This window comes from Trematomus bernacchii, unplaced genomic scaffold (assembly GCF_902827165.1).
Source record: "Trematomus bernacchii unplaced genomic scaffold, fTreBer1.1, whole genome shotgun sequence".
In the NCBI taxonomy this organism is placed as follows: Eukaryota; Metazoa; Chordata; class Actinopteri; order Perciformes; family Nototheniidae; genus Trematomus; species Trematomus bernacchii.
This window is the reverse complement of record NW_022987710.1, coordinates 3,393,054-3,465,142: the sequence shown is the minus strand read 5'-3', so window position 1 is coordinate 3,465,142 and position 72,089 is coordinate 3,393,054. Positions and strand designations below refer to the sequence as shown.

Genomic DNA, 72,089 nt, shown 5'->3' with positions numbered 1-72,089 from the left:
GTGGGGCTATTGGACTGACTGGCAATTCAGGAGCACTTAGACGCTGGATGGTAGCAGGGCCAGACATTTCCAGGATCACTACAGAGTTTGAGCAACAGCATAGTGCTAGTGACACTGGGCACCGTCATCACGACCAGCAACCTGGCGTACAAGCAGCATTTCTGAAGGAAGTTAAAGCACTTGTGACAGTGCTGGAAGAGATGGGAAATCCATTCCTAGAACACAGCCAAGATTTACTAGTCATTGACACAAGGGACATCATGGACATCAAAGTGGCTGAAACTGTGAGAAGGATCGAGACCCTTGGTGAGGAGCAGTACACCACGTTTGTGAAAGAGAGGCTAGAACAGTGTACAACACCTGTCACACAAACACTTCCAAAGAACAAGTTGCCACTGTTCAGTAGGCCACCGGTCAAGATGAAGTCGAAACAAAAGGCACTGGGATTGGGGTTAAAGCAGATCTACTTCGCTGCCTAGAATCAGATCTGCTTGAAAACAGTAGTGTACCTATGGCTGATGCAACAATTTTCGATGGTGCACCTGTGGTTCAAATGTTAAATCCTGTAACATCAAGAACATTTCAAGAGTATGGAGATAGAGTGTTTGCACCATACATCTCTGCTCAACTTGAGAAAAGCAGCCGCATTGACCTTGTCTGGGATGTATACCTACCTGCCAGCCTGAAAGCCTCAACCAGACAAAAGAGGGGAAAGGGCATCAGGAAAAGGGTGGCTCCTTCTACTGTGATGCCAAAGAACTGGAAGGACTTTCTTCGATGCGATGAGAACAAAACCAACTTGTTTGCTTTCCTGTCTCGCAGAGTTGTTCATCTTCCTCTCGCAGAGGGCAAGGAACTGTATGCAACAGATGGAAGTGGAGTCCTCTGCTCTCCTGCTGAGTCTTACTTAGCCTGCCTTGCCCCGTGTTCTCAAGAGGAGGCCGACACTCGCCTACTTCTGCATGTGGCAGATGCTGTGCAAAAGGGGTGTAAGAAGGTGACCATACGTACAGTTGATACCGATGTGGTGGTACTGGCTGTTCATTCAGCAAAATAGCTCCTGATGAGCTGTGGGTTACCTTTGGTGTTGGATCAAGCTTTCACTACATAGCTGTTCATGAAATTGTTGCCACAATGAATCCAACAAAGTGTCTGACTCTCCCAGTCCTTCACGCTTTCACCGGGTGTGACACCGTCTCTGCCTTCGCTGGCAGAGGGAAGAAGACTGCCTGGGAAACGTGGAAGTCTTTCCCAGAGGTGACTGGTGCTTTCAATTAACTCCTATGCATGCCAAGTGAGGTCAGTGAAGGATCAATGTTACTGCTGGAGCGATTTGTGGTGCTGATGTACGACCGAACCAGTGAGAGCATGGAGGTGAATGATGCCAGGAAACAGCTCTTCACACAGAAGTCTAGATCTCTAGAGAACATTCCTCCAACCCAGGCAGCACTGAAGCAGCACATCAAGCGCACTTGCTACCAGGCCAACTGTTGGAACCAGGCATTGGTCCTGGATCCAAAGATGCCAGAGCCGTCTGACTGGGGCTGGACAGAGGAAACAACTGGGTGGCAGCCACTTTAGACCACTCTACCTGAAGCATCAAAATCGTGCCATGAATTGATCCACTGTCGCTGCCAGAAAGGGTGCACTGGACGATGCAAGTGTGCCAAAGCTGCACTGAAGTGCACTGCACTATGTTTCTGTTCTGGAGACTGTTAGATTTAGATCTGTATTATTATCATCATTAAAATAGACTAGCACCATGGGTCTATGATTTTGTATTATTATCCCTATAGTTTCAAAATTGAAGCACATTTCACTATATTGCATAGGTCGAATCCAAAAGTTTTTAATGTAACTTGATCTAAATTAATTGTCTTTAATTCTGGCGATCTCAAAAGTATCATCAGATGAATGGGCATCCCCAATTTAGGTGGAAATGACACATTAAATGACACATTATTTTCCACATCGTTTGGTTCCAACATTTAAAAAAACGTGGACATTAAACACATCTTGGATTTGACTGTTACTTTGATGTCATGTATCTAGCTGATGATAAGTTGATATCACACACACACACACACACACACACACACACACACACACACGATAAATAATTTGCAATTAGGCATGGTATTAAATCCAACTTATTGTGAATTTATTTAACATTTTTAAGGAACCTCCGGTGGCTGCAGAATCACCCTCCGATGGCACCAGCAGTGAAACCTTGACCAGCACCCCTGAGGAGCCCTTCCTCTTTGATGCTAAGTCAAGGCCCCGCACTCCCCTGGCAGAATCCACCATCTGTGGAACAGAGTCCACACCGGCACCGCTCGGAGAGGGGCCAAGCACACTCAGTCACTTAAGCACTCCAAGGCCTCCTCGGGTGAAGCGCAGCAGGAAGATGCTGGATGAGTCCGCCAGTGAGGCGTCAGAAACATTGATGCACACGATTGGCAGGACCCTGGAAGATTTAACTTCCACGGGTGAACATAATGACGACATTGCGGCCCATTCAAAAGTCTTTGAACACAGACTGCGGGAGTTGCCACGTAATGTGCTGCCACACTTCCTGCATGAGGTGGAAAATAGCTTATTTAAGTATTTAATGGACAAGACCCTGGAAAATGAAACCTCTTACAGACAGTTCACTAATTTGTGATTCGAAGATGTGGCTAATTTTTGTTTACAGACAGTTTACTGATTTGTAAAGATGTGGCAAAAACTATTTTTATTGTATTACATACTATTTTTATCGTATTGTATTTTTGTCGATTGTTTACATTGTACAGTTATTTTGATAATAAACCACTTTTTACCGATATTGCAAAATACAAAACTTTATTTCGTACCTTCATACTACAGCCATTAGATAACACAACATTAGAATGAGGATAAAATTATCTATACTACAATAAAAGTCAGAAGATACAGATGTACATGATGATACATCATTTGCCTGTCAGTGTTATGATGTTGTATATTAATATAATCTTTGATTATAATTACTGATGCATGGAATGTCGTAGCAGCAGTACTTTTAGGTTGCCAGCCACAATGCTTAAATAGTTTATTTCTGCTTCAGAGAGCTGAAGTGGAGGAGCTGATTTAAATAACATTATATACTGCTGGGTAGCTTGCTAAATTCACCATGGGATCAGGGCCGTATCCACCATTGAGGACAGCGAGGTCCGGACCTCTGTAATTTTTTACAGTCATGTATTTAATGTTATCTTTTTTTGTTGTTGATTTTAGGGCTTGCCACGCCAGATCTGTGGAAATGACTGTGGGATTTGTATGCTTATGGTAGGGTAGCAGTTGGTACGTTTGCAGGCTTCTGTAAACATTGTAAATATAATGCTTTGTTTTTCATCTTCTCTGTTCCAGTATACTCTGTCCATTGTTACAAGCGCCGGGTTTGAATTCCAGGAGGTTAGTTTATGATTTTTTTTTACCAAAGAAGTAAATGCCTACTTAAAGTGTTGCTTATGTTGCATCATACTGTTCATCTTGAAGAAAAATGATTTATTATGGACATTGTGAATCAAAAATTGGCTTTGTCACTTTCACATTTCATTCAGATGGACATGCCTTTGATTCGGAAGTGGTGGTGTCTTCTTCTCATGGAGCGTTTTGAAATACAAGGGTATGAAAGCCCTTAACAATATGTGTGTTTTAATTTCAGTAACACTTTATTTTGAGGGTCACTTGTAGATTATCTACAATCTCTCAACAAACTCAGTAGCAATTCAGGAAGGCTTACCAAATTTCCAGGTGCTTTCAATGCGACCAGCTTTATAAGGACGTTGGCACAGGCTACCGGGGAAGTGGACGGCGAGGAATGTTGCAGGGTTTTTACTCCGAAGAGGGCTTCCCGGGGTACTGCAGCTGGAGCTGTTTTCTGAGGGAACAGCAGACCCCGCCTGACCCAAGTGAAGAATCCTCAGTGTGGAAATTGTGCCCAATAAATAAAATTTGATTCTGCACTGAAATGCCTCTCGGTCAAACTGCATGTTTATCTTTGGCAGCCAGGTGCATAAACACACTAACAGTTGTTTTTGAGTTAATCAAGCACCTCTTCAAAGACACATTTGATTTGATTTATTTCGAACGTGTAATACAATAAAAAAGAAAATTATAATAATGAAATGAAACAAGATAATTATGATACTGTAGCAGTATCAAATTGATAAACTAAATATTATTGACTTACAAATGATATATAAACAAATGATCTACCTAATTACACATCCGAAAAGGCGTGGGAAGGAGTTTACACGTATTTAATCCCACCCCTTCTCCCAAAAACTAAATTAACATTTTTGTTTTCTTTTAACAAAATATACATCTAAATGTATTTCTACGTACAATATACATTTACAATTATAAATAGATGATATCATTCTTATTACAATATATATATTTACGTTGTATGTCAAATTTGATAAGACAAATATAAAAGACTATTAATTTAATTTAATTTCAAACCTTTATTTATGCAGGTGAATCCCATTGAGATCATTGATCTCTTTTTCAAGGGTGACCTGCTGCAAGTAGGTTCCATATGAATACATAACAGAAAAACAAAAAGGATATCATACAGCATATTTACAGCGACTACAGTTTACATAGCTACTATCTTTTTACATCTGACATACAAAATACATTTGTTATTAAAAAGCAAAAACATATTAACAACAAATTGTTGTTAATAATAATAATTTAATTTCTGTAAGAAAAACATATTTTCATGCATTTTTAGATCGTTAATAACAATTCGCTAGGTGGCGATGTTGCAAAACAACTAGGGTCCTAGGAGTGAGGTCCCAGGAGTGGGGTCCTGGGACTGCAGTCTCCGACGCTGCAGCTTCATACTATTGGTGTGTGTTGCTGCATGTAGCATCTGCGTGTGTGTAAACTGCCCCGCCCCCTCGCAAGCAGGCGGGGGAGAGAGGTCTCTCGTCTGGATTGGAAAGATCGAAAATACTAAAAATAATCATTGACGCATTTTGCAGTCTTTTTGCATATTAGAAACGGAGTTGGCGACACTAAAACTGCAATGTAATGTTTGTGTAGCAATAATACATATGACATATTTTTTACATGTCTCCAGTAGGCCTACCGATAAAAAGACCGATAACGTCGGAGCTTAACGGTACCACGGTCTTTAATAATTCAGCCCCGGTGCCCGTTTAATACCGGGGCTCGGTACCCATCCCTAGTGGGCACACACTGAGAGTGTTTTCATATTCAGCAAATGTGTACACGCTAAACTGCAGACCTCAAGAAGAAATAAGACTTTCATTCACTCACGGCAAAACTTACTTTACTTACTAATTTACTCACGGTAAAAAAATGCACTCCCTATTCCATTGTCATGAAGGTGGAATCTAACTATATCCAGAATACGTTTTATTGGATCCAGGCTAGAAACATGTTTATTTCTATGTCTATGGGAATTGCTCCTTTTTGCATCCATCTCCTGTCGGCCACTAGTTGAGCTGCAGTTTGTGGCACTTCCTTCTGGGCTTCCTGGCTCTGCCCCAGAGTTTTCCGCTTGTCAGGAACGTCAAAATCGCTATGACGCGCTGATTGGCTGTGGGTGGGCCAGATGTACGCTATACGTTAGTCAGTGGACGTCCGACAACATGCACACTAACCCCTAGATTCCACCGGGTCCGTCTGCGCCGCGTTGCGGTTTTGGTCCGGCCTCCTCCGGCGTCATACCCTACCAGGCGCGTTTCAGAAGCGGAGCGTCTTGCCTGCCGGCTCGCAGTTTTTGTTGATTTGGGCATATTTCCTGGACAGGCTACTTTCAGGGTTCCTGCAGGTTTCGCCAACTCAAATTTAAGACTTTTTAAGACCTTTTTAAGACCACTTCGAATAGAATTTAAGACCTATTTCAATTGCTATGAAAGAAGAAATACGTCCCATAATTACTTACAAATCAAATGTATTCATGTTCAACATAAGAACAATGACTGAACATAACAGCATAACAGTACAGAACTGTGTTAGCCAAAAAGTGTGTATGTGTCTCTGTGTGTGCTTGTGTGTGTGTTAGGGCTGTGCAATTAATCGTATTTTAATCGCAATTACGATTTTGGCCTGCCACAATTACAAAAACAACATAATCGAAAAAAACTATTATTTAGCTTTGTTAGGTGGTGACAGTGCACTACGACATATTTGATCTAATTAATTTTAGTCTAATTTATTTTTATTTATCATATTTATATATGTTTAGTAGCTTGTGGAAGTGCGCTCCAAAATATTTGTTGATCTTGTTTATTGGTATTTATTATTTTGATATTATTTATTTAAATATATCATTTATTTAATTAATTTTTGTATTGGTTTTTCAGTTGAATTATGCGTTCAGGGTAATCAACAGTTAAAAAGATACTGTTCAAATTATTATTTGTTTTAAAGTTCAATAAATGGATGTTTTCAAAGTCAATGAATAATCGTATTTATTAATCGTGATATCAATTATTGACCAAAATAATCGTGATTATGATTTTTGCCATAATCGAGCAGCCCGTGTGTGTGTGTGTGTGTGTGTGTGTGTGTGTGTGTGTGTGTGTGTGTGTGTGTGTGTGTGTGTGTGTGTGTGTGTGTGTGTGTGTGAGAGAGAGAGTGAGTAACAAGAGCTATATTCAGAGCTCTGCTGCCTTGGCTACAATCTTTCATCGTTGCTGTTGTATGATTGGTGTTTAACTACGGTATTTAGCGTATACACTACAGCACCTCCGCTTTTAGGGTTGACGTAGACCCAAACGTCGCCCGGAGGTCCAACGGTGTTGTTGCGGGAGCTGCTGCACTAGCTAACGCTGCACTAGCTAACGCTACATTAGCCAAACAAACGCTAATTTCTTTTGCAAAGGGTGCAGCAGGCTTCAAACACGTTCCCCTCCACTGGTTTCAACCAAGCACTAAATTCGATGTTTTCCAACCAAATACGGTTGAACTTACACTTCCCCATATTTATTTGTAAGTAGATTCGAAGAGACATGAGTTTCTGACTGCCGCTAGCTGAAGCTTGGTTGCTAGGTTACTAGCTGGGTGTTCTCCGTTAAGGGGCCGGGGGAAACAAAGTTAGTGATTACTGGTTCCATGTTGATTTATTTCAATACAAATTGTTGGGGGGAACTGAAAGGCTATTACCGTTACTTTGCAGCCCGGACATTTCCCCCAAAACACATTTTAGACGCGATCGCAACACAGAAGTACCTTTCAAATCCCATCATTTTTAAGACCTTCTAAACCATATTTAAGACCTTTCTTATTTTTTTGGTCATATTTAAGACCTTTTTAAGGCCTTAAATTCAGATGATCAAATTTAAGACTTTTTAAGACCCCGCGGGAACCCTGTACTTTGTACAGACAAAGTTAATAATAACTGTAATATTCCAGTTATAAACGACATGAATCAAAGATGTGTTGCTGTATTTTAGTGGTAAAAAAATGCATTCATCATCATAATTATTCTATATATATAATTTACACAGTGCCTGTAAACCGGAGGAGAACGCTGGCATTTCTCCTCCTACTTGAAAGACTACGGAGGGATAGGGTCTGCAAAATTAGTTTGTGTGTGTGTATATATAGCTCTGAACGTTCCACTTCCTGCCTGCCCGACCTTATGTTACGGCTGCGCCGCGACAAAAATAGGATTCGATCCTAATTTTAGAGGAGCCCTGCGCCGAGCCGCTTCTGAGCCGTAACGCGCTGCGTGTGGTGGAATAGCACCCATTGACTAGAGTGGCCGCGATTGCCGCGATCGCCGTGAGCACCGCGGCGCAGCCGTAACGCGCCGCAGACGGACCCGGTGGAATCTAGGGGTAACTTATATTGCAGCTATAGGCTATACTTTGGTTTAAATTGCAGGAATAAACTAGCTAGGGAGCTAAAGTTAATTACATTCATCCAATGTCAGAAGGATTACCTTTTAACAAACGTTGTAATGCTTTTCTTTAATTTCAATTTGAGTAAAACATTGAAGATATAACATTGTATTGTTTTCTTTTTACACTGACTCAGATATAATGAAAAGACTACGCCAGTCGAAGCTCAGCTTTGGTAAGGAAGAGACAGGACAGGCAGAGAGAAAGAGAGAGAGAGAAAGTGATGGAAGTCAGGGAGGAACTGCAGGTACAGTCACACAAAAGAATGTAGGCTTAATAACCCCATCTATCTATCTATCTATCTATCTATTTATCTATAACAATAGTCTTCATTTACAATATAGACAATAGGCATACTTTTAAAACAACATACATCTATTGCAGTTATGATGTCATAATAACATACAATTGTATAAAACACAATTTGCTTACATCTTTGTTCTCTTTTGAGAATCAAACAAAACAGATTTAAATTAAAAAAAATAATGCAAACAAACAAGTGAAATGAACTAAATTGCTGAATTGCTTTGAATTCACTGGCAGGAGCGACAAGTGAGAAGGAGCAAAAAGTTAACAACGAGGGAGAGATTGAACAAAGAGAAAGAGTAGAGGACAGAGAGAGTAATGAACAGGAAGAAGACAGAGAGACTAAAGAAGATGGAAGAGAGGCTGCAGGTTATGGAAAGGAGAGAGACATGAAAAATGAATGTTGACAATGTTTTGGGATCATTTTAGTCTCTTCTGCATGTCCAGGGGCCTCATTTATAAAGGGATATACGCTCAAAAAATGGCGTACGCCAGTTTCTACGCAATGTTTGCGATTTATAAAATACTAACTTGACGGGAAAATGTGCTGTCCTCCACGCAAACTCTAACCCATGCGTACGCACTAAGCACACAAACGGGAGAGACGAGAAACTGCGACACCGTTGGCAGAAGGAAGAATGGAGAGAAATATGTGGAAATAATACCATAAATAAAATGTTACCTCTCATTTATCAAATATGAAGAATTCATTTTCAAACATTGATTAAAGCCAATCTTAAAATGATTAAACAAACGCCTGTTTGAGACTCCTCAGTGCACACAAAAACATAACTTGGAGAAATAAATAAATACGGATATGTTATTTAAAACCACCTCGAATATGTTGTGTTAATGTTATGAAATGTTTTCTCATAAATGATGCGGTAAGCAGGAGGACAGAATTACGTCTAAACTGACGCCGTTTTGCATTTCTATAGGTTGTAGATACGAGCATGGTTTTATATACTATCACGTTTAATCGTGTTTTATGCCGTTTGCCAAGACTTGATAAGTCGCTCGTAAAACACAGGAGGTATGGAAACTAAGAACACCATATGTGGTAAATTGTACAGCTAATATAACACAACACATTAGTTGTATTTCCTTTAACTGGTGGATTATGGATATATAGTTGCTGATCGACAGCTGGAACACAAACCACCAAATACAACAAAAATAATTCAGATCCAGTCGTCATGACTCCACTCCGGAGGGATTCCCAGATCATTTCTTACAGTTTCTCATCAAGGGGGTGTCTCCTGTCCCCGGTAAAAACACACTGCCTGAGGAAGATTATGTGTATTTTTTTTGTCATTAACTTTTTTCGGACCACTTATTTATTTATTTTGGTGACGATCCAACCTCCATGCTGCTACTCTGGTTCAAACTGCATCCACCAAACAATATGATTTATCTCGACCTCCCCACAATAACCTAAATCTGACACGGTGTGAGATGTCTTTTTTAGCTGTTCTATCGTCATTTCCTGCGATCTTCTTCATGCAGTCAGTCAAAATGAATGAATGAATGGGCGTTTCTTTGACTATTTATAGGCAAATATGGGCGTTACGAGTCGATTGTGATTTATAAAGGAAAACAGGCGTAGGAAGTGCGTACGCACTTCCCTCGCCGGTACGCAATGTTTTGTGAATCGGAAAATGGCGGAAAATGTATGTACCTATTTTTGTGCTTTATACTACGTAAGGTTCAAGGTTCTTTATTGTCAAACTAACATAGCTACAGAGTAATTATGTAGTTGAAAATCTTATGTCACAGGCTTCTCCAACAATGCAACATAATAACATAATAACAATAAGAGCAAGAGCAATACAAAAAGAAAAATAGTTATAAAATAAAGTGATGATGTGGAATAGTGCAGTACGAGTCTATATACAAGTTATTGGAATGATATATATATATATATTAGGTATTAGATACATATTACTGAGTAGCAGATGAATGTTTTGAAGTTGTTTCAACAGTTCAATTTTTTAACAGTCTCACTGCCCGCGGGAAGAAACTGTCTCCGAATCTTCTTGTCCTTGCCAGGATGCTGCGGTAACGTCTGCCAGACGGCAACAGAAAGAACAGTTTGTGGCTGAGGTGATGGGGGTCTTTGATAATCCGTAGTGATTTCTTCCTGAGCCGCTGGGAGTAAAGGTCCTCCATGGATGGCAGCGCCGTCCTGGTGATGTGCTGTGCAGTTTTCACCACCCTCTGTAAAGCCTTACGATCGAGGTCGGTGCAGCTGCCGTACCAGGCCGTCATGCTGCCAGTCAGGATACTCTCTATCGTGCACCTGTAAGCAACCTTCCTACGTCAATCCTACGCAAGGCGTTATAAATGAGGCCCCAGATCATTAATAGTAACAATCAACTGATTCTTATGTATTACATTTTCAAAAATAATTGATGCTGCAGCCCACTGACATGGTTTGAAATCAATATATTATCCAATTTGTGACCCCCCACAGGACTTAAAAAGCACCTAACTAGATCATGAAAATCCCCCAAATCTCGGGGGGGTATACCCCCGAATAAAATATGTCTTTATTATATTTAGAATTGTTCTCAATCTTCAAAGTTATTAAAGTTATCAAATAAATGTAGCGCAGTATAATGTACACTATTTGCCTGAATGGGAGTGGAGCAGTACAGTACTTAAGTAAATGTACTTTGTTACTGTCTACCGCTGTTCATTGTTCAAGATTGAAATTAAATAAATAAATACATTTGCAAGACGGTTTCTGCGCCTTTATTCACATGTAGCCTTTCATACGTGATGGTTTCTTCCTTTCTCGAACTGTTGTGGAGCAGAAGTATAAAGTTGCCGGATTAGTCTCAAGTACCTCAAGATTGTCCTTAAGTACAGTGCCTAAGTAAATGAGCTACTGTTTACCACTGTTCATTTACCTATTGTGAGCATCACATGGAAATGTACATTTTGCAAGAAGTGGCCATTATTCAGATGGGTGTTTCTGTCTGCCCCTCTATTCTTTCTCCCATTATCCTCCACAATCTGCCTAGAAGTATTTTAATGTTGTAGCTGTTCAAGATGGTCATTTTAAAATGTGTTAAAAATATACTGTTAGTAGTTAAACCAATAATAATGCTGCAACTGACAGTTATGTAGGCACTTTTTTTTCTTTTTCTTAACGCCTCCGAGCCTGCGACAGCCTGTAATTAAAGATGAGTTGCTCTACAGCTAGCTTGCGGTTCGGATAGGGCTTCATGTGGTACTCCTTCAGGGGAAATTTCTCATCTGCCACAATGGAGTAACAAACCGCCTGGTGAGAAGCAGGAAGTGGTGCAGGTGCAGGGATGTTGGATGTCCTATTCTCCAGGGCATCCTGCAGTGAGCATCCACCAAACACACCACCATCTGAAATCCTCCCATTACAACCTACATTATCACATCACTCCGGTTCTGAGATCATTACACTGGCTTCCAGTCTGCCAAAGAATTGATTTTAAAATACTACTGCTAGTTTTTAAATCACTAAATGGTTTAGGACCGAGGTATATAGACGACCTACTCCATCACTATGAAGCATCCAGGAGTCTCAGGTCTTCTGGGTCGGGTCTGCTCTCTGTTCTGAGAATAACCACTAAACATGGAAAAGCAGCTTTTAGTTATTATGCCCCAACAATTTGGAACAAACTGCCTAAATCGTGCACGTCCACCGAAACACTTCCTATTTTTAATCCCGACTAAAAACGCACCTATTTGCCGCTGCTTTTAATTGAGCTGCCCATACTCACACTACAGTATGCCTTTTAGTCATGTATTCTGTACCTGCTGTGTTTATTTATTTATTTTATTTCATTATCTTTGCTTTTTATGCCTGTTTTTAAATGCCTTTTTAACAATGTATTTATGCTGTATTTGTTCTTAAATGTATTTTGCTTTTAATGTGTAAAGCACTTTGAATCGCCACGTGCTGAAAAGTGCTATATAAATAAAATTGCCTTGCCTTGCCTTGCCTTGAACCCGGTATCACGGCAAGACGTGAACATGTGACGATCTACCATGCTGGGAGACGTGAATATGTCACGGTTTCGTCCCTTCAAACGTGACAGTTACACGGTATTGTTAACATGGCCCAACCAGTGGAGAAATACCCGGAAGTGGCAAGCAAATGGTCTACCGCGCCTATTGGTCGGTTTTTATTGTCAAAATTAGATGTTTTTCATTTATTTTTTAATCGTCACACTCGATTTCGCCGATTTTCTTGTTGCCCTAGCTGGTCGACACCTCTTTTAGCAGAAACAAAGGCTACATTAATGTATTAAATCTATGTTAATCCATGTGTGTGGATCAGGGGCGTCGCCTGGACCTGAAAACATTCGGGGCTTAGCCCACAGTGGCGGCGGCCGCGGCGCTACAGTGGAATTTTTTACTGCAACACTCCCCACACGCACACCCGCGACTGTTACAATGAAGGCTCGATAATCAGCTCACCGCATATAGGCAGGGGTAAAGTGCTATTTTTTTTAGTGGGGGGCGGACCTCACCTCCTCTAGGGGGGTCCGGGGGGAGCATCCCAACATTATATACCTTTTTTTCTTTTTCTTTTGTGACACAACTACCTACCACTAACGCTTCACAACCACTGACGCCAGTCTTCCCAATAACAAACTTCCCCAGATCCTGCCTACCACAAACTTACCTAACTATCTTCTGGAGCGTGCCGGTCGCTACAGTGGAATTTTCTACTGCAACAATCCCCACGCAAATACACAGTACACCCGCGACTGTTACAATGAAGGCTTGATAATCAGCTCACGGCATATAGGTGTAAGCAGGGGTAAAGTGCTATTTTTATAGGTGGGGAGTGGACCTAACATAGGAGGGTCCGGGGGCATGCTCCCCCGGGAAGATTTGTTTTTAAATATTGAGCAACAATCTGGTGCACTGAGAGCAAAATTAAGAGATCTATGGATACCTCTCTCAACACCCATATGAAACAGAACTGGAAGTAGATTTTCTTTTTCTATTTTACAAATCACTCCCCTTTTAAACTCTATTCTTGTTTTACTGCCATATAGTATTTCATAACTGTTTTTCCTTTATTCTCTTTTTTTTTTTATAACTATAATGATCATATGAAGCTGTGCCGCGGAAATAATCTTTTGAATAATTTGTGACCAAACCGTTTGAGACCCACTGAGATAACTTAGACTAAAGTTAACTATCTAAACACTCAGAGAGTCCTTTAGCTCACCTGAGTCTCTCAGTCTGAGAGGAGAGGACTCTCCTCCAGCTTGTTGTGGAACAAACAGCTCCTTATGTCCGTTAGCGCAGCTAGCTAACCAGATGCTAACAACACGGTCCCTGCTGTTCTTATTATACATCCATGGCTGGCACCGGTCCCTCTCTCTCCCTCTCTCCCTCTCTCCCTCTCTCTCCCTCTCTCACACTAATGCGCTATTGCCACACACACACAGGGTGTTTCTCAATTGCGAGTAAAGCTGCTTCAGAGCCACTATTTCAAGCATACTACGTCATCGAGTGCCGCCGAAGTACTGTTCCAATCTCCAGCATACTTGGAAATCTACAGAGCCCGGCGTACTCCGTTTGGAGAAATATCGATGCTGCACATGAGTAGACTCCGTGGTCTTAAAATCCCCACAATGCTTTGCGCACGGACCAATTTCCCCAAATCTGTGGCGGAAGATGTAAGGCGGGGCCTCTCATATGACGCACACCTGCACACTTGCTAGTGTGTTCCACTCTTCGTTTTCCGAATGCCAGGAAGTATTCTTGACTCGCTTCTGAAGCAAGATGCTCGGCAGACATGTGCTACCAAGCAAGCGTACTCGCGATTGAGAAACACCCACAGAGCCGAGCTTGAATGACACAAGCACACGTTTATTTCCATGCAACTCTCTGATTGGTCTGGTGTCATGCCTCTGTTGCATTCACTGAACACGGGAAATTACAGTCCTGCCGTCCTCTCTTGTGTCATGATGAGGTTCACGTAAAGCACGGTTAATGTATTAGATTATTGGAGGGAGAATTGTCCGGGGCTACAGAAAAAACATTCGGGGCTAAAGCCCCGAATGCCCAGGCCAGGCGACACCACTGGTGTGGATCATAGACTGGTGTGGATGTGGAATTAACGGACGTGACGTTGTGCGATGCCTGGCAACGCAATTTACAAATTCTTCAACTACAACCCTAATTATATTTAAAAACATTTTAGAAGGCCTCACGAAATACTTTAATGTAAATTAAAACGTAAATGTGAAGGGATGTGTGTAATGTGGTGATTGACATCATTCACCCACGGATCTATGGGTTGGGGGTATTGTTCCGCATGGATATTTTAGTTAACCGGACTTACTGTTGATGTGAAATCCGAAAAATTAATTTAAAAATAAAATAATACTTTATTCCGAGTTTGCTTGCTTTTCTCTTTGGAGGTCATCACATAACGGCATTGTAATACACGGTTCGGCTGCATTAAATATTACATATCTGCCGTAGTTCTGTATTTATAGAGCCCTGATGAGAAGACTTCTGGACAAACAGGAAGCACTGCCGCCAAAACTGAAAACGTGACGTGGATCATAAATATATCAGCAATTAAACAACATCTCACATTTCTTTTCACACAATACGTCTCCTTGCAGTATCAATACTAATTCGGCTGACTTTTATATTTTATCCAATTGGTAGATAGGTTATATTTACACCATAACGGTGCACAGCTGATATAAAAGGACTTGTCGTTTTTAAAGATATTACTGATTTTCTTTGAATATAAGAATGTAAATACTGAGTTGAGAGAATAGTCAGGGGATTTGAGTGATGGGAGACACATCTATGGATTCAGAATTTCAATAGCTTACTGTTAAATGACGGATATACCTTTCTGTCTGTGATGTTTTACAAATCAGATATTAGAAGTAAAACATGTGAAATAATATAGCAATATCCTGTACAATTATGTGAAAGCATGAATAAAACTACACATCTTCAGATGTTATACATACACAAGTGTCCTACACTAATAATACAAAGTTATTATGGCTGTGTGTACCTTGTGTGCACCGCCTAGTGGTTAAAGCACGTTATTGAATTAGTTGTGTATATGATATGTCAATGAACCTTAGAAAATCTTGAAATCTTGAAAGGGATATGCAAAATAGCCATTATATACAGTCTTTAATAAACTATTAGTAGAGAATAACGAGTAATCAATATACTTTATAGGGATCTGCAGATAAATGTTTAGTCTTCTCAAGCAGCAACTATCAAATATCTCTCCTGATTGTTGGCACTTGACGATCACCTTTCCCTGAATTTTACTCAGGTGTAACTAAAGCCTGATTTAAGGGTTGTTTATATTTCACATCATTAATCAGAATCTGCAAAGTAACTAAAATAAATGTAGTGGAGTAAAAATACCAGGTTAACCTCTGAATTGTAGTGGAGTAGAATTGCTGTTTTGTTTAGTAATGGATATTGAATATGGAATAAAGGTTTTGACAAGACCTGGTGTAACAATAATCAAAAAGGACATTAAAAGAGCTCCAGATGTCAATGATCTAAACAAAACAGCACACCTGAAATGTATATTTAAACACTTTATTAAGGGCAGTGAATTAGTTTTTTCTGTATGTTTTTCAAATCAGTGTTATACAGTAGGCCTAAGTGTCATAGACAGTGTTACATTGCTATTATTATCCTTAAAATATATATAAAACAAAACCACTTATGATCTTTTTTTTGGGTGGTTTACTAATGACAGTTAATTCTGTTTCTGCTATTGATGGTTTCATTTTTGTGAAAAATAATAAAATAATAAAATTCAATAACGTGCTTTAACCACTAGATGTGCCTTTCTATCAGCTGTGCACCGTTATGGTGTAAATACAGCCTATCTACCAATTGGATCAAATATAAAAGTCAGCCGAATTAGTATTGATACTGCAAGGAGACGTATTGTGTGAAAAGAAATGTAAGATGTTGTTTAATTGCTGATATATTTATGATCCACGTCACGTTTTCAGTTTTGGCAGCAGTGCTTCCTGTTTGTCCAGAAGTCTTCTCATCAGGGCTCTATAAATACAGAACTACGGCAGATATGTAATATGTAATGCAGCCGAACCGTGTATTACAATGCCGTTATGTGATGACCTCCAAAGAGAAAAGCAAGCAAACTCGGAATAAAGTATTATTATTATTTTTTTTTTAAATTCGGATTTCACATCAACAGTAAGTCCGGTTAACCTGTTAAGCCCGAGAGACCCCGGTACCGGGGCACTGCCGCAACATCTTGCAGGAAACAGTGTCTGAGGGCATGTTCATTTAATAAAACTATGAATGTTTTATATCCATGTAACGGGAAGAAACTCATCTAACTGATCATTTTTATATTTTTTTCAAAAGAAAACCCACAATGCTAACACTGAGCCTCTGAATTAGCAACGAGCGAAAAATGCTAACACCTTACTGCACCGAAAATCACTCACAAAACCTTATTATTTATCTTTTCACCACATCCAACACATCGTTTCACATCGTGAGGTGACACAGAATTGATTGACACCGACATTACCACTGAATTATACGTATTTGCGACGTTATAAGCAAAAACGGACATCAAAACAGGTGACGCTAGGTAGCTAAAAATGCTAACATTTTTACCTTGGCTCTGTAGTCTCTCCAAAGTGGTCTTCAATAGCATTAAAACGATAAAAACGCTGCTGAAGTTAATCCGTAGGTTAATCTAATCTGTCTGTGTCCCTTTCAAATGATTTCTGATAATCCATAAGCATTAAAACTGCTTTTCCGTTTCCAGATGTCAAAGCTAGAGATAGGTTCACTCTGATGGAAAATTACATGCGCGAAGCCCCCACCTTTTCTCTTCACAACGTGTGTGTGTGGGGGACTCCCCCTTCGATTCTATTGGCTCTAACGGTCAGAAAGAGGTGTCAACCATCAAAATCGAGCAAGGGGGGCCAGAGATATGGAAAATCCACCCAAATGACCCCAGAAGTGGTTTATTTTTGCTAAATCTCTCTAAAAAGGTCAAATGTCACTTGTTTTGCATCAATCTTGATACAGGGTACTTATTATATGTTGTACTTTGGATTCCTAAAGCTTTTAGTCTACTAACCCATCATCCAAGGGTGGTTTTCACTATAAGTAAAAAAGAATTTTTGGACGGACACTATAATTTACAGTTTTTTACTATGTAAAATCAGAATTTTCTTTAAAATAAAAAACATCTATATTGATTATGACTTTTCTACATCCAACTCACAGGTTTATGATTACTTTGAGAAAAAAGATTATTAATTTAACCCTTTTAGAAGGGAAGATATGGTCATTTGTTCTGGGAATGTCATTTTCGAGCCTGAGACCTGAAAAACAGGCTCGGGGCTTAACAGGTTAAAACTTCTGAGTTCAACCATATTCATTGATTTTGGATTTCTTCTAGTGTGTCTGGGGGGTAATACTGGAAACTCAACCAAGCAATCAATGCATCTTTAACAAATGGTGAGATTTCTACTAATATTTCTTTGAATAACCATCACAGTGGTGAGATTTTAATTGGAAAAAGGGAAACAGTTTACAGTCAAAATATAAATGCCCGAAAATAAGTTCTGACTTGTTCTCCAAAGGCTATTATGATACATCTTATTAATCCAAGATGCTTTTAAGGATGAATTCATTGCTGACAATTTTTTTAAGTTTAGTCCACCATTTTCAAGTGTATTATATATGTATTGCCTTTTTATCTTGTCAGGCTTATTATTCCAGATGAACTTAAACATTCGTTGTTCAAAGCTTTTTAAAAAGGACGCCTCTGGGGAGGGAAGTGAAATTAAGAGATAAACAAACTGTGGAATCACAAGAGCATTAAGTAATGTAATCTTTCCCTGTTATGAGAGAGCTTTCCCTTTCCAAGGTTGTATTATTTTCTCAGTTTTCTGCATTTTTCGCTCAAAATTGACCTTAACTAGATCTTTTTGATTTTCTGGAATATGAATTCTCAGATCATCTACTGAACCATTACACCATTTGACTGGAGCTGAGCATTGTAGCTTGATATCTGTGCCTGTTACGACCAGCCCTCTACTCAGTGGTAGTGGCTCGTGGGGAGACCCGCAACATAAAATAAAAACACACCAAACACGCAGCACTTAATGGCGATTATTTATTTTAAAGCACAGCCGTTACTCACATGGGCCAACCGGCAAATGACCAAGGTGTGGAGGACTGGCAAAACAAACAAAAAGAAGAAGGGGGCCTGGACCAGCCACACCACGGGCCGTAGGACCCAGAGCTTCCCTCCCCTACCCAGAGATCTAACAAAACCCTACGGGTAAAATAAAGCCGCGAAAACTAGAGATGGCAAATCCGGATCATTTTACGGACTCAGGGTCTTCTGAGTCAGTCATTGAAGAGATCCGGATCATACGAGTCATTTGAGTCATATGAGTCAGCATGACCAAGACCGTAGAAATCCTATTGGTGAAACCGAAAAGTTGTTGCATTTCACGAGCATATTATTATTCCATATATTTTGAATATATATATATATTTGTATATATATATATATATATATATATATAATATCTGCATGTATATTTTCTATTTCGACATGTATATTTTATATTTTATTTTTATTTCTATTCTTGTATATTTTGTAGTTTTGTTTTATTGTAAAATGCCTTTTATGCTGCTGTAACAACAACAATTTCCCAATTTGGGATCAATAAAGTACAATCTATCTATCTATCTATTAAACTGACGTTATAATTAACCTCCGCTACACAGTGTATTTTGCTTTAATAAAAAATGTTGATCACAAAAAAAAGGGTTATTTTGCGATTTGGCAAATCTGAGTCTGCTGTTGACTCGTGCATGAGGACGAGTCTGCTGGATCTCTGGATCTGCTGCTATATACGGCTCCGAGTCCGCACGAGTCTGCTCTGCTGTGTGTTGCACACACAGTGAGTCAGGATTTGCGAATCCGAGTCTGCTGTGGACTCGTGCATGACGACGAGTCTGCTGGATCTCTGGATCTGCTGCTATATGGTTACGGCTCCGAGTCCGCACGAGTCTGATCCGCTGTGTGTTGCAGCGAGTCAGGATTTGCGAATCTGCGAATCTGCGAATCCGAGTCTGCTGTGTGGACTCGTGCATGACGACGAGTCTGCTGGATCTCTGGATCTGCTGCTATACGGTTACGGCTCCGAGTCCGCACGAGTCTGATCCGCTGTGTGTTGCAGCGAGTCAGGATTTGCGAATCTGCGAATCTGCTGTTGGAGCCGTCGGCTCCTCTGAGTCCCCACGAGTCTGCAGGAAGTTTCACTGATCCGCGTCCCCTCCCCTGAGCCAAACGATCACTTCTGGCAGCTATCCTGTATACTTGCTAAAGGGTAGGTAGATGGACTGGGGTACGTTGTAATGTGATTTTACATGTTATAAAGAGAGTAGCGAGTGACGCAATTTATAGTTTTAATTTGTACGTCACACCAAGTGTGGGACTCAAGGACTCGGGTTAATGGAGAGGGGAGACTCGTCATGACCAGCTCATTTCTAGGATCCGGGTTAATGATCCGGATGAATCAGGACTCGCCCATCTCTAGCGAAAACCTATACTACCAGATCCTCCAGAGTACACATATTGCCACATTAACACAAGGGATCTACAGATCCAAACAGCAGAGAGAGATTGTCCTCGGACGGAGTCTTCCGGCATAAGGATCAGGAGACACCGCTCTTCTCATCCAGCTTCTCCTTTTAAGTCCCTAGCTGACTGGAATTAGGACACCTGGGGGAGGCGGAGCCAGGGGCGGACCAGGTGTCCCTGCGCAGCAGAGAGACAGAGAAGACAACAGAAAAGGGAGCACGTAACAGTGCCTCTTAATGTTCCTATTCTCATAATACAGCATTTATCAAAGTTAGGCCTTAGCCCAGCTCATTTTGAAAAGTGATTTAAATCAACTATGAGGGCATCTAATGAAGTTTTTTCAGGCTGTAGAAAGAAAGTTGCATCATCTGCATATAATGTTACTTTTGTTTCAATACCATTTGATCTTAAGCCTGTTATACATGAATTGTTTCTAATTCTGAGAGCAAGAATTTCAATGCATAATAGAAACAGATATGGAGACAGTGGACACCATTGACGTACGCCTCTGGACAGGCTGAAGCTTTTTGATAAATATCCATTATTAACTATTTGACTGGTAGGTTGGTTATATCAAACCTTCACCCACTGTATAATGGTTTCCCCAAAATTAAAGAATTGGAGGGGTTTTTGAATGAAATCCCATCTTACTTTATCAAAGGCTTTTTTAAAGTCAGCAATAAATAAAAGCTCTGGTTTTCCATCCTCTTCATGATTATCTATCGCATCAAGAAGATGGCGAATATTATCTCCAATAAAACGCCCTTTTATAAAACCTGTTTGATCATGTTTTATTATATTCCCAATAACTATTTTGATTCTCCATGCAATACATTTGGACAGAATGCGGGTATGGCAACAAAGTAGTGTCAGTGGTCTCCAATGCTTCATACAAACAGGATTCTTGTAATGCCCCTCTGGGTCTTGCTTCAGTAACAATGTGATGATGCCTTCTTTCTGTGTATCTGATCATATTCCTTGTGAAAAGGAGTAGTTAAAGGATGCCAATAGAGGTTTTTTAATTTCTGTGTAGAAGGTTTTATAAACTTCAACAGGCATACCGTCAATCCCTGGTGATTTACCAGGAGCGAAGGAATTAATAGCATCCAGTAACTCTTCTTCTAAAATGTTTCCTTCACAACTTAGTTGCTGATCTACTGACAGTATCTGATCATAATTCTTTTGAACAAATAACTCAATATTGGATCCTACAGGAGACTCTGGAGCCAGAGCATATAAGGTTTTAAAATAATCCACCTCTTCAGCTAATATTTCCTGTGGAGATGTAAGTAAAGTACCATTTGGCGTATACAAGCTCATAATGGTTTTTTTGGCAGGATTTCTTTGGTTGAGTCATAAAAAAAGAGCCGTGCACTTTTCCCCTTTTTCCATCCATGTGGCACGGGATCTATAAATTATACCATTTACACGCTCAGAGTATACATTTTCCAATTCTAGTTGTTTATTTTGTATCAAATAAGTTGTTTCTATGCATAACGATTGCTTTTCATCACAGCAAAATTGTAAGTGTTAATTTAACTCTTATAGAGTTAAAATCAACACTTACTTGGTGTTTATATAATCCTCACCAATTGGGAGTTAAAGTTACACTTTGGAAAGTGTTAATATTTTAACTCTTTAATAGTGTTAATTATCTAACACTGACAGTGTTGTTTTATAACCATTTTTAACACTAAATGGTGTTATTGCTTTACACTGGGAGTGTTGATTTATATAATTTAGAAAGTGGTTCAATTACACAGGAAAGTGTATTTTTAACACTAAATTGTGTTATTCCCCTGCACTGTGAGTGTTCATTTTGAACCTTCAGTGTTTTATATCTGAAATGGTATTATTTTACAATATTAATCTATGCACTGTACACACAAATAATTGTTACAAAAAACACAATCTCTATAGGTTAAATACATTAGCTCTATTTACATTTAGATACATTTGTTGACTTCCACAAGACTTAAGAATATTTAATAAATCATTACAAACTCTCAATGTTGTCCTTTTTTATTCAACACTGCAAAAATGACAGTATCTGCACTTAACAGGCATTATAATAAACATGTTACAGATAATGTATCTCTCCACTCTATCCAGCACAGCATAATGCACATTTTGTTTTTCAAAAGAAACAACTGACAACTGGTCAGGACATGTGACAGAGAGGACTAGTTTATGTAACTATACAGTATATGCACATTTAAAAATAAAACAAAGGCACAACATATTGGCTCTCATCTCCACCATAAGCACTTTGTAAGTCAAAGGGCTTATATATTACAAGGCTTTCTGCTTTGATTACATATTTTTCATCACTTTCAAATACTTTGTAGGCATGAAAATGTTCACTAAAATGGTCAACCACAAGCTTTTTCACAAGGAAGTAGATAGCACTATCAACTAAAAGGACCTTGTTTATTTTGCAAAAAACAGGCATTCCATCCTCAACCTCAATGCAAATGACTAGTCCTGTCCTGTACTCTGTCCCACTGATTGTAACCCAGTTAGTAGAGATGTATTTTGGTACAGCAGCATGCAGAGCTTGAGAAAACCTCTCACTATCCTCATCCGAATTAAATGGTTTCAGTGGTCCATATGCAATATGGTTTAAAGGTGATGTATCCCAATGATATCCTATGGACATTTGATCTAGATCTTACAGGATCATCTGTAGGCACCGCAGACAGTATTTCTTGCTTAACTTTGGAGTGCAGTCCGGTGGCAAGTTCTTCCAAATCACTAACAATTGTTGAAACAAAACTACTTGCCATAGTACTTCCTTGGAGTTTAGCAACAATTGAAGCACAAATATTTTTGGTATGTTCTTTGTAGAGATTTGATCCATTGTCCTCAAAACACCCAGCATTTGTGACATTTGTTTGAGCAACATGTGAAGTACCTTGGAGACTGTGACAAATAGGTAGACATGACTGAGAGTTTGCTGCATCACCACTTTGGCATAAATCCCTCTCATGAACACTATTTAAATGTTTTTTTAAACCTGAATATGATAAAAAACTGACGCCTACAACGATCTTGTGCACAAACCAACTTAAACCTGCTGCTAGGATAGAAACTGTGATCCATTCTTAAATGGCTTACCAAGGACTGGCAAGTCTTGTGTACAGCTTGACATATGAAACACTTGTACATGTTTTGATCCTAGTTCAAGAGTTTTGCCCGCAACTCACGGATTCTGGGAGACTCATCTGTTGTGTTGATGTCGATGTTGTATACTGTTGTCTGGACAAATGTGTACAGCTGGACCAACGACTCCTCGAAGGACAGGTTGAACACATAGTGAGATTTGAACAGTTCGTCAAAAGCACCCAATGAGCTCGTGGCTTGGCATGGGATGAGCTGTTTGTCGATCACAATGTAGAAGGTGTCAATCCGGTTCCGGGTTCGGCCAGCAGCAAGGATGTACGGTTGTTGACCCTTTCTTCCCCGCAGGTGCTCATCGATGCTGCAGCACGCCTGAAAAACTGAAAAACAACATGAACACCGTAAAGTAAAAGTTTGGATAGTTATCCAGCAACGTTAAAATGTTCAGTTTAGATTTCGCCTCCCTTTTCTTGCTGGGGGAAGAAAATATGAGACATGCATACCTTGTGGAAGTACACCATTTTGTCCACTGCATCACTGGGACTGATCTTGGTCCTCTTCCGTCCAGCAGTGGGTGACAAGAGATAGAGGAGCAGCAGCAGACAAGCCATGTCACTGTCCCAGCCTATCAGGAGGAGAAATCAGACAACAAAATGTCAGTGTCTACCTCAAAATGCACAAAGTAAAGAAGTCAAAATAAACTAAGAAAGGCCTGCAGCAAAAATCATATTGTCCCCGCTGGCCAAAGCTAATAAAGTTATCTAAATAATACCACATAAATCCTTTTGCTTCAGCAAAGCTGTACATTTTGTTACACAAGATGGCTACTAGCCTTCATTGATGAATTCCAAATAGGTGAAGCCCAGATTTAACCTGATGTACTTTTTGGTACTCTGGCATTTTACCTTCAGCAACATGAGTCTTCTTAAAGAAACCACAATGGAGATAATGTTAGCAGTTAACTTTTTTTAGCTGCCACGTCTAAAAATCTAAAATATTCTGTCTGGAACAATATAGCTTATTTTCTTTTTTTAAATACGCTCATTTAAGTAGGCTTAGCCTCTTCATGCAGATTTTTGTGATCCAACTGTACATTCATTTACTGATATAAACGTGTTAAGCCACCTCCTGTCCTCACCACGTGTCTAACTACAGCTAGCTAAGCCAGCTAACGTACGTTAGCTAAACAACTATGGCTTGATTAGCCTCTCAAATCAGTCTTCTTCTCATTCAGAAGCAGTTTTGGCACTTAATAAAATGGGACATGTTGGTTAGCTAATTGCCATAGCCAGTGAGGAAGTTAACAAGCTAGTTAAAAAACAGGGCGTTAGCATAGAGCTAGTGATAGCATCGAGCTAGCGTTAGCATAGAGCTAGCTAGCAGCTAGACCACGAGTGGTAAGAACAAGAGAAGACAACGTAAAACGAATATTATTGAAAATTGTAATAACCGTTCCAACATCAGTAGCTATCTATCTTTACCTTAGTCACTCGCGCTGACTGAACACAATGGCGTTTTGGCTAACACAGCTGTAACTCATCTCCACCTGATTTCCCGCTTATGGTCATGGCTGCATGCAAATTACACATGACTTTGCCGTGACGTTTATACATACTTTTAATACAAAAATGATCAGCATAAATGATTGAATATGTTGGTCCTTACCTTTTTGAAATAATGTATCCCCTTCCAGACACAGGTTGTTCTCCGCCATGAGATGAAGAAAAAAGGCGCACTAAAACCGGAAGTATAATTAACTCCAACTAGAGTGCATGCAATCAACTCCCTTAAAGAACACCGGCTTTAGAGCTTTTTCAGCACTGCAAGTGTTAAAAGAACACCCAAATCAACACTTATCAACTCGAAATAATTGACACTGAAAAATCTACACTATTTCACACCACAGAATTTGCTGTGATCCAACGTTTGAGTCAATTCATTCACCTCCTCTATTACACTCTTCTCCTTTATCAAATATTGTTTTAGTTTCCATGACCCCATCTTAACAGCGTGTCCTCTAAAAACACACCCAGACGTTGTGAGGGTCCGATGAATTATTATTATTTTGAAAAATATCTTTGATTAGTTCTTTAGTTTTTTCAATAAAATCCGTATCATTTAAAAGTGATAGGTTGAATTTCCAATACCCCCGCCCTCTGGGATATTCTGCTGTAATAATTTGCAGTGTTACGATGGCATGGTCAGATCTTAATCGGTCACCAATACTACATTTCAATACTTTGTGAACCAGGGAAAAGGTGATCAGAAAGTAGTCAATGCGACTAGCTTGTTGTCCCCTGCGCCATGTATACCTGCTTGAATTTGGATTTTTTTGTCTCCAAATATCCACTAAATCTAAGGATGCCTTGAGTTGTTGGATTTCATTTAAGGCCTGTGGGTGATTATTAAAAGAATGAGCACAGCAAATTCTGGCCTTTGGAATAAACTCCCTCTACTCCATTTGAGTGTACATGTGAGACCATCGAATAAACTCAACGGCAGAGTTAAAGCTACTTTTTTCTTGGAGTTGATCTTTAACCCTTTTCAGGAGTTAAACCTGAACACTTGTGGGAGTCAAAAACTACTCCCAAGTACAGTTAAATACAACTACCACTTTAGAGTTAATTTTAATGTGAACTCTATAATAGTGTTAATAGTTAACACTTGAAAGCGTGTATATTCAACACTCATGGAGTTAAAATAAAAATCAATAAAAATGACTACAAACAACGTATCAATTCATACAAATGTGTTGCTTTTATTGGAAAACTCCAAAAATCCATTGTTGATGTACATTTTGTATAAAGTGCTGTTGCTTTTACCAACAGTGTAAACATGTTACAGCGAACCTTCACATTTAGAGCAGTTGTGACATTTCAAATGAAACTAAACAATTAAATAAAAAAGAAATGTGCAGTGTTGACATCCTCAAGTATGGCTGCATAAACTCAGTGCACTAAGTGCAAACATTAGACAAACGGGCTCACTGCACAAAACATTGCATTACAGAACTTCTCTGTATGAGGTATGCTTTAAACCTGTTATTCAAGTGCATATACAGACATGTAGAACAAATGGAAAGGACAAATTCCATTAAGCAATCAATGCTGGCAAATTAAATAATACAACTCTCTGACACAACATAAAAATGTGAATCACACCCATATGACATTTGGGAATCAAAAGGTTTGAAATGTCTTAATCCTTCTTTTTCAAGAACCAGTATCTTCCTGGGAATTTGTTCACTTAATTGAAAAGCATGAAAATGGTCATGGAAACACGTTTCATACTCGACCAAAACAAAAATTACTTTTCCATTGTGAAGAATGATACAGGTTATTTTGCTGAACACCGGCATGTTTTCATCGGTGCTTGTACAAACAAAGAGGCCAACTCGATATTCAACCCCACAACACTTTACCCAGCTTGTGAGGTTGACAGTGGCCTGTGAATCAATTCTGAGATATGCAGATATATCTTCTGTATATTCTTGTGTTTCAAGTACACACATTTTAACTGGACCAGACTGAACTGGTTTTAAAGTCAAGCATTCCCAATGATAAGCTAATGCAAACTGGTGTTTTTTCGCAAGTGATACTGTCAAATTCTTTTCAAGTTCAAGTTCTTTACACAATCTTTGAAAAATGTGTGTTTCGCTTCGAATCTTATAGTCCAAATGTGAATAAGTGGTCCAATTTTCCGAATGCACCTCGGATAATGGACCATGAAATGATGTTTTGGAATCAGGTTGTTTGAATACAGTTCTTAGGGTACAGAGTTGGTGGTGTTCAATGATAAGGTGCTTTAAATACACAGTCATCCCTTTGGTGATAGAGTAAGAGAACACAATGTTTATAATGTTCAGCAACAAGAGCAATAAGTGCCAGTGCAAGTCATCCTCTGGTACCAAGTCGCCAAATATCAGAGGTATGTTTGTGATCAAACACAGTGTTTGTGATGCATTTAACCCTATTCCATTTCCTACACCGTCAAGGTTAATATTTGTTGGCTTGTTTTTCTTTTCCAAATAGCCATAGTTAAAAGAATACACCCTGTTTAACAAGGTTTCTTTAGACATGACATTTTTTATTAAATACTCAAATAGCAGTTTGACCTCATATTGACCAACCCCTTCCAAAATGTCATGCATGATGTCTACACCAAAATGTTCTGCAATATTGAAATATTGCAAAGTATTTAGTATGCTCTTTCTCTTGATGCCAAATGAAGAGGTTAATGTTGGATCTTCTGCCAAGTTGGTATAATGTTGATCATTCAAAATTGCTGATCTTAAAGTCAAATGTGGGTGGTCTTCTGAGAAAACTGACTGCGCTGAAGATTTATCAATTATGCAAAATCTACAGTAATAATTTGCACTAAATGACTCCATGAATCCAAGAATGCTATGCATACCCAAGTTATCACCAGTAACTTGTGCAAGAGTGCCACGTACAAAACTTCAGAAAATGGGACAGCAACTCCAGTAGTCTCCAATATTTTCAAGTCTTTTACTAAAGGTTTCAGTATTTAATCGATTCCATATTTCTTAGCATCTTGTGCATGAAACAATGATACCAGATGAATGTTCATAAGGGCAGAATTCACCCTGGGATTAAGATTTCTAAGGATGAAGTATAGGCAGCCAACTTTATGTATACCTTTTTTTTAACCAAGAGGATTTGCACACTCAAAATCATCATAGTACAATTGGATTTGGAGGGCAAATTTACTACTTGAAAACAAAGGATGACTTTTAAAGTAGCTTCCATCACAGAAATCTTCATATGTGTCACTTTGAGTACATGTTTGCATCATTTCACATATATTTTCATTCTTGAAAATAAACTGCAGTGTTTTCAGTATGGGAATATAAATGAATTTGTCCTTTATTGGAACTTGCTCAGAAGTTCCACTTTTGCTGTTTCGTCTGGCATCATACCTTACACCTAGGCGTAGTTCAACTGGCTGTACTATATCCCATTTTTCCCCAAAATATTTCTTCCATTTGGTATCAGAATTCAACTGGCTGAAAGGGTTGTCCATAATATTAAATAGCTCTTCAATAGCTGATCTGGAGGGATTGTCGGCTGGGAGTAAGTGTAATACTTGTTCCTGAATAGTAGACTGCAAATCTCCCACAAATTCCTGTAAATTCTCAATTGTAGAGAGAACAACAGTATTTGGAACACCGCTTCCCAAAGGTTTGGCTATAATGGAGGCACCCATATCTTTGCTGTGAGTTGATAGTGAAGGGCCTGCTTCAATATTTTGGCATTGAGAAGAAGTACAGATGGGGCATCTTATTTCGGACGCCAGCATACAGCTTCCTGCCTACTACCAGCCAGTTACCTGCCTAAGACCTGCCAAAGACCAGTATCTGGGAATGTTAAGCCCTCCCACTATTTTCCAAGAGGGCGTTGCCAGATTTTCAATTTCAGGATTTAACCAGGAGATGGCGCTATATATTAAATAACTATGGCCAAACTAAGACTTAGTTTTTCACAAGAGAAAATGAAGATATTATATAAAAAACTAAAGTTAAAATCTTGTTTTTAATGCCCCAAGAGCAATAAAAACACTTGTTAAAAAAATCCTGAGTGAGGCTTTCATAAATTGCATTTAGCTGACGCTTTTATCCAAAGCAACTTACTATTTAATAAATGATAAATGATTATCCATAACAAATATGAGTGATGTGTGATTATTATTCATGCTATATACTGATATAGGGCTAAGTAAGCAATCAATCCTGCAAATGAACCCTTAGTTGTTCAATATATTTATTCAGACAATGTGAGTAGAAATACAGAAATTCTGCTCCCATCTAAGGCCAACAATATTACAACATTTCCCTAAAAACTTACCAAAACGTAAACATTTTTAAAACTCTTTCATTTCTGCTCCAGAGCAGTTCAATTGGGATTTGATATGTGGGGGGGTTCTGTTAGAAGGTGCGACGGGGGAGGGGGGAGAGAGTTAGACGCTCGTGAATTGTCAACGGGGGGGGGGGGCCTCTCTGCACGGAGGAGCCGCGGAGAAGAGACACACGTTCACTAAGCCGAATCACAGTGATCTGCTATTTTAAAGTAAATTCAACACATATCGACCCTAAATATAGCATATATTAAGAACGAGAAAGTGTTAACATCGTTTTTTGTAAACATATGACAAATGTGCGAGGGTGATGACATCAGAGCATCGTCCTATGGGCTTAGCCCCGGACAGGTACAACTCAGAGGGGGGTAGGTACCCATTTACATGTCAAAAATCAACATACAGTACTTCCTCCACAAAAGCAGCCTTCTGTTTATTCAACGTGGTGGGAGCCGAAGGAACCGGGCAGAGTTTTTCGCCGGTCAACGTGTGTGAAAGTTTAAATCTTCCTTATTGAGCTTTAAAACAAATGAATAACGACTATATATAATAATAAAATAAACACCGGCATTAAAAAAAAAGTCATGAAAGAGATAAGGAGGAGAAAAGGTTTAAGGAAGTAAGCAAGGAATACAGAATGTCGAAATTAATCCTCTGTTTCACGCGATGTCGAACATTGAAAAGTCCTTATAAAATGATAGAATTTAAAAGAGTCTTGAAAAAGCATGGTGATGGCAATAAATGCATTAATGAATCCCCAAAATCTACAGAATACATTTAATTTAAGGGGAGCAGTTACTGAGAAGTATATAATGAGAACTGCTACCAATGGTGGCCTATTTAGTTTATTAAGAAATACATATTTTTAGCTATTCATTCGCAGAAGTGATCTATCTAAGTTCTATTCATATTCTTGACGGGAAGAGTTAGTATACAATAGGCTTTAAAAGCCTTCTCCAAATCAAACCAAGATATCTTGGGTCAGTCTTTTCTTCCAAAAAGTTTGTGACAAGATGTGAAGGTATTCACTCAGAGGGGGGTAGGTGAACCGGTTTTTCGCCGGTCAACGTGTGTGAAAGTTTAAATCTTCCTTATTGAGCTTTAAAACAAATGAATAACGACTATATATAATAATAAAATAAACACCGGCTGTTGTTATGCCTGCTGTAACGTTACATTACTCCGTTCTCCGCTTAAGTAATTATGCCGTTACAAGCTTCATAGTTGTATTTATCATCTAAATTTGCCGAAACAAGTTTAATATTCTGAAAGCCAAGACTTTGTTTATTTGAAATCAGATGAAAACAAACTGTAACGGACCCTGCCGTGTTATCTTGATATTTCCGGCACAGACCCTTTCATACCGGCATTGCGCGATAGAAAGAACAGGAACTGCGACAGCATAAATATGCGAACACAAACCTACAGACTGCTGGAGAAGAGATATCACAGGGGGGGGGTTGGGACACACACATTCCGATGGCCAATTAGTTTTAAACAAAGAGTAGGCTATATTCAACATATGGGTTGGGGCTGGTGAACAGTATGGTCAATGTTTGTAAACACTGTGACATTTTTACTTTATTTGATCATTTCAGTTAACCTCTTAAGCCCTGAGCCTGTTTTTCAGGTCTCAGGCTCGAAAATGACATTCCCAGAACAAATGACCATATCTTCCCTTCTAAAAGGGTTAAATTAATAATCTTTATTCTCAAAGTAATGATAAACCTGTGAGTTGGATGTAGAAAAGTCAAAATCAATATAGACGTTTTTTATTTTAAAGAAAATTCAGATTTTACATAGTAAAAAACTGTAAATTATAGTGTCCGTCCAAAAATTATTTTGTACTTATAGTGAAAACTACCCTTGGATGATGGGTTAGTAGACTAAAAGCTTTAGGAATCCAAAGTACAACATATAATAAGTACCCTGTATCAAGATTGATGCAAAACAAGTGAAATTTGACCTTTTTAGAGAGATTTAGCCAAAAACCCCCACTTCTGGGGTCATTTGGGTGGATTTGACCTATCTCTGGCCCCCCTTGGTCGATTTTGATGAATGAAATCTCTTTATAACCGCTAGAGCCAATGGAATCGAGGGAAAGTTATATACACACCAAAACGTTAACAAATAAGGAGTGAGAGTGACGCGTTACCAAAACCGGAAGCTGCATACACTTATAAATAATTTTTTAAAAGGTACAGGTACATTATCAACCTCTGGATCAACAGTTGTAGATATTTTATTTTTCGTTTTAATGCCATTGAACACGTCTTTTGACCTAATTGACAGCTACGGTGAGACGATCTGCCGTAAAAGCTCCGTAAAGGTACGTGTTGTGATGTCTGTGTTTGCTTCCCCTGTCGCAAGTTCGGATCGCTCAGTGATGATACTATACCTAAATAATCAGTGGAGTCTCAGCTTTAATAGGCTATATTGTATGTGCAGCTACGATAAGTAATAAGGGTATCTTTATCTTGAATTGTGTGCCGCAGTGCGTTAGAATATTTTCGCTCAGGGGTCATTTAGACCCTTCTTATGAGACTTGTGTTTTGTTTTGGTAAAAATGGTTCATATCTTCAGTTAGCTGAGATTCTTCCCGTTAATCTGGTGCTACACATTAATAGTTTCATAAATGTTAAGAAGCCCTGAGACATTATCTCGAAAACAAAAAGGTGGGAGGGGTCCAATGGGGGGACCGCCGTGCTTAAGAGGTTAAAAACTAACGTTCATATTTCATATTACTGTTTTGCCTGGCTGGACCTGTAATTTACAGGAAAGGAGTGCACGCTACTAAAGAGACACGCTACCATGGAAACCAAACAATGGTGTTGCTGTATTGAAGTCCGAGTGGAAACAGTCATATTTGGAGCGGCCGTTATGTTAGAATGAAACAGTCAGGTCGTGACTCACAAAAAAAAAGTGTTACTTCACTAACTGTAAGCTTGTCACTCAGAGTAACCTACACATTAGTACCAGACATACTGTACATTGTGGTGATTGACATTATTCACCCACGGATCTATGGGTTGGGGTATTGTTCCGCACGGACATTTTAGTGAACCAGACCAGCTGTTTCCGCCGGTCTTCGCTTCCCGGGCATGAAGTTGTTTACAAGTGTGTTCAGATGCTAAATAAAAGTTTAGCTTGTACTTTTGATACCCCGCCTCCGACTCCCGTCTCTCGGCACCACAACATCCAGTTTACTGTATCGAAGTTGATTTCACATGAGCGATGTCGAACATTGAAAAGTCCTTATAAAATCTCTGTTATTAGATCAGTACTTTTCTTATATGACTATTATTGACTTGAACACTGAGAATGTATTTATTAACTTCAGACATTTGAAATATTTGAAATCAGATGAAAACAAACTGTAACGGACCCTGCCGTGTTATCTATGATTACTATGCCTTACTGTACATTCATAATTTCAGCCGGAGGTAGGTGGGAGGCGTTGCGGAGGAGCAGATTGCGAGTGAGGTGCCTGTTCTAAACGAACTATTCCAGCTGTTATAAAGCATTAAATAAAAAGTCATGAAAGAGATAAGGAGGAGAAAAGGTTTAAGGAAGTAAGCAAGGAATACAGAATGTTTCGTTACGTTACTTTGTTGAGAATGTGGCCATGTAATAAACGGGATAATTTGCAGCGACTTGGTCATTGTGGGGAAAAATAACACCCATCCTGATAGTTTCAATGAAGTTGAATACAGAATATTCATATTTGTCAGTGATTTCATGTCAATTCGGCGAACATAAACATCAATGATGATGATTAAATTAGGATTAAAAATCGGGAGAGCCGGCTCGTTCGTTTTTTTCGACTAAACAACATTATTTTGTTAAATAACAACATGGTGATGTTTTGTAAATGATTACATGTCTTATTTAGTACAGACTATGATCCTATCCGTGACATATGGATCTTAACAACAAAGAAGTTGATTTCACATGACTCCAGTGTGGAACCCCAATGCACCCCCTGGTGGATCAATGATCCATTGCAGCTGGCTTCACAATAATTAAATGTATTTATCACGGGGGCGGTATCAAGTCAGACTGGGGGCCGGCTCTTCTTCACGGGCCGATCTCGGGCCGATCACGGAACGTGCACGAGCCAATCACGACCCTCGCGTTTCAAACTGTCCAAAATAAGACGCTCCATCTGTTTCATCATTAATGCACTGAGAATGATCATGCTGTTGGATGACATGGTTGGAAGGGGTGTCTTGAGGCCCACAGGACTCGTCAGTATGAGCATGTATCTGAGGCGCCGTTTACACGAGGAGAAAACTGCTTGTATCTGCATAGTTTCGCGTGCGTATAGCCCTATTATTTACACGAGGCCGATAGAAACTGACCCCACAAACGATAACGGGTCCCAAGGTGGATAGATTTGCAAACGAAACGCTCTGGGGGGTCAACCGAGTCCGTGTAATCACCTCTATACGAATATTTCCTGAAAAAATAGCGAAAAAAAAAAAAAATAGCACCTCTCCTGCTCACTGCTGTAGCAACCATCAAAAATAGCTGTGTTAATTAAACGCACAAGGGGTTCTTGAATGAAATAATATTATAAAAGGCAAACCAGAATTGTTAACGCCCAATATACTCCTTAAACAAAATAAACAGAGTCAGATTTCATGCATTGATCCATTATATTGACAAAGGTGCATCTCACCCGGTGTTTGTAGAGAATATCTCTCTTTCTGAGCCGTCCTCTCGATGCAATATCCACAGAGATGTGCTTCTTGGTTTCTTTCAGTTAACTTCCCCGTTGCATTTATCCATATGCTGAGGAAATGACTATATCCCGCTGAATACCAGCAATCGCCACACACACTGACTTCCTCCTGTCAGTAGCTACTGCTAGTGCTACTGCTACTGACCATGCTACAGATATTAGTGCAAAAATATACAGCTCCTCTACCACAACCATCAGCAACAACAGATTCGGTTTCTTTCAGTTTCTTTCAGTTTCAGTTTCAGTTTCAGGGCTTAAACAGAAGGGTAGCCATGGCAACATTGCTGCGGGGCTGCTCCAGGCTGCTCTTCTTCGCGGCTTTTGGTGTATTTTGGCGGAAGTTACAGCGCCACTTACAGTCCCAGCATATGTACTACAGCGTTTCCAGCGGCCTCGTTTAAACAGACACGTTAAATGAAACAAATGCATGTGAACGGAAGACTTTTTTGAATACGCATACTGTGCATAAACGCAAACGGTCCCGTGTGAGCGGGGCCTTAATAAGATGTCTTCTAAATCCAGAATAACTTGAGAATTGCAAGCAACATCCTGTTTGCCCACAATTTAGTCTCAAGTTTTTACCAGGATACATTCCATGAATTAGTTTAAGGTGTCTGATCAAAAGTAAAGCTGTATCAAAAGATGAAGCACAGAGGAAACATCCAAACATGTGTGCTGCATTAGTTAACTACTGCTTGTTCAAGAGCTTTGCTCTCAACTCTTTGACTTTTGGAGTTTCTACTGTTGTGCCAATGTCAATATTGTACAGAGTAGTCTGCAGAAATGTGTACAGGCTGGACAGAGCATCATCATATGTCACACTAAAAGCGAAGTGGGACTTGAAAAGCTCATCAAATGCACCCAAGGATGTACATGACTGACAAGGAAGAAGCTTTTTGTCCAAGACGATGTAGAAGCTGAAAACCTGTGCCTTTGAAGTGCCTGTGGCCAGAAGATACAGCTGGTGGGTTCCCTCAATGGTCATCATGTGATCCTCAAGGCTCTTGCAGGACTGAAACAAAATGAAAAGCATTTTCATATAAGCCATTATTTTTTAAATGATTGGACAAACGTCAATATTTGGAATTGGAACGCATTGTCTTGACAAACCTTGTGACGAATCACCAGATTATCTATTGCCTCTCTGACACTGATTTTCTTGGCCCGCTTCCTCCCAGCTGGTTGTGGAGTGAGAAGATGCAGCAAGACAAGAAGAGAAGCCATGTCGCTGTCCCACTCTGCAGACAGTGGAAATCATCTTCACATTTCTACATTGTCATGGACAAGGTTACCACTATGAGGGGATGTCAGGGACATTATTCAGAAATACCATTCACATATAATTATGTAACTCTCACACGCATAACTGAAACCAAAATCATGTATCGACACATGGGAAACGCTCTCATACACACACGTGAAACACTCTCATATACACATGTGAAATGCTCTCCCACACAACATACTATGTTGTATACGAGAGCATTTCATGTGTGTATGAGAGCATTTCAAGTGTGTGTGTGTGTGTGTGTGTGTGTGTGTGTGTGTGTGTGTGTGTGTGCAACCCTGTCTCCTAAAAATTACGTTCCCACAGAACTAAACTGCATTCTCAATTACGTTTAGCTAGAAACGTATTTTCTCCCACGTTACGTTTGTTATGAACGTATCTCAAATACGTTTATTTTCTACATATCTTTGACATTTATTGTCTTGCTTATAATAATGATAATAGTCATTTATAAATATCATTTTAGAGCACACATTTGAAATCGACGATCGGGCTCGATATCCTATGGTTAAATTAAAATCAGTAGGCGAGGCTGTAATTTCGCCAGCTGCGAGGCAGAAAATAATAGTTTTAACATGCCAAAAAGCTGCTGTGTCGTTTATTGCACCTCAAAGAGCTCTGTGGCTTCAGGCTTGATCACCGTTCAAATGACAGCGTTGGTTTCCCCAAAAGTGGGTGGGGCTGTAAAGTGACGTAGATGTTACTCTCATCTATTATTCAAAACCATTCTATTTATTCTAACGTAAATTACATGCCAGTGTTTTATCTTTTTATTTAGCAATTTGTTTCTGTTGTTTAACTGGGAATGTTTTCACATTGAACCGGAAGTACGTCACTTCACTTTGTCTTCCTCGTCCCTTTTACGTTCCAGACAATGCATGGCTCAGCGTAACAGACTGAACAGCGACCCCAGGTGTGTCTACATTGGAATTACATTACTGAAGGAAAAATACTTTACCTAGTGTTTGTTAACTGGGTTTTTAATGCAGTTGGCTTTTCTTAATGGTTACAATATTGCTATGAGTTATATCTGAAGCAAATTATGTTTCTGAAGATGTGTAGTCAATTCCACCCTTCAATGTAGCATACATGTGAACTCTCATTACAGGAACAATACCGGAAACAGACGTAGGAAAGATCCTCAGCTCGCTGATTGGATGTTTTAGCCGCAATGCACATTGGGATATGGTGTTTATGCGATGTGAAATCCGAAAACATAAAAAAAAATAATAATAATGTTAGAAATTAAAATTCAATGTTTTATGGCATGATTTAGTCTAAAACATACCGTCAGTTTAAAAGCAGTCAGATGAAGAACTTATTACTTTTAGTATTGTGTTCACACCTTAAATGGTGTGAAAGGAGGGATTGTTAGAAATTAAAATCAATGTTAAACAGCATAATTCAGTCTAAAACATATCGTCAGTTTAAAGCTGTTTTATTGTGGAAAAGCCCGGAAGTTCTCAGGAAATCAATGCCAAGCTTTTATTCTGAAAAATCCTTTATCCGGTTAGCTTGTGACTAATGTTGCGTTTTCTGAATGTAAAGTGAAAATGACTTGGAGTGTTACACACAAACGTACGGACTTTAACACTACATCGATAGACGTTAAGATATTATTACTGCTGAATATTAAATGAAGGTCTAGTTGATCGTAGTGTTTACAGATACGTGAGAAGCTATGACGTCAGAGGGAATTTCCGTAAAATAAGAACTGTGCCGGAGCGGAACCACTAGGACTTCTAAACTAAGTATTACAGCTGTTTATAAGGTATTAAATAGAAAGTCATGACAGAGATAATGAGGAGAAAATGCTTAAGGAAGTAGGCAGAGAATATCAATGTCGAAATCATCTGTGCTCTCGCGATATCGAACCGGCAAATGAGTAGGGGGCCACCCACTATTTGCACAGCGGGGGACAACGAGACGTGGATAAAAAGGCAGGACGAAAGATAACTCACTCTCTTCCCTTCGCTGCAGCCTCCCTCAAGACAACACCGGCTTTGTCTCTCCATTCACCATGCTTGTTCTTTAACCACGTTACTTAATTAAACTACCCATTTGAACCTTTTCAGAGACTCCATTAGTCTCGTTATTTTAAGTTTCTTTCCTGGGAGCGAGAAGATCACAAATTATCAACAATAATAATACTTTATTCCGAGTGTTCTTGCTTTTCTCTTTGGAAGTCATCACATAACGGCATTGTAATACACGATTCGGCTGCATTAAATATTACACATCTGCCGTAGTTCTGTATTTATAGAGCCCTGATGAGAAGACTTCTGGACAAACAGGAAGAACTGCCGCCGAAACTGAATACGTGACGTGGATCATAAATATATCAACAATTAAACAATATCTTACATTTATTTTCACAAAATACGTCTCCTTGCAGTATCAATACTAATTCGGCTGACTTTTATATTTGATCCAATTGGTAGATAGGTTATATTTACACCATAACGGTGCACAGCTGATAGAAAAGGACTTGTAGTTTTTAAAGATATTACTGATTTTCTTTGAATATAAGAATGTAAATACTGAGTTGAGAGAATAGTCAGGGGATTTGGGTGATGGGAGGCACATCTATGGAATCACAATTGCAATAGCTTACCATCAAATGACGGATATACCTTTCTGTCTGTGATGTTTTACAAATCAGATATTAATGTGTAGAAGTAAAACATGAGAAATAATATAGCAATATCCTGTAAAATTATGTAAAAACATGAATAAAACTACACGTCTTCAGATGTTATACACAGGGGTGCACATAACAGGTACGCAGGTACGCATGCGCGGCAACAATCTGATATGCGTAACGTCACTTGTGTCACAACGCGCCTTTGCGTACCTGATAGGTCATCAAAACAAAACACATATTTCGCCTACACATGTTTCTTGTCAATACTCAGTGGACTAAATTATTAGACATGTCCAAAAAAAACAAAGACATTAAGCAGCCACTTTGCCGTTTCGCTCCCTGCTAAAATCTTCAGACTTTCTATGACTGATTGAACTGGGTGCTGGCCGTGCCGCGCAGGACATAACCGACGGACCTGTGAAGCTTCACAGGAGGCAGAGGCTTAGATCACTGGACGACAGAGTTGGTCGCCGTGTGCACAGACGGAGCTGCTGTTAACGTCGGTGTGTACAACAGAATTGTACCAAAACTACGTCAACTGGCTGCGGTGGGAGACTCCCCTGTGCACATTCTGTGCCCCGCGCACACACTGGAGAACTGCGCAAAATCAGCTGATCACAACGTTCACGCTCTGTGGTCAAGCTGCTGCAGTTTTATTTACAACAAAGTGGAGTAAAACACACAGCTGCAAACTTACTCAGGCTGTTAATGGAAGAGTTTGAAATCAGACAGAGGTGGAAGAAGTGTTACTCAAGTAAAATTAGAAAAGTATTATCATCAAAATCTAGTTAAAGTAGCGACAGTAAAAGTAGTCATTTTGCAGATTGGTCCATTTCATAATAATGTATATGATATGTTTTATAATTATTGATCATTAAAGTGTTTAAAAATTAGTTTGAATGACTTTGTATACTGCAGGGTAGCTTGTGGATTTACTCCAGGTGGAACTAAAGTCTGATTTAACATTTGATTATATTTTCACATCATTCATCCACATCTGTAAAGTAACTAAAGGTATTAAATAAATGTAGTGGAAGAAAAGTACATGATTTACCTCTGAACTGTAGTGGAGTAGAAGTACAAAGTAGCATAAAATAGAAATACTCAAGTAAACTACAAGTATCTTAAATTGTACCTAAGTACAGTACTTGAATAAGTGTACTTTGTTACTTCCCACCTCTGAAATCAGATATGACTTCAAGTCATGTGATAATTTCTTAGTATTTGATCCTTCAACTTGGCCTCAGGAAATGCAAGGACTTCACAGTTTTGGCAACAAGTTTTGGAGAAAGCAAATCGGAGGCTTACAAAGAGACAGGGAGGTGCATCTTCATCATCTTCATCATCTAGCATGCAAGAAGTGTAAATAGAGGACAGTGAAGGAGACACTGAGGAGGACAGTGAGGAAGACTGCACTTATTAACACCACGCTTCATGTGGGGTGAGTACCAAACGCTGTCTCCTGGTACTCATCTGAGTAACTCACTCAAAAAGTTATGTGCACACCTGGTTATACATACATAAGTGTCCTACACTAATAATACAAAGTTATTATTAGTATGCTGTGTGTACCTTGTGTGCACCGCCTAGTGGTTAAAGCACGTTATTGAATTATTTTTGTTGAATAATGTTATTTTTGTTGAATAATGTTATTTGATGAATAAAATATTAAGAGTACATACTTTCATAGGGTGAAAGTAGAAGGTCAATGATAGAAATATAGAATATAAAAAATCAAGAAGATACTGTAAGTGATCTCTACAATAAAACAGTTTAGTGCCGGATGTCCAAAGATATTAATAGGAGGATGTGCAAAACAAACAAACTAATTAACCTTTATTAACACATTAAAGAATACTTTAGGTTAAGGTCTTCTTTCAAATAAGAAAAAAGCTTTGGGGGTATCTATCTACAGATAAATATTAAGCCTGACAAAGTACTTAACGTCTAATATATTGCTTTCCTGCAATGTTAACTGTGTTGAAGCACTTATTTTAACTGATATTATACACATTAATTATACTCTTATGTATGTAGATAGTATAAGAAATGTGCAGAATTTGAGTTTAATGGTGGAGGTATACACACATATTGATAGATGTCTTGTAATGCACTGTTGAGGAACCTGTGACCCACATTTTTCATTAATTGCATAACTTCAACATAGTTGTGTATATGATATGTGTTAGAAATTAAAATCAATGTTTTATAGCATAATTTAGTCTAAAACATACCGTCAGTTTAAAAGCGGTCTTATGAAGAACTCATTGATTTCAGTATTGTGTTCACACCTTAAAAGGTATGAAAGGAGGGATTGTTAGAAATTAAAATCAATATTCAATGACGTAATTTAGTTTAAACGCACAGTAAGCTTTGTCGTAGCAGCTTTAAAATCAGCTGGAGTCTAGAGAGAATAATCAGTTAGGTGACAAACGTACAGCAACACAATGTTCATATTGAAAGCAATAAGGATCTTTATATTTGCAAGTATGACGTCCCCTCCAAAGGAGGGTGTACTGTTCTGAGTGAAACAGGCTCTCTTTATGGGAGGACATCAAAGCAGATTTGCATTACAACAACATTCTGGGAGGCCAGCTGATACCCCCTCTGGCACTGTATGCAAAACCATCTCACCCTACAAGACAGTGAGATATACACAGACACAGTATGCAAAACCTCACCCCCTAAACGCGTCTGTTGATCACACATACATTTAAGATTCACTCTCAGATGCGGCTTTCACACCAGCGCTTTTCCCTTTATAGCTCCTAGCTAGAGCTTTTCTGGTTCAGCTCCGGTTTCCCTTTTCAGCTCCCGCTCTGTTCACACCGCCCAGAGCTGCCGCTACGGCGTCATGACATCACCGTTTACATCGCTGATTTTCTCCCCAACGGAACTCACAACAACAACAACGGGGGGGGGACTGCGTCGGGTCGATGATCGTGTTGCTTTTAATCATACGAAGCCAGATTAAATTAAATAACAACTTCTCCAACCTTATACTTTTCTCCAGAGTGCCGTGGTTCATTGTTTATTAATGTGTTTCAGCGGCATTTACCGACCGCTGCAGTGCTGGCTGCTCTTCCACGGGAGTTTATTCTCCCGTTAGCTCCGGGTTAGCTCACACGGCTCTAAAGTATTCACTGTCTGACTGTCACACAAGCAGCTGATACATATCCCCAGTTCCCCTTAAGTGAATGTGTGTCAGTCTGAATTGACGCTGTTTGGCATCACAACGCTGTTATGAAAGTTTCTCTGGTATAACATGGGTGATGTTAGCATAGCAACCGAAGCTAAACTGACTACTTGCTAAGCCGTTTTCAACAGGCACATTTTACCGGCGTATTTTTCATTATGATTCTACTTGTGATAGTCGGACATGACAACCTGTGCAGCCCATGTATTGATTCCATCCGATAGCTGCTATAATAACAAACAAAACGTCTGCCTGCTCTCCACAATGATCAATAACAGCGAACGGATGGTCAAAGTAAGGTACAAATAAACAGAATCACACGAAGCCTGGTTAGTGTTGCCTGACTTTATAAAGTGTGTTTTTTTTTTATAAGTGTGTGGTTGCCTTCTAGTCACTTTGCTCAGCGCTACTGCTTGTAGGCAGGCATGACGAGACTCTTCAGTCGACCCATGTTCAGGGGAGGTGGGTTTAGTTTCCTGCACGCCTCGACGTAAGAGAGACGTAAGCAACGCCGCCTCTAGCTCCGAAGCTCTTGCCTCTAGGCCGACAATTTTTTGGAGCTGGAAGTGAACCGCATTCCGGAGCTATGAGGCGGCGCCGCTGCGGTGTGAACAGGAAAAAACGGTACTTTTCAGGCTCCAGCTCCGAGCCGGAGCTGAAAAAGCGCCGGTGTGAAAGGGGCAAGAGAGATGACCTAATCAGAGAAACTAAGACAATGAGAAAGAGGAGGGAAGTTCCCTCCCTACGTCACCGCCCACCATTGATGAGGAGGAGTCACCACTGAGATATAGAGAAAGGTGACGGAGCTCTGGAGACACTTCTTCTTCACCGCCACGAGACTTCACCCCTTCACCCCGGCGAGGCAACAGCTGCTCTGTCTCTCCTCTTACCCTCTGCTTGTTGTATCATCGTGCCATTTAATTAAACTCAACCAATTTGAACCTTTCCGGAGACTCCATTAGTCTCTTCGTTCTAAGCTTCTCTCCTGGCTGCGAGAACAACGAATACTTCTAACATATGTCAATAAACCTTAGAAAATCTTGAAAGGGATGTGCAAAATAGCCATTATATACAGTTTTTAATTAACTATTAGTAGAGAATAACGAGTAATGAATATACTTTATAGAGATCTGATATCTCGCCTGATTGTTGGCACTTGACAATCACCTTTCCCTGAATTTTACTCAGGTGTAACTAAAGTCTGCTTTAAGGGTTGTTTATATTTCACATCATTAATCAGAATCTGCAAAGTAACTAAAATAAATGTAGTGGATGAAGTAAAAAGATATGATTCTACACTGTATTGAAGTAAACATGTATTATTTTGAATTGTATTTTAGTGAACATGTATTGTTTGAACTGTTTTAGGTAATCACAAACGGGTTTTGATAATCACTTAGAATAGGAATGTTATTCTCACTTTTAAACTCACTGACCCAGAGATTCTGTGTTTCACACACCAACCTTGCCTGTTTCACCCCTAAAAACCAGATATCGTCATTAAGGTCGTTAAAGACAACATTACATCGCTCCTTATCACCCCTAAGAACAGATGTTATTTTTAAGTCGTTAAAGACACATCGTTAAATAGGTGAAGAAAAGTTTAAATGTCTGAAAAGGGATGGTTTATGTGAAGAACTCATGGGAAAGGAATAGAGTTAAGATTCGAATCGAAGATAGAGGTTGACTTTTGACCTTAGGGGACTTTGGAATTTCAAATTCTGGTGAAGAACTATTGAACTCGACCAGAAGTGAATCCAGCCAATCAGGACACTTGGGGGAGGTGATCAGCTTACACAGCTCCTCCTCACGGAACTCTGATTCGCTTGGGAGGAAAATGGGAAGGAAGAGTCGACATATCTCCGCCCCAAAAATAGATATGAATACTGATGTTTTTGAGTGTAAAAATGCTTCTGGTTTGCTGAAGGCTGGTCTAGAGACGTGTAAACCGCATCCCAAACCTGAAGTCTGTACTTCTCGTTTCCTGAAGGCTGGTCTGTCTACCTGTAAACCGCATCACAAACCTGAAGCCCGGAGTACTCGAGTACTCTGTATAACTTGTATATGTGTTTGGTTTCCTACCAGAAGTAAACTCAGATAATTTGTTATAACTTTGATTCCGGTGTTTTCAATTCCTTTCTTAATTTAATAGAGATCCAGCCTCATCCAGCGAACGGCGCGTAGCAGAGGTGTTCTGCTCCAACATGGAGTAAAAATACCAAGTTAACCTCTGAATTGTAGTGGAGTAGAATTACAAAGTAACAATGAGCTAGCATGTGGGTATATATTAATGCTTCCCATTATGGACACAAGCGATTTTCACCCATTTATTAATTACATGTTTTACATTTGTACACACCAATTTGTTTCCTATCCCCTAAACCTCCAGGGCTGTACACAGTTTAATACTGTCAACTTCTAATTTTGGGAAAAACGAAAACGTCTTTTAAAACTACAATTCCCAGTAGAGACGTGCCATAGAACATGTTGCGAAACACAATAGCCAGCATGTGTAGTTCTGGGGGGGCGTTCGAGTCCAGTTTTGGAAAGTCTGCCGTGGTTTCGTTCCATTTCAAAGAGCTGTTTGGCGCTCGGCGTAACCTTGGCGCACTGCCACTCCAACATCCAATCCCAGAGCTTGAAGATTAATCACGGGGTTTGTCAACGGGACTGTAGTCCCAAACGATAGCTGGGGATTATGGGTAGTGTAGTGTCTTCGGCCATCCTAAACTCTGAATTTTTTTTCTGATTTCATATCGCATTAACACCATATCCCGACGTGCATTGCGGCTAAAACATCCAATCAGCGAGCTGAGGATCTTTCTTACGTCACTTTACAGCCCCGCCCACTTTTGGGGAAACCAGCTGTCATTTGAACGGCGATCAAGCCTGAAGCCACAGAGCTCTTCTGTTGTATACTGTCCTTTCTTCTTAGAGGAAGTACAGAAACACGTAACTCTGGATTTGTTTTAAAGTTTGAGGTGCAATAAACGACACAGCAGCTTTTTGGCATGTTAAAACTATTATTTTCTGCCTCGCAGCTGGCGAAATTACAGCCTCGCCTACTGATTTTAATTTAACCATAGGATATCGAGCCCGATCATCGATTTCAAATGTGTGCTCTAAAATGATATTTATAAATGACTATTATCATTATTATAAGCAAGACAATAAATGGCAAAGATATGTAGAAAATAAACTTATTTAAGATACGTTCATAACAAACGTAACGTGGGAGAAAATATGTTTCGAGAAGATATGTAGAAAATAAACATATTTGAGATACGTTCATAACAAACGTAACGTGGGAGAAAATATGTTTCTAGAAGATATGTAGAAAATAAACACATTCGAGATACGTTCATAACAAACGTAACGTGTGGGAGAAAATATGTTTCTAGAAGATATGTAGAAAATAAACGTATTTGAGATACGTTCGTAACAAACGTAACGTGGGAGAAAATAAGTTTCTAGCTAAACGTAATTGAGAATGCAGTTTAGTTCTGTGGGAACGTAATATGTAGGAGACAGGGTTGGTGTGTGTGCGTGTGTGTGTGTGAGTGAGAACATTTCACATGCGTGTGTGTGAGAGGGTTTCACATGCGTGTGTGTGAGAGCGTTTCACACGTGTTTTTGAGAGCACATTTCACAGGTGTATATGATAGTGTTTCATATGTGTATGTGAATAACTTTTCAATTCAGTTGTGTCGTTTCAAATATGTGTGTGTTTTTAAATGATTTTTGTTTCTGTTATGTGAGAGTGTTTCATAATTGTTTGTGAACGGTATTTCTGAATAATGTCCCTAACGGCCCCGCATATACAACAACATGATGCACAGCATACAGGATGTAGATGATATTGTCAGACAGGAATGTACAATTGAACGTTAAAGTTCAATTGACATCACATCAAGTCATCCCTACACTGTAAGCCCCAATAAGTAAACTTAACTCAAAAAAATTAGGGCAACTGATTGCCTTAAGTATTTTAAGTTAATGAACTCAAAACTTACAATTTTCAAGAACTTAAATGATTGGATTAAATGCTACATGTACCTATTGATTACAGTCAAATTAAAATGGCTTATTAAGTCAACTCAAATATATTCAGGTACTGTGACTTAAACATTTGAATTCACCTCTACTAATGGATTAAGTTACCAGAACTTAAAAAAACAAGTACTCAAACAGTCTTTTTTGGGTTAACAGAACTCAATATTTATTATTTCAACCAAACCAAACACATTGACATGCATCATCAAGTCATTCTTGAGGGTCTGCAACTTGGGGGCGACAATTTACCATCTTCCAGACCAAGTAAAACCTTCTGAGTGAACTCGAAAGTGTTTGTCAGTCCTTTGGGATAGCTGAGGTGTAGTGCATAAATTAGTCCAAACATTACCAGGAATGCATCTGCAAGTCTGGGGAGGCTGACCACAATGTCATTTTCGATGACGACAGAGATGGTCACAGGCTGATATTGCACTTGACTTGTGCCATTGTCACTGATGACAGTAAGGAGGGCCACTGCAACACCTCCAAGCTCTGGTTCGGACTCTTCCTAAATTAATGAAAGAGAGATAATAATCACAAACTGGGTGTTGGTCATGCATTACATTACATTACATTACATGTTACTTGTTATATGTCAGATTCCTCCGCGTACCACTAGCGGGAGCTGGCGTACCAACAGTGGTACAGGTTGAGAACCACTGGCTTAAGGGATTAGACTGTTTTAATGTCTTAAACAAATGGCCGGAACCAGATACTAAAGCTGCATTACATGACATGTTACTTGTTAGACGCTTTTATCCAAAGCGACTTACATACTCAATACTGTGGGCAATCCCCACAGGAGCAATTTGGGGTGAAGTGTCTTGCCCAGGGACACAACGACATGCTGACTGCAGTGGGGTTTGAACCTGTGCTCCCTTGATCCGAACACCAATCTTCTATCCACTGCACCACAGGCAAATCTTGATTTTCTGTGTGGCAATATCTTTTGACTGCAACTCTTGGAGATATGTTTTCTAAGTTGTTCATATTTTAGTTAGAACTATGTTTTAGAGAGTTGTTTTGTCAACAGACTACACATTTAAAGGTGAAAAACAGGTGTTCTACACCAAATAATCAGACGAGCGACCAGTGAACCCAAGTGCCAGGAGATAAAACATATCCAATAAATGTTTTACTTAACTTCAGTATCGCTTCAAACAAAAAAAACGATTCAGTTCATTTGTATTTGGGTGAAGGAAAACAGACCAAAACCTCTGCAAATCACACAAACTATATGGATGGATAGACAGAACCAGGATAAGTGCCAACAAATATTTGTATTTTAATGAACTCTTCACTTAATATAGAGTGGTACTGTTAATTAATTAAGGAGACTCACTGTGCAGGTTCGGAAAAATCCAGAGGTGTCCTCTTGCAGATACACAGGAAGGGCATGGATAACGGTGGTACGCCTGGTGTTGATGTCATGTAATTCCTATAACGATAAAAATATAAGCGTACAAACTGTTGACTGTGAAGTTTACTGAACAAACCTGTCAATCCAACAATCCAATCAGAACATATATCCACAGATAACCTGTTCACATCTTTAATGCAATCAGACAAATAGCAAAAACAAAGTGGGCTAATTAAAAATAAACGACCAGGTTTGACTGACCCTGCCAGTCCTATCTTATAACACAAAGAAGACGTAACCTCTCCTAAGTTTGAAAGTTGAAAAGTTTGTGTGTCTGAAACGCTATGTGATACAGTACAGTTTACACAGCACAGTACATGTTCTGTAGCTACTATTGCACTAAATGGTAACACTAGAATACGTTATGCAAATATGCAACTTGTTTGTTGAAATGTTAATAAATGGGAGCTTCCTCAAACAGCCATCTCTTTCCCGACAATCCCCTCTGTGCACGAACCCTTAGATATGGTAATTAAACATTAAAACACCTGCGGCTTATAGTCCAGTGCGGCTTATATATGTACACATCATTCAATTTAGCTGCTGCGGCTTATATTCAGGTGGGCTTTATAGTGCGAAAATTACGGTATATGTTTAAGTGATGCTTACTTAATCTGCCAAATAGTTCAAGTTAATCAAAGATTATCAGTGTAATTAAGTCAAAAAGGAAGAACAGTCACAGGAACTGAATATATTGAAGTTAGTAGAACTTTTTTTTTAATTTAAGTTTACAATAATTAATCTATTTAATTATTTTGAACGTTCGGGTTTACAGTGTATTAGTAGTGAAAAATAATGTTAATGTGCTTTTCTTAGTGAAAATATCAGAAATGATCCCTATCCTGATATTCAAGACCATATTACTACACTTATGGAGTATGACTGTATGAAAGTACCTGGCTCATCGGTGTCAGATGCTTAATTCAGCGCAGATTTCAGCTGATTTTTCAGAAGAGGAGTCTCTCTAAGGTCCCTGGCCTCTCGTAGGACTCTGTCTTTAAAACCGCTGTTCCATCTTTCCAGGAACCTGGATGCAGTTTCTGCTCCGAACATCAACGAGAAATCTTGCAGAATCTAATAAAAAAGAAAGTAAGATTATTATTACAATCATTTAATGTAAACCAAGTATTTTTCAAGGAGGGAATTCAAAATGCAAAATGTGTTACCTACCAGTCCCTTAGTGTCCAAGAAACGAGGAAACATTTGAAGTATGTTGGCAGATTGCTGTTGGTCATGGATCATCTGTTGACGATAGTGAAAAGTTTCTCTCATCTTCTGGAAGACTAGGTCATGGTCAGTGGTGTGGTGAAGAAGAGACATGGCCTCCATACAGTCGTCTCCTGTTTGCAGGTCGTCTATGGAACCAAAACTTCTAGATGATGTTGGACCTCCTTTTAGCTCCACTCTGTCATGGAATGTTGACGTGGGTTTGGATTGGCGTTGCACAGTCTTGACACGCCACTCGAGAAAGCCTTTGTTGCTCTGAATGTCATAGAAATGTTCCTAAAAAGAAAAGAGCGCTTCTGGTTGGAATGCAGACAATATCAGGTTTTTCATAGATCTAATGCAAATATGCTGCTGCTTGTACACAAAAGACCAAATAACCTAAATGTGACCACTGCCATTATTTAAAAAAAAAAAGGCAACAATGCAAACTCACATATCCTTTTGTTGAGTAAGGGTCCTTCAGAGATGGGAAAAGTGACACAATCCCAAGGGCATGGAACTCCTTCGTCGCTTTACTTACACCTCTCCTGCAAAAGCAAAAATAATTGGTTTACAATAAGATTTTTCCCTCTATAAATGAATAATTCATGCCATTAAAGCCAAGGCTCTTACCCTTCCTTTTCACGCATGTGAGCTACAATGATGTTCACCATTAATCGCCTGGTGGAATCTTTCAGACTCCCAGTATCGTCGTACTCTTTGATCACGGTCAACCCTGCCGGCTTAGAAGTTAGAACCTGCTAAACACATTTATATGAAATAACAAAAAACAATTAACAAAATAGATCATGTGTAACCAACTACTGATTAAATCGATCATCAATAACAAAGCTTCTTCAATTCCATGACACCAATTTGTTTAAACTTGCTTTTCATCTCAGGCAAAGTAAAGAGTAAAGTGTATTTAAGTACAATTACATTTCTTGCTCGGGTACTGTCCCTCATAGGTTGAATCATTTCACATCCAGCATAACTTGTGTCACTGCTTAGGCCGCTTGAGGTTGAGACAGACAATGTATCTGTACAACTTGGAGAAAAGGGACCTTCACCATGTTGCTGCAGGTTGGTAAGATCTGGGGATCACAATTAACATAAATTATCCATATGGCCCATTATACCAAATCACATATGTGCCAGTTGCAATTTGGAAAAACTACAATTTACCGGAAGATCCCAACTTGCCCAATGAGCTACTTTTTATTTTATTAGAAAAACTTTTTATTCATTTATTTATTATGAACATTTACTATAACCCTGCCTACCACATGTTGTAAGTATCACACATTCGGTCAGGTTGGAGCAGTCACCAGATTCTGTCAGGTTGGAGCAGTCATCCATGTTTTTGGATGATTCTGCCAGTGGGAGGTCTGAAATGCACATGATACATAGATTTTACTGTGGAGAGAGACAATTATGTGATTGCTGTTGGTTATTGGCTAGTACAGAATATAAAGAAAATCAGTTTCTTACACATAGAAAATACAAATCTCTCATAGCATTCCTGCAACAAAACAAACCCCAGAAATATCACCTTACCATAATCAGTGTAGATGACAAAACAAATGTCTTGGACTGTTGCCACTTCAGGAAAGACATCCTCATCCACCTCTATGCCTTGCTCATCGGTGACTTTCAGCATTGTGTGTGTATGAGAAACTTCTGTTGCACTGAAGCATAACAATAAACACTTAATTAAATAAATGACTTTTACTACCCCTTTAATGAATTCAACAACACAGACAACACTTACCTGCTCTGATGAAGTCTGAGAAGTGGACTTCGTCCAGTTTGACATATTTTTTTGTCCCTCCACGTCTCACCTTCAGCAACATATTGACCAACTAAGGAAAAAAGAGATAGCTCTTACTTTAGCAAAATGTTGACTGTCACTAACAAATGATCTTGGGTAGCCATGTGGTCATATTATTTCATAAGCATTTTAAGGTAGCCTATTCTAGACTATTCGCGAGCCTACATCATCAGGTTGGGCAATTAAGATCAGTTTTGGGGTAGTTATTTGAAAAAATTAACGAGTTAGATGTTAACAGTTACTTTAAAAATAGGTATCCCTTACTTTACTTCGTTATTTACTGCTGAATGTAATTAGTTACACTACTAGTAACAGTAGTTTTGGATTACTCTGTAACATCACCTGAGATGCACCATAACGACCTCTGTTTTCTACTCTTTTATTTGAAAATCAACCGCGTTTTCTTTTCACCGTTGCAACGGGGAATCGTCGTCTCCACGGTGGAGGGAAATGTTGGTTCAACCAGCCTCTTTATTCCCTGCCATTTCTGCTCCCGTCTCCTGCATTAAGTCTGAGTGTAGCGCAGCGAAAAGGGACGTTTGCTTTATTTTTATTTCCTCCCGTCATGCAGATAGTTAAAGTCGAAGACCATAAAAATAACGAGCTAATTTCGTGCTTTGTTGCGCCTTACACTTATAAAGACGTCATTTACTTTGTCGTGTTACTAGCTAGCTGTTACCTCAATAAAAGCCTCAACTCGTCCAGTACCGTCGTAGCCGTTCAGTCTAACGTTTAATGCAAAGGAAAAGGCATTTTCGGTGTTGAAAGAACAACAAACTAAACTTTAAGCTAACACAAAAGAAACAGATATGACGACTATAAAGTTAATTTGCATTAGCCTAAATCATGTCCATGTTCAACACGTCTAGGGCAAGCATTCAATTCAGCAGCTAGTTAAACTTGCTAAGTTCGTCTTAGCGAAAATAAACACATTAACTTTACAATGACAGAAAATATAGTTTGAGATGTAAAACAGCACCTACCTTCCTCGGGACGGAGTCCAAGTGAAGCCGCGCGGTCGCGGCAGCAGAGCAGTTGTGAACTAGAGAATGCAATTCCTGAAGAAATTGCTAGTGGGAATGCTTTATGCTGAAAACACTGGGGGCTTGAATGTGTGATGAGTGAAGAAAATAAAGTAAAAAGGCTTGGAAAAGCAGCAGAATATTTGAACTGCAAACTTTTTAACTAACTTGATGGCGAATGATCTGTCGCCATGGCAACGGCATTTGATGACACCCCATAATACGCTTGGATGCGTTGATGGCTGCATCGTTACCAAACCTGTGAAGTTTTGGGCCGTTTGGAACATTTTCACTGAAGTTATGAGAAAACCGTGTTTCATGGCGAGTATTGTGTTGCCATGGCAATGGCATTTGAAGAAACCCCATAATTGACGTAGAGCTGTTGAGGGCTGGACCGGTGATATACAAGCGAAGTTTGGGGGACGATCGGACCGTTTCCATTGGACTTACAGCGACATCGTGCTTCATGGCGAGTGGTCTGTCGCCATGGCAACGGCATTTGATGACACCCCATAATACGCTTAGATGCGTTGATGGCTGCATCGTTACCAAACCTGTGAAGTTTTGGGCCGTTTGAAGCATTTTCACTGAAGTTATGAGAAAACCGTGTTTCATGGCGAGCATTGTGTTGCCATGGCAACGGCATTTGAAGAAATCTCAAAACTGTCTCGTAGATGTCTTCACGGCTGGACTGTTAGCACACATGTGAAGTTTGAGCACTTTTTGAACATTTTCATAGGAGTTATAGCGACATCGTCTTTTATGGTTTCCATGGAAACGGCATATGATTTGGCGTAGAGCTGTTGAGGCATGGACCGGTGATATACAAGTGAAGATTGGGGGACGATTGGACCGTGTCCATTGGACTTACAGCGACATCGTGTTTCATGGCGAGTGGTCTGTCGCCATGGCAACGGCATTTGATGACACCCCATAATACGCTTAGATGCGTTGATGGCTGCATCGTTACCAAACCTGTGAAGTTTTGGGCCGTTTGGAACATTGTGTGTGTGTGTGAGAGAGAGAGAGAGAGAGAGAGAGAGAGAGGTTAGAACTGACTCTTGATCGCCCTCTCTCTCTTCTCTTGAACGGCATATGATGACACCCCATAATTGACGTAGAGCTGTTGAGGGCACGACCATTAACCATTATCTGAAGTCTGCTGCTCTGAGCATGTCAGTTGGAGTGATGACATCATCGGCTTCAAAATATGAGAAGACTGATCAATACCTCCATAATCTTCAGTGTGGTTAGCTATGAACTTCCAAACACCTTGTCCTGGACATAGTTTCTACAGCATAAACTGTGCAACAGTACAGTAGGCCCACACAAACTGCAGAACACCGGGGCTTTGGGAACACTCAAAATTACTTAAAATGATTTAATTCCCATTTAACCTGTTAAGGGGCTATTTTCCCCCGTTTTTTTTCTCACGAAATTGTGTCTCAGGGCTTCTTAAAATGTAATAAACTATTCATGTGTCCTACTCAGAGGAAACGCAGCTAACTGATGATATGAACCATGTTTACCGAAACAAAACACAAGTCTCACAAGAAGCGTCTAAATGAGCCCTGAGTGAAAAAATGCTAACGCACTCTAGGTATAAATCAATCGATATACTTATCGGATATGCACAAACAAGCTTATGCTAACAAGCTGAGATTCCACAGATTCTAGAAATATAAGTATCATCACTGAGCGATCAGAACTCGCGACAGGGGAAGCAAATACAGACATCACACGACGTAGCTTTAGGTAGCAAAACACGGAGATATGCTCACCTTTTGCAGAATAACAATTCTGATCAAAAACGAGAAAAACGCAGCTGAAGGTTAATCCATAGGTTAATGTGTCCAATGTGTCTGTCACTTTGAAAAAATTATTGATGATCCATAATTCCATTTTTATGTCAAAAACTGAGTTTTCATTAGCTGCTAATGGTAGCTTCCAGAGTGTATGACAGCTTCCTGTTTTGTGTCCTTGGATACGAGTCCAAACAACTCACAGACTGCACCGGGCGCTGACGTAGGTGCACTGTGACCGTCAGATTGGACGACGCTGATTGGCTGAAATTATGTTTCGGCGGCATAGTTTAAAGATAGCAACAGTTGGCTTCTGCTGCACTTGCTGCACTCTCGTCTGGGCGCTGTGCATAGCGCCCAGACGAGAGAGGGTAATGATACACGGGCAAGGCCAGGCAGGAAACATGTGACTTATCAGTAACTTTAGACATCGTAACACAATTTTAAACAAGATTTTATTGTAGATTATACATTTTACTGATGCCAATTATATAATATTTACCTTGTTTATTAAATATAAAAATAAAAATAAAATATATATTTTTTAAATATATATTTTTTTATTTTTTTTTATTTTTAATGTGGGAAGAGGGGGGGCGGCGCCCCTTGCGCCCCTATGGGCCGGCCGCCACTGCTCTTACATGTGAACGTTTTGTGGAAGAACGATAACAGATATCTGTGAAATTTCAAAACGTGAAGCATGTCAAGGAAGTTGAGTATCTGAAGTGTAATTTTTGTATACTTTCGGGTTAATAATGTGGCCTTTTTGGCAGTTTAACTAAAGGTGTGCGGCTGCTGCTGTGAGGAAATATCAGCCTGAAATTACAATGGGTTTTAATGGAGACATGTTGAACGTTTTTGTCACTTTATGCCCTCAAGAGGCATTTTGTTTGATTATTTTGCTTAATTATTTGTCATTTTTCAAGCTACGAGATGTTTTCCTACGTTTGTCATGAAAAATGATGTCTCAGGAATGTAGGGTTTGGGAATTATGGCAGTTTAAAAAAAATATATGAAGGCAAATTTCAAGATTTGCTTCACTCTAGCTGTGAAATCACGCACTCTGCCTTAACGAGCTGCGCAATGTTAAAGTTAAAATGTTAAAAATGTGATGAATTATGGGATGTATCTCTGGAATTATGAAAGTTATGAATGAGAAAAGTAATAGCCTGCGATTCCCGACCGAGCTGAACGTTTTGATGTTTGAACGGAGTTTCTGCGATGTTGAATGTGGGAGGAGAAGAAGGCCAAAATAAGTCGGTGGAATAATAAACTTTTTGTCCGTAGCATAACATATAGTTGGAATGCTGTATCAGCATTCCCACTAAATAAACACCAGGGTAGTGTTGTGTCACGCTCCTGAACACCCAGTGACTGAACCCCGAAATATTACTCCGCCCACGAGTATCCCTTAACATAAACGGTAGTCTAACTCATAAACACACATAAACTCCCAAAATCTAACCCTTTCACACTTTTTTGTCTAACTACAAATGATTTTACTCCAGAAATTTGCTGTGTACCTGTATGATCCTTACTTATGTTTAATACCGTATTGAAATCTCCAACTATAATATTTTGGTTATTTTTTAGAGAGGAGATAACTTTATGGATCTCCTCAAAAAAGTTTGGATTATCATCATTTGGCCCATAGATATTAATGATATTTACGTGCAAGTCATCCACTGTCACCTCTAACATAATCCACCTTCCATCCTCATCAGTTTGTACAGAATGAACTAAGTGTTGAATTTCTTTTATAAACAGAATCATAACACCCCTACTATTAGTAGTGCCATGACTGAAATAAATATCTCCACCCCATTCTGATTTCCATTTCAACTCGTTTTCCAAATTAGAATGCGTTTCCTGCACACAAATAATTTGAATATTGTTTTTATCTTTCAACCAAGTAAAAACTTCATTTCTTTTAGAGACATTAGCCAAGCCGTTACAGTTATAAGTTGCAATCAGTAAAATGATAACCTTGACATGTCAAATTTGTGTGAAGTCTGCTATTGTTTTTTATTTTATTTTACGTTTATGTTGTGTATTTTTGTATCCATATATGTAAATATTTGTATTCTTTGGGACGGTAAGAAACAGCATTTTGGTCTCCCTTTTTCCATCACAGATGTGCATTTAACGCTCATGATGGACAGGTAGTCTTTGCTACCCTGTGAATGTGAGAATGTTGGCTTTAAAAAAAAAAGATCTTTAAGTTTAAGGTTGCTAAGACAAGAAAACCTCCTTCCTTAAAGCAGGAGGACGAAGGTACGTTTTAACCGTTTGTTTTTTAGTTCTAATTGAAACAACAACAAAAAACAGAAACGGATCGTTTTTTTGTTTTTCAATTTTGCCCCAAAACCAAAAAACGGAAATTCAGCTCATTTTGGTAACAATTTTGAATATGATCATTTTCTTGAGCTTTAAACTCCTGGGGTCAAAATGACCACCAAGGATAGAGGGTGTAAAGCAAATGTGAAGATAAAGGAAGGTTAAGAATACATTATATAGCAGTTTTTTGTTTTACAATATCCTAAAGTCTATTTTTAACAAACTATTGAGTTGGCTTTTTCATTACATTTAAAATATAAATTGTACCTAAAATAATACGGAGTGAGCAGGGTATACATATTCACACCATATGCAATCATAGGATATTTTTAGTTCGAAAGATATTTGTCCAAATTGACTACAAAATAGTACAAATGCAAAACATAAAAAAAGAAAATGTTTGGTGAGTGAAGTCCAAAGCCGTATTATAGATTATTTGATTGTGTAATTACAAGGTGAGAGAAAATAAATCCACATTGTCCTATTAAACTTGTATTTTTCAATTTGTTAGTACATTTTTCTCAGAAAAACCTTTTCTAAATTAAAGTAAATTATTTAAAAAGGTTGAATAGTTGAAATTGAACGTAAACTGTGTCAAACACCACTCCTGAAATTGACTTTGGTTGAAGTTTATTATAATATTGATATTATATAAAGATCTATATATATAACATTGATTAAGCCTTATGGGTCCCTTTTAAAATATATATATATTTTGTATAATGTTCTGGGCTGACAGTGCCTTATTTTCAATTTGAAAACACATGGCAATTTTATTAATACAGCAGATGAAAAGATTTGCAATTCTTCATGGGTGTCATTGGCTCTCTAGATAAAGGCAGTATCTGTTTGCTAACCTCAGATATTGATTTATTTAAATAAGTGACCTTTGAATACATATTGCAAACATAGCCTTAAAAAGGTGCAGGAAAAGGACTTGAAATATTACTTAAAGACTGGACTTTTTAATTCAGTCAAGAGAAGAGAAAAGAGAAGAAAGGAAAGAAAATTGTTATAAGGGGTTATTAATGAGAGACATAATATGGCTAGGGAGGCTGTGGCTGATGGTGCGTTGATCTTCGGATCAGGGGGGACTGGTTCAATCTCCACTGCAGTCAGCATGTCGTTGTGTCCCTGGGCTTCACCCCAAATAGCCCCTGTGAGGATTGTCCACAGTATTGAGTGTATGTAAGTCGCTTTAAGGTAAAAGCAACTAACAAGTGACATGTAGAGGTCAGTGGCACTCAGACTCTACAGGGATCATTTTTTGATCATGGGGCATCACCCTTGTACAGCATCAGGACAATATCTCTATGGAGTCAGACACTGAAAGTGTACTGGAGGCTGATGCGTTGACTGGGACTGATGGAAAGATGAGGCTGATGAGACTGAAGAATCTGCGAGCAACGAACTAGGGGCAGAGAAATAATCATATTTTAACCCTTTAATTGCCAGACCAAGAAGAAATCTATGGACAAATTATTTCTTTGCATTTTTTTATCAAATAGGACAAATAACCACAAACCATTTTTTTTTTTTTTACTGACCACACGGTTTTGTTTTTATGAGCCTCTACCAACTGGTCGAGCTGGCCTTGGTAAAAGTGCATTTTCAACAATCATCATATAGTACAGTATTTGTATGCATCAAACTCAAATAAAACACAAACTCAAATACATGTTTTTCTTTTATGGAAGATGAGCAATATATACAACCAGATATATTCATAAAAAATAATAAATAATTATTGTAAAACAAAAAAGAAATCGAAAAAAGTAATGGAAAGTGTTTTTCATTATAAAAAGTTTGGCCTAACAACAAACAACTGGCCTAACAGCAAATGTCTATATCCTGTGTTGGCCTAACTTGCTCATCTGTGTGCAACTTTGGGCTGCATTTCATGCATGAAAGGTGCTATATAAATTATTATCGCTCTTTCACTCTGAGACTCATAAGGCAGCACTAGATTTAGTAATATTACCATGAATCTAGCCATTTATTTACCATATTTTATTGGAAAACATCTCTGAAACTCTGAAAAAGTCATATTGCTAGTTTACCATAAAAGGCCAATTCGACCAGTTGGTTGAGCATATTTTCAAAAAAGTAATTACACCCTTGTTACAAAAATGTTTTGTGCATCAAGTTATATAATTCTGTTCAGTTGGTGCTCTGACACTAAAATATGTCAAAAATGATATGGTTACCTTACAAAAGTTGACCAAAAAGAGTGATTTCTTCAGGAGTGATTTTTAGCATGCCAACTTTCTCAGTGGAAGCTAGCTGAAGGGCTTTCTGTTCGAACCACAGTGACATCTAGAGGTTGTTTTGTGCATAACATGTAAACCAAAACGATAGAGCTGGCTGAATCAGATGGAGTTACACTTTTTTATTTATTTTTCAACAAGATATCAAAACACAAAATGTGCTCTACCAAATGGTGGCGCTGGCTGCTAAAGGTTAAGACAGCATCATCATAAGAGGCCAACAAGAGTGACAGGGTGTCTACCATATCCTCTTAAAATACTCTGTCCAACAATATAAGTCGAATGACACATTTTTATTTAAGATGCATTCTTGTACTAAGGAGGGGAATTTGAAAAAGAATACCTGAAAAAGTACTTGTTGGTGTAGTTAAATTAGTATACTGAGTCAAACAGTATCACTCTCATTAAGAATTGATGGCAGAACATCATTTTATCTCTCATCAAAGATAGCAGAAAACATGCATTATTGTACTCAAGAGGGGAGTTTGACAGAGTACACAGTAAAAGTACTCTAAATAGTTATTATCAATCCTCAACCTCCAAGCTATTTTAATATAGATTTGAAGAAAAAAACCTCGATGCTGACTTGACCACGCAAACGGGAAATATGGCCGCATCAATTCAGCAGTGTCAGTAACATCAAACAGAGAGGTACTCATACTTTATTTATAAGATAGGGATTCATGGCTGACAGTGCAAGACAGACAGCCAGATAGACAGATCGCGAGACAGACAGACAGACAGACAGACCAACAGACCGACAGACGCGCAAACACATACGCACCCACACACGGACAGACTGTCTTCTGTATGTTTTGCATGTAGCCATATATTCAATGTATATTCGTGCAAACACGCACTGCACTGTCTAGGCAAAGAGTATGAACCTTTATTTTGAAGAGTACAGCGCAAGCATAGGGCAAACTAGCCAATCAGAAGCAAGGAGGCACTGGAGACCCACCCACCTATGGAAACGAAACATTGAGTGGTATACTTGTTTTAACAGTAAGAACAGAAAAACGAAAAAACGAGCTGAATTTCCGTTTTTTGGTTTTGGGGCAAAATTGAAAAACAAAAAAACGACCCGTTTCTGTTTTATTATTAGTTTCAATTAGAACTAAAAAACAAACGGTTAAAACGTACCTTGGTCCAGGAGAGGGTGATCTCACAATAAAAAAGGGTGGGATGTTTTTATTTTAAAGAAATAGCTCAGTTTATTCAGGGTTAAATGCGTTTCTTCACAATGTGAAAATTATATATTTTCTTCTGAAGTCAATTTCCAGAGGGCATCGCTGTTACAATCTTTTCTTTTGATATCACTCATGCAGAGGTCTTTCCTAGATATATCAAAATGTATATTTTTTAACTGTGGGGAAACTTCATTTGGTCAGGGACTTTCAATATAGTCATGTTTCTGCTGAAACAACGTTTAAATCCTTCAGTTATGGTAATGCTAACTTTCTTGAGCTCGACAAGACAATTGATAGTAAGAATTGAAATACTAAACACTATTTTCGTTTATTTTTCAGCGTGCTTAACAGTGTAATTAATAATGCAAACCATAAATCAATGCGAAATATAAAGTATTATTATTAGGGCATGATGATTGTCCATAGTTAATCGCAAATTAATCGCACATTTTTTATCTGTTCTAAATGTACCTTAGAGGGATATTTTTCAAGTTTTTAATATTCTTATCAACATATGAGTGGACAAATATGCTTTATATGTGAATGTGGAGACACTGTGATGGATCGTTGGAGCTATGTGCAGCTCAAGGCATATATGCTCGAACGGGAGCTGCCTGGACGCTGCAATCATGTTGCACGCACTATCCGTGCTGAGTGTGCTGACTTTTCGTACAATGTCCCACTGTCTGGCTACCTGCATAAAGTCAAGTGCTCGGCGCAGTTGTCGGCGAAATGTCGCTCCTCTGTTTTCATTGAAACTCCTTATATCCGTTAGCGCAGCTAGCTAGCACCAGATGCTAACAACAACAACAACACGTAAGGTGTGCCTCGCTCGCGCCACACATACACACACCCTCCCGGTCCTCCCGATGGCCAGTCCGGGCCTGCCGGTGAGCGTGGAAGTGTGGTCTGCCACAAGCGGGCGGCAGGAGCGGGGCTGTCAACATCAGCTTGTAGATGGTATTTTAAACTCGATGCGCTCTGAAACTACGGGGCGGCCGAGGACACAAAATACACATGCGTTAATCGCGTTAAAATAATTAGTGGCGTTAATTTCTTTTTGCGTTAACGCGTTATTAACGCGTTAACTTGACAGCCCTAATTATTATCTTTGACTAATCTCAACAGAATTAATCTCAACAGAATGCATACAAGTAGACATTCATTACCATAATCACTGGCTTCCAGTTATTGCTAGAATCCACTTCAAGACAATGGTACTTGCGTACCATGCTGTGAATGGATCTGGCCCTTCCTACATCCAGGACATGGTTAAACCATACACCCCAGCACGTGCACTCCGCTCTGCATCAGCCAAACGGCTTGCTGCACCCGCACTGCGAGGGGGACCCAAGTTCCCATCAGCAAAAACATGTCGGTTTGCTATCCTGGCTCCAAAATGGTGGAATGAGCTCCCCATTGAAATCAGGACAGCAGATAGCTTGCACATCTTCCGGCGCAGACTGAAAACTCATCTCTTTCGACTCCACTTCGAGCGATAGAAGCACTAACAAAGAATTGCTAACAAAGCACTTATATACTAATAAAGGACTGGCTTATCTAAAGCCAGTTGAGTAGCACTTGAACTGTTTTAGCTCTATGAAACCTGATGTACTTATATGATTCTGTTTTCTTCAAGTTTGTATCTTGTTGGTCGAATGCACTTATTGTAAGTCGCTTTGGATAAAAGCGTCAGCTAAATGCAATGTAATGTAATGTAATAATCAACTGGCTGTAAAAGCCTTCAAATTTGTAGGATCTTAAATCTCCTAATCTATAACCTCTTAAAATAATAAATTCTGTGTCATCTTTGTAATACTCAAATAAGTCAAACAGACACAAGACACAATTATAATAATCTTTTTAATTAACAGTCTTTATGACATTTTGATGAATCATCGCTATCAGAAGTAAAACTATTTCAGTCAGTCGGTCAATGACCTTTCAGGGCCTGGGTGGGGTTCTTTGAGAATAGGTGACAGGACAGTTGGTTTTGTTAGACGCAGACACAAGGTGGAATGATGTCTTAAGGAATGGAAGATGCTGCAATTTGAGGACGCTGGATTGTTTATTCAACTCCTTTCATGAACTCAAGGAACTCTGTCAAAGAGAATGCACAAAGTTAAAATAGATTGATATATCATCTTTATAAAAACAAAATGGTGTGTACTGATCACATTAAATGTATTTTACAGATTATTTAACTCAAAAGAAAACAGTGGGTAGCTTTGTTCAATTTAAGTCTTTTTTGTTGTTGATATAATCATAATGCACTTTATGACTGAAAAGCATAATACAGTCTGTGAGTGATCTATATATCTCCATAATGAAATGAAAGCATTTAGTGATATTCAGGACTAGGACTCACAGGTTTATCTTTTTGGGGATTCCTTTAAGTAAAAGGTGTATTTAATTCCAGTGGCAAACCTGAAGAGGACTTAAGTTTCCTGCAAACTTGAATTGCAAATCCAAAATATTTGCATCCACATGCAGTGACCAATAATTTCCCCTCTCTAGTATGGAGATAATATCATGCCATTACTCCACAAACAAAATAAACGTGTTTTACAAATGCCTTATGATTCACTAACAAACACAGTGTAGTTTGCAAAAATCAAATCACCATCTTCAAACTAATGCATTACATTTTGCAAATGAAAAGCGTATCTATCAAACAAACACATTACATTTTTCTTATAAATCATGTTTCAGTCACAAACACAGCACAGGTTTTACAAGTACATACAAATATTTTCTACGAATACAAACGCAGAAACAAATACAGCATAGGTTTTACAAATACAAAACCTTGTTTTCTACGAGTACAACAAATAAATCCTACAGAGAAAAAGAATATCACGTGACTTTTGGCAGGAAAATTCCGTTTTGGTTGTGCTGAGTATTTTCTCACAAATGTCCTGAGTTATTCTCCACAGAAGCAGGGGGCACTACTGAGTCTATTTAAATGGAGGGGGGTTGAGCAGAGCAAGTAACAGCCCCTGCCAGTCTGATGACAGCGTGTTTCTAGCGATCTGATAGAATTAGGAATCACAAATACTGAGTGTGAGTGGCACTTTCTGGGGATTTTAGTTTAAAAACCAAAGCTCATCCTAAGCTTTCTGCAAAGCTGCATTCATATGAAATGTGATTTGCTCTTTGCTCAGCACGAGGTTGGGTGCGATTCTTGCAGTAAAAAACAGCGAATTACTTTTCACTTCTGTGGTTTTGTTTCTTCGAGCTGCTTCATACAGCTGTCATCTGATTGGTTGCTTGTGGTAAAGTCAACAGCTTACGTCATCAACATTTACATTATTTGAACTTAGAGCGCAGCGAGAGAGAGAGCAGGGGCGGATCTACCGGGGTGGCATGGGGTGGCAACTGCCACCCTAAAAAATAGCCTTGCCACCCCGGCTGCCACCCCAGTTTGCAGCTTTGTTTTGAAATAAAAGTTGTGGCTCATCGGACATTTATGAGAGAAAATCCCTAATGTCCGAGTCCAAGTGAATGCAGCACAAGACGCGAGTCTTGTAACCCCTCCCCCGGCCCTGGCGTGAGCGGGGAAATATGATTGGGCTTGTTTGAGATGAGCTGCGGCTCGCCTCAAAAGTAGACGAGAATAGCCGATTGCAGCCAGGGGAGGTCTCAAAAAGCTCGCCTGAAGTCGGACAGCTCGGAGTTGGCTTGACTCGGTTTGCAATGGCGGAAATTGCGTTGGCGTTCTTCGTTGCAGATGAAGTGGATGCAATAGAAATCCCACAATTATTATATCACTACAAATGAATGACTCAAGGGTCTGTTCATTTTAAAACAAATCAATACAAGGGGGGTTGAATCCTACATGTAAAAGACAGAACCACTTATTACTTTTCAAAACTACTTCCGTCAGTGGTCTTGACCAGTTTGCATTTATAAAGAATGCACAAATGTGTATAATCGTTAATGTCAGATATGTTAATGTTCCTGCTCAAGATTAGATTCAACTTTATTGTTATTGCACAGATTACAGGTACTGAGACAACGAAAAGCAGTTTAGCTTCTAACCAGGAGTGCATAAAGCAGTAAAGTGAAAAGTAATGTACACAATCTACAGAATAAAATATAGAATGAATTGAATGATGAATAAACAGTGAGGGGTATGAATACACTAGATATACACAGTAGCCTGTGAGCAGTATTAACAGTGTGTATGAATATGCTAAGATATATAAAGTATGAAAACGGTAAGCAGTGCAAGTATAGTATAAAATATATAGATATTAATTTCAAAGGCATCAAGAGCTGCCAGCCAGCAAATTGGTGCTGTGGGAACCAACACACGGGCATCGGTCATGAGGACGTCGCAGACTAACATACGTGGACGTACTCAAGAATGACGCAGGAGCACAAAGTACCAATGAACTGGCCAGATGTATGGAGAACCGGGATGACTGGAAGCGACGATGGAGGGCTCGTCTGAGGACGACCTAGAGAGAGATCATGATAAACATTGTGGAAAAATGATGAAAAATGTGAATGGAAGTGGCGACGTAAAACTGACACAAAACAACAAAAAACTTTTGCCGAGCCAATTGGACCAGCACGGGGTAAAAACCACCAATGAGCGCTCAGCTCGATATACCATCAAGCATTTAGCTTCCGCAGCCCGTGGAGAGAAACTGCGCCGCCTCGCTCTCAAGTCTGCGGGCGTCTTTGTCCCGCGAGATTTCAACGTCTCATGTAGGCGAGCCTCCAGAGCAAGTCGGACAAAATGACTAACCATCATGCAACGCACTAGCAAGACGGCGATCGCAATTGCGCAGGTCTGCGTCGGTCTCGCTCATCTCAAACAAGCCTTATGATTCGGACCCAAGTAGACGGAAGGAATGAGGTATTTGCGGTCTACAATGACAGAGAAGAGACTGTCAAGTTTGGCTGTACTCAGCATTGAATCAAAACACACTAAAGCTTTGGATCTTAATACTTTGTGAGGCGTTTTGCTGAACAAGATGGTAATCGCCGCATTCAGCTGTAATAGGCATGCCAACTTGATGCTCTGCTCACGGATGAGCATAAAAAACTGTTAAGATGATGACCTTAAGTGTATTTTTTTTTTTTTTTTGAAAAAACTGTTTTAAGTCCTGAGAAAGTCAAATAAGACGGTGTGTGAAACTTCACTGCCCAGCCAAACAAAAGTAACCACTTTCATATAACTAGGCCAGTAGGTAAGGACTTTCCACTGGATAATAACTGCAGCGATGTGTTTTAGCTGAATACACGTTTTTTAACCCTAACTGATGCAGTTAGTCACTTCTTTAATGTTTGTTCTTTCTGATGTAAAGTCAAGGTTGTAACTGTTTGCAATGAAGTTGTGGGGCGCTGAACTGTTCTTTTGATTCTTATGAATTTTGATACATGATAGTAATTTGTCTTTCAAATTTGAAGGAGGGTGAGCAAGCATCTTGAGGAACATTCATCATTAACTCCTCCAAAAAAATATAGTTTATTCAATAATAAATGAATATGTGAATCATAACAGTGATTGACAGCTGATAGGAATAATATGATTGTTTATAGTATCATATTCATTCAGACAAACATCGACGAGACAGTTAATTAATGTACTTATTGCAGCAGTCTTCATAGATTTGGTTCCCCTGCTGGTCTAAGAGTGAAACAAACTCATTCAGTTATTGTTCAGTGAAAATTCATTAAATGATGTCTGCCACCTTATATATTTATATGTAAGGCTTTACTGATGTGCCACAATAATGTCACCTATGTTATTGAGTTAAAATATTAATATTGTGGCTTTCCAAGTTAACATTGATTGATATGACTGCGATTAAATCAGCATATACTTCTGCCAGGGGATGCCACCCTTCAAAATCTCCTGCCACCCTCTTGCCACCCCATGAATATTTTTCTAGATCCGCCCCTGAGAGAGAGAGAGAGTGCTCCGTTTATTTCCTGTGTTATTTTCCAAAGTCAATGTAAACTTTTGAATAATGTAGTTCATCTACTATTAGTAGTTTGTTTAAATGTATTAATAATTTTGTTTTTAGTTTGAAGAAGTGTACCATTTCTTGATTTATTGTAAAATGAATCAAAACCCTTTGATCTAAAATGTGGTCAATACATTTTATCTAAAGTTTACCACTTGCTGGTCCGAAGTAAGATCAAGTCCTCGGGGGGAGCAAGAATAGTCAGTCAGTTTGAAATAATAGAGGCAATGTGGCAAGGCTGCATACTTTTGCTAATATGAGCCGCAATACAGTCTAATCTGAAAATCTGAAAAACTGTACAGACGGTTATTAGAGTGCTAAAATACACATACTCACATGTGCACTAACAATCAGATACGCAATGTTTTTCCAATTTTTTTTTATTAGCGCCTGGAATGTATTGGTTGTTCAGGAGTATTCCTAAACTTCACTATGACCAGCTTTGTCTACCATAGCTTATGTGTGTGTGTGTGTGTGTGTGTGTGTGTGTGTGTGTGTGTGTGTGTGTGTGTGTGTGTGTGTGTGTGTGTGTGTGTGTGTGTGTGTGTGTGTGTGTGTGTGTGTGTGTGTGTGTGTGTGTGTGTGTGTGTGCGTGCGTGCGTGCGTGCGTCTGTGTGTTTGTTTGTTTATGTGTGTCTTTGTGAGACTGATATAGGGAAGTTAGAAGTTACTACGTACTGTATACTAGATTAATACAATATAATGTCATTGACAGTTAACATTTCTGATCAAATAAGTGCTGCGTATCATTCAATTTAAATGCATACTGTTTACATTTTAATCTCGTTGAATAATGCATTTGCAAAGCTTTCTTATAAAGAATATAACCAAAAATCAGTAACTAGAGACATGTCTCACTACTTACACTGCATTTAAAACGCAACACTTTGTGTTTTACAAAATGATTTTGCATGATATTGTGCTAACCTGATCATCTAGATATGATCATGCTAGGCTATGATAAACAGTAAATGTTGCCGGACCAGACTCCCTCACATCAAGTATGACGACAATTCAGGGTTCAGCTTTCCATATTTTTTATTCTGCGTTAAAAGAACTTTGAGATTCTATTGTCTATCCCTCTTTGAATTATTCTCCAAATGAGTATCCAGGTTATGAACAAATAAATGAATAATTTTTTCGATGAGGAAGGGAATATATGGTTATTAGGCTCATCCTGGTTTTCTAAATTTGAGATATAGTGTTAAATATGAAAGATTATTTATATCCCATATACATGATTAATAGTAGAATCCTGGTTACTGAATATTACTGTATGCTATTTGCACAGATGCTGTGATGTTTACAAAAAGGAACCAGCATTAGGAGTTGAGGGGGACAAGAGCAGAGACCTACAAACTGAAACCTACACAATGCATTTAATAGCACGTTTCATTGTTAATGCTGATTTCCTCTCTGGTCTGAATTACAGCTGTCCGCTCGCATTGTCTCTCTTCTTATTGTTGAACTGGCTACTTGCGTCGCCATGTTTTTAAGGGTTTACTATGCTAGCCAAAAATGTTTTTAAATGTTGTTAGAGCTTTCATAGACTAAATAATGGTTCTGAGGACTGACTACAGGCGTTTCCTCTTTCACCATCTGGCTATTACATTCATAAACAAGCTTCAGCGTCATGTTGTCTTGACCTGGTCATTCATGATGAAGCACATTTCCTTACATTACATCTCCCTTAGCTTCCATCTGTCCTCCATCTGGTGGATAGATGAATCATTGTAACTGATATCTGCATAATGCGCCAAAGCCAAGTCACAAGTGAGCCACGCGTTCACTATGTCATCTGGGGGGGGATTTATTTTTACCAAGGACCCTGAAAGGACCCCTTTACGGCCAGCCGAGGTACAACTGAGGAGGGTGGGGAAATTCTAAGTGGCTGTATATCTATGAACATTGTTATAACATGTTATAGATGTCTGTACCGTCATAATCAATTTTTCCATCGTTGTTTTTGTCTCCATCCTTCATCAGTTCTTCAATGTCGTCTTCTGTGATGGCCTCTCCAGTGGACTCAAGCATGGCCTTCAGCTCTTCTAAATCTATGTAGCCATCTCCGTTCCTCAACACAAGATAAACAAATCAGTCTTATTCTCATCTGTAATGAACTACGTCATTTCTTTCCAAAATGTTGACACATTATTCAAAGTTTTTTTGAGAAATATTTTAAGTATCACTAGTCAACAAATGTTTCTTTCATCAACTTGCAGATTTTTCTAAATACAGCAGCTCTGTGCAGAACCTACTTGTCAAACATGCGGAACAGTTCAGCCAATTCCTCCTCTGATTTTCCTTTGCTCTCCTCCTTCATACAGCGGACCATCATGACCAAGAATTCATCAAAATCCACTGTGCCACTGCCTGTCAACATACACTAGTTATATTGCAGTTGTTATGCAGTTATTTAATCTCTTAAGATCCAGTTTTTCTTCCATTGCATTTGGAGTAAAGTTGCTCTTATGTTCAATGTAAAAATAATTTTCTTCCACTCAATAAAACTCCCATGCCCCTAATGCCTACAGTGGGGTTACTGCTGACATACCATCCTCATCCACCTCATCGATCATCTCCTGTAACTCTTCTGGGGTGGGATTCTGTCCCAGCATTCTCATCACCTTCCCCAACTCTTTGGTGCTGATGCAGCCATCCTCTGCATCTTGGATGAAGATGTCAAACGCAGCCTTAAACTCTGGAAGGGGACACAGCAACCGTTACTATCTGATACGCAGACAAGGCTGATAACTAATGAAGAGAATCCATGAGCACAATATAACACCAAGATGGCTGTCATGAAAACCATGTAGCAGCAAGGTTGGAGCTGAAGGAGTTAGCAACAGGACTTTTCTGATTTATATGGAATCAGACCTATTGTCTCTGGTGGCAACCATTAAGAACAATTCTATAGAAGTACCAAATCTTCTCACTTATTGTCACGTATAGGTTATAGGTCATGTAAAGGCATCAGTATTATATAGACTTTTTTCCTAACCAGTTAGAAGTTCTCTCACTGACTTTAAAGGTGGGGTAGGTAAGTTTGAGAAACCGGCTCGAGATACACTTTTTGTTATATTCCATGGAATGCTCTTAACATCCCGATAGCAATGAATATCTTAAGTGCTTTGACAAAAAATCCATACAAAAATGTCATCTGTGGAAGCCGTAGTACTGTAAAAAGCACGACCAATCATTTTAGCCGGCCCGGCTAAAATAACTGGATGGCCTACCTGCCTGTCAGCCTTCCATCTGTGCACAAACTTATCTCGTGCCCTCATTGGTCATGTGCGCGTTCGTGTGTGTTGGAGGAGGGGCTCTGTAAGGAAGTGGCAGATTTTTTCCGGCTGTGTATTTTCAAATCTAGCGCACTCGAGCTGGTTTCTCCAAAATTACCTACCCCACCTTTAATGAAGTCTATACTATAAAATAGTATTGTTAATAGTAGACGTATTCATATTTGAAGAAAACGATTAAGTATATTAGCTTAGGAGTATAATGGTTATTATGGATAAAATGAAAGTAATGGGTCAAAGTATTAACAGTTAAAGTTTCCTCACCATTTTTCTGCTCCTCTGTCAAGTTCTCAACCTTTAAGGAAAGCAAATAATGCTGATTATTGTCATTAAATCACTGCCAGAACGATGGCTGCTCTCAGTGCAGAATGACTGCAATGTCACTCTGCTTTCCTCACCTACTATTCTTGTTGTGTGGTAGTACAAAGGGGGGATTTTTGACACATGCTGCTGTCTGGCTGGGTCATTTGTTTTAATAGCAACCAGCTGTCCCTTCTCTTCTTTCCCTGAGCTGTCTTTGTGTTGGCCACAGACTGAGCACAGCAGCCTCCCTCTGTCTGAGCTCATCACACATACTGTTTGAATGTTATACAAGTTGAATCAACACACAAAGACTTTAAAACATAATGAAAATAGGCATGCAGTCAGGATACCATTTCATTTACTCCAATTTTCTTTTTTGTTCTTGTTTTATTAGTTAGGTTTCATTATATTTGTTTCTGAAGGTCAAAGTCTTAAAATGTTAAAAACTATTCTGTAATCTACATTCCTGTTCCTTTCTCTCTGATGTATTGTTGCACACATTCTGACAATATAATCTAAACCATTAATAGAGCTGCACAAATTTAAAGAGCATACAGTTGAAACAGTCTCAACATTGGTTTGATGTATCTTTTCAAAGAAAACATGTACTGCATTGGATTTTACGTTGTGTGTTAAACATATATTTTGAATTCATACGATATTTTGAATCTTTACGAATCTCACAAAAAGATAGGATCAGAATGTTCAAAATGTTCTGATTATTAAATGTTTCAAAGTTAACATCTCCAATGGAATTATCGTAACTAAAAGAACTCACCGCTGCTTTATATACATCATCCATGACTGCTGCTCCTTCCCTGCCTTTCACCTACCACTGCACTCAGAGACAGCAAAAATACTGAGAGCAATAACTGCCTCAGTCTTTATTGTTGGAGGAGGGTGGCACTCAAAATTCTCCAAGGATGATGGAGGGAGGAGTAACTAGAGAGAGATCTATAAATAGGAAACAACAGAAGCCAACCAACAATAATTTTAATGAAACTCCACCTGTCATTTTGACACGTATTCTTAGAATTCTCCTTTAGGTATAAAACACTGTGTAAATATTGAAGTATTTAGATGATTGGTGAAATGACTGATCTGTTGTACTGCACTGCTGATTATGCTTGAACAGAACTAGTTTGTATGACTTGTTGTTCAAACACGTGGGAATCAAAAGTATGTCTACTTATTCCTGCCAACTGTCAAGAGAGGGGTGAAACGCAGTATTGTTACACCCTGGAGAAAATGTTGCCCATGCTTTATCACATAAAGAGTTACAGATATTATTGTGTATGTAATTGAAAAACACTATAGAGAAAGAAATTCAAACCCTTACTCCTTTCTCACCTCGGCACATGGCATGCTTATTTAAAGCCACAGCTAACCTTAGATATAGCTAGATTAAACTACTCTCTCCTGTTAGTATCAAAATATACAAGTGACCTCTTAATAACTGAGGCTGTTATAATAATGAGGCAAAAGAATACTGTATGACAAATCCTTGTTTTGATAAATACTCTTCTGACATAAACCAAATCCCTATATATTTGTTTTTAAAGGTTACCTACGATTTTCAGAGCATGAATGTTGCAGCAAACCTGAGCAGAGAATGAAGTCACTCTCCATGTGTGTGTTGTAATCCGACCTTTAATGCGCTTTGTTAACGTGGCCAGGCTGCATGTGATTGTGAGTGGCTAGCTAACAGTAGTTTCTCTGCACTCTTACGACAGTTAATGCTTATCTAATGCCCCCCCCCCGTTTTAACTTATGAGCACGTCTCTGGTTAACACATACAGGTTAAGATAATTGCTTTTGCATTAGTATTTTGTGGTTTAACTGTTGGTTAAATTGACAAATCTATAAAACTAAACATAAGATAAGAAAATAATGATAAATTATATAAGTATCAGATGACTGACTGACATAAACAGAACCAATTTATCTGCAATAAGATAATATAAGCATCTAATCATCAGTCAGTGTGAAATGTGCTCACAGGAAAATCATGTTTGATAGCCCTGGCGACAATTGAAATGGCATCAGAGAGAATGTTTTTTAGGTCACTCATATCCATTTCATCATAAACACATGAGCTCTCCATATTTGAACATGTTGAAGGGCAGCCACTTAAGTTTGATAGAAGGAAACAAAATGTTTACTTTTCATTACTACTTCTATTCTACTACTTTCCTGATATATTATGATGTTATAGAGTATGGAGTAGAGTCGTGTTTCTACATGACAATAGAAACACAGATAGAACTATTATTAATGAGTGTCCTTGACTTAAAATAGTAGTCCTCTACCAGTGGGTAAGGTAAGGGAGGGACTTTGGCAATAAATCTCTGTTGTAAGCCTAACACTATGCAGGACGGACAGATAGCACCTGCCAATGTGCAGCAGCTGTAGAGTGAGCTCTGAGGTCAAGCCTCTCATTATAGACCTAGTCTTTATAGTTGGAAAGTAATAATATAACATGTCTTTTTTCAAACTGACAAAGATGACAAGAAGTTGTAGCTTTCAAGATAATTACACAGCTTCATGTCAAGCTCCAACAGATACTGACAGATAACACACTGGCTCAATACCCTGTACTGTACTGTACTGTGGTACTGTAAAGGAGCTCTTCAGCAAGGCACTGAACCCCAAACAGCTCAGGGGTGTAGTGCTGCAGTAGCATAAGGAGCCATACACAAGCTGCGTTTTTTGTGTGGCTGTGTCTTTAGTTGAAAGCCCAGTGGCATCTGTTCATCTGTCATACAGGAGCCTGGCAAGATGGCGGACTGAGGGCTGTGTTTACTCAGAGCGAGATTTTTGATTATTTACCCCCACCAAAAAGTGAAAACTGACTGTTTAATCATATCAAAGCAACAAAGAAGCGAGAGATGGATCCCAAAACACGTGAAAGGGATGCAGAAAAACCTCAGGAGGAACACGGTTATAGGATGGACGTGGAGCTAGCGGCTTATCTTGAAGAGATAAGTGAGTCCCTGCCTAACTCCCTCTAAAGGAGTTCATGCTAGAAAAATTACCAAACAAAATCCAACCGCTGCTGATGTTCTATAGCAGCTATTCAAGCACTCCATGTTAGATTTGACAACCAAAAACAAAAAATGGCGGAGTTTCACACAGATGACTCAAAGCACTGTGATGACCGCCAATATTACAAAGTCAATCCAGTTCAACGCTGAGGGGTTGGAAGAATGTAAAGATGGGATCAATGGTGTGGAAACCCAGGTGTCAAATTTACGGAAAGAAGTTACGAGTTCACGGAGAGATCAAGAGAACAGCACTAATACAAACAGCGATGGCACTTAAGGATAAAAGGAACTAGAAAATTCCGAGATATTTTGACTGTGTGACTGAAAGTTGGGTGTGCGTCCCGATGCTAACATTACCCCCGCTGAGTAAGTATTAATAAAAAGTGGGTCCCGAGGCCTGACCAGTTGAGAACCACTGCTCTAGACTTAACGAGCTGTGCAATACACACTCATGTTAAAATCTGAAGAAAGCCTCTTTACCAAGCTCCAAACTAAGTTAAATATCTCAGAAAGTATCAAAGATATCAAAAATCTGAATAAGATTTTAATAGCTGAATGTCTTGTGATCATTTTAAAGTTGGAATGAAGTCTCTAGCTGAAAGTATGTGGAAGGAGTAGCATTTGGCGCACGGTGTGGTTAAAAGAGGATTTGAAGGTTCCTCCCATTGAGTTCCATGTTAAAAAAAGAGTTTAAAAAGATGAATATTTCAAAAAGTATTCCCATCATGTGCTGAAAAAGCTGAATAGTTTGATATTTGAATGGTTTCTGTAGCTGAAAGTATGCTGAAGTTATTGAGAGCCAAAGTATTGGTTGAAACTAGAAAATGCATTTCCTGCTGAAAATGCGTGTGAATGCTGTATACTGTGAACATTTGTGGCTGAATTTAGCTGAAAATGCAGAAAAAGCTGAATATTTTATTAGCTGAATGGTAGCTGCTTTTAGCTACAAAAACCAAGTAAGTGTGTTGCTGAACTTAGCAGAGAAATGCAGTAAAGTGAAATGATTTGAATCAAATTGTTACAGCTCAAATGCATTGCAATGACTTCAATGTTAAAAAAAGACTTTAAAAAGCTGAATATTTTAAAAAGTATAACATATTTTGAAAAAGTTGAAAGTTTCCCATCATGTGCTGAAAAGGCTGAATAGTTTGATATTTGAATGGTTTCGCCCAAAAACATTTTTTTGGGCGAATTTCAGGCACTCCTCCACTCTGTTTTGAGATCAAAGCACTCTAGACTTAACGAGCTGCTCAATACACACTATTGTTAAAAACTGAAGAAAGCCTCTTTACCAAGCTCCAAACTAAGTTAAATATCTCAAAAAGTGTAAAAGATATGAAAAATCTGAATAACAAGTTGTATAGCTGAAGGTCTTGTGATCATTTTAAAGTTGAAATGAATTCTCTAGCTGAAAGTATGTGGAAGGAGAAGCATTTGGCGTAAGGTCTAGTTAAAAGAGGATTTGTAAACAGCATTCGCACTAATAAGAAGAAGCTTAATATTTAAAAGAAAAGGTTTAAAAAAGCTATAAACAACAACATGTATAGCCTCAATGTCCTGAAATAGCTGAATAATTTAATAGTTGAATGGTTTCTGTAG

At 39.0% G+C, this 72,089-nt stretch overlaps 1 protein-coding gene across 2 annotated transcripts; it reads right to left on the bottom strand.

The window, feature by feature from the left end:
- Positions 1-59,707: 59,707 nt before the first annotated feature.
- On the bottom strand, positions 59,708-68,301 carry tnnc1b (troponin C type 1b (slow)). 2 transcript variants are annotated; one of them, XM_034140969.1, is made up of 7 exons: positions 68,225-68,275; positions 67,546-67,718; positions 67,408-67,438; positions 66,399-66,545; positions 66,103-66,217; positions 65,782-65,918; positions 59,708-59,963 (listed from the first exon to the last, which is right to left on the bottom strand). In XM_034140969.1, exons 2-7 carry the CDS (start codon positions 67,708-67,710, stop codon positions 59,932-59,934), a joined length of 627 nt encoding a protein of 208 aa, XP_033996860.1. In that variant the 5' UTR covers positions 67,711-67,718; positions 68,225-68,275; the 3' UTR covers positions 59,708-59,931. The 2 variants fall into 2 exon arrangements, with proteins under 2 accessions (XP_033996860.1, XP_033996861.1); XM_034140970.1 differs by lacking the exon at positions 67,546-67,718 and having other exon boundaries at positions 68,225-68,301.
- Between the last annotated feature and the right edge of the window lie 3,788 nt (positions 68,302-72,089).

Bases quoted from the DNA above. Each gene is read 5' to 3' on its own strand.
- tnnc1b (XM_034140969.1), bottom strand. From the start codon at position 67,710: ATGAGCTCAGACAGAGGGAGGCTGCTGTGCTCAGTCTGTGGCCAACAC. The intron at 67,439-67,545 runs GTAGGTGAGGAA...CTTTCCTTAAAG, and splicing joins ACTACCACACAACAAGAATA to GTTGAGAACTTGACAGAGGA. The intron at 66,218-66,398 runs GTATGTCAGCAG...GTATGTTGACAG, and splicing joins CGATGAGGTGGATGAGGATG to GCAGTGGCACAGTGGATTTT.